The sequence below is a fragment of the Syzygium oleosum genome, unplaced genomic scaffold, assembly GCF_021117445.2.
Source record: "Syzygium oleosum isolate NSW1041296 unplaced genomic scaffold, Sole_v2.1 Sole_v2.41, whole genome shotgun sequence".
Classification (NCBI taxonomy): Eukaryota; Viridiplantae; Streptophyta; class Magnoliopsida; order Myrtales; family Myrtaceae; genus Syzygium; species Syzygium oleosum.
The window spans coordinates 2,286,978-2,350,467 of record NW_026607525.1 but is presented as its reverse complement, the minus strand read 5'-3'; the positions used below and the strand labels follow the sequence as shown (position 1 = coordinate 2,350,467).

The 63,490-nt window shown below is 40.9% G+C and overlaps 2 protein-coding genes across 3 annotated transcripts; both read left to right on the top strand.

Moving 5' to 3' along the window:
* Positions 1 to 7,413: 7,413 nt before the first annotated feature.
* On the top strand, positions 7,414 to 16,820 carry LOC130136077 (dolichyl-diphosphooligosaccharide--protein glycosyltransferase subunit STT3A-like). The gene is made up of 23 exons (XM_056306105.1): positions 7,414 to 7,653; positions 7,991 to 8,053; positions 8,262 to 8,317; positions 8,417 to 8,488; positions 8,814 to 8,919; positions 9,015 to 9,065; positions 10,186 to 10,281; positions 10,493 to 10,552; positions 10,647 to 10,760; positions 11,387 to 11,473; positions 11,955 to 12,058; positions 12,281 to 12,376; positions 12,671 to 12,791; positions 12,881 to 12,961; positions 13,043 to 13,177; positions 13,272 to 13,502; positions 13,934 to 14,077; positions 14,546 to 14,732; positions 14,804 to 14,901; positions 15,103 to 15,182; positions 15,278 to 15,365; positions 16,310 to 16,399; positions 16,494 to 16,820. The coding sequence occupies exons 1-23, from the start codon at positions 7,525 to 7,527 to the stop codon at positions 16,554 to 16,556; spliced, it is 2,352 nt and encodes a 783-aa protein (XP_056162080.1). The 5' UTR covers positions 7,414 to 7,524; the 3' UTR covers positions 16,557 to 16,820.
* A 7,582-nt stretch (positions 16,821 to 24,402) lies between these two features.
* On the top strand, positions 24,403 to 28,355 carry LOC130136031 (pentatricopeptide repeat-containing protein At4g21065-like). 2 transcript variants are annotated; one of them, XM_056306007.1, is made up of 2 exons: positions 24,403 to 27,397; positions 27,479 to 28,355. In XM_056306007.1, the coding sequence occupies exon 1, from the start codon at positions 24,627 to 24,629 to the stop codon at positions 26,715 to 26,717; it is 2,091 nt and encodes a 696-aa protein (XP_056161982.1). In that variant the 5' UTR covers positions 24,403 to 24,626; the 3' UTR covers positions 26,718 to 27,397; positions 27,479 to 28,355. The 2 variants fall into 2 exon arrangements, with proteins under 2 accessions (XP_056161982.1, XP_056161983.1); XM_056306008.1 differs by having other exon boundaries at positions 24,403 to 27,407.
* Positions 28,356 to 63,490: the final 35,135 nt, after the last annotated feature.

Sequence of the window (63,490 nt, the reverse complement as noted above, 5' to 3'; positions counted from 1 at the left end):
GAATTTGATTTATGGAGGAGATGTCAACTAAGAAGCAACAATCAAAGACAAAGAAGAAGGTTGGCGGCGACAAGGACAAAGAGAGAAAGGAGGGTCGGCGGATTCCAAAAGAAAATAAATTTTGACTTATAAATGACCTTTTTCTAAAAAATACCTATGTAATTTCTCAAAAATTACGATATTTCCACCAAGCCATTTTTACTTGCTAATAAACACTATGAGCCAAAAACGCAAGGCGCCACCATCACTAGGCCCTTTAGAATCCACGTCACATCAATAGAAACTTATATAAAGCTATTGCACCTCAAAATCACGATCATCGCAAAACCAATAATTCACAAAAAAAAGATAGATAAAACATGAATTAATAATCCAAAGACTATTTCTCAATAGACATTGCGAAATAACATTTCCAAATGTTATTCTCTGTGCATTAAAATAAGTGAGCTAGAATCAGGATGTCACAGAGAGAGATTACTGGTAGCACCGTGGGCGATGGCCGGTGGTGATGGACCGACGGCTGAGTTGCAGGTGAGTCCGGGGAGGGAGCGAGCGTTGCAGGGAAGGTAGGGTTTTGTCGCGCAGAGAGAGAGAGAGAGAGAGAGAGAGAGAGAGAGAGAGAGAAGAGAGAAGGGGAGAGACGAGAGAGAGAGAGAGAGAGAGAGGGAGACGTGTGGACTATGGCCCGTGGGTAGTCTCATGGTGTCAATGGGTCAGATTTGACCCTACCCTAACCCCAGTAATACCCACACCTAAAAGCCCTACCCAAAGAAGACAAGGTCCAACCCCAAAATAACCTAAATTTTAGGGCCTGGCCGGGCCGACGCCGGTCAGGCTGGGCCGGCGCGAGTTTTGTTGACACCCCTAAATATAGCATTCTTGAAAGCGTCTTTCTTTTAAAACTTTCTCTCTCTACAATTCCTTCCTTGAGTGAGCATGAGAGTGAGAGCAAGTAAGGCTTACTTGGATCAAGACAATGATTCAATGTCTAAGTGCTACATAGTTCACAATCTAAAGTATCGACTCGTAACAAATGATAACAAAGCAATGTTCTTGAAGCTGTGGCTTCCAACTCCGATGCCGTTGTCTTTGTTGAAAGACAATCGTGGGAAAGCTAACGGGGCTAGTTTGAAGGACATCATGTACTCTTTCGAGGAAAGGCTCTACAAGGTGTTAGTAGCTATAAGTGTCATTCGAGGAAGTGAAGCGGATTGACGAGGTGGAAGACACCCTTCGCGCTAAGTTCTTAAGTGCCATGAATCTAGTCACCGCCCTCTAGAACAAGAAGAATGAAGCCTTGAAGCGGCGATCAAAGCACTAAAGTTGGAAGTGCAAGAACTCAAGATCAAGCTAGTCTTGTGCAAGGCTAGCAGCACGAAAGTGTGGGATCCTCCAAACGGCACCCAAGATGGATGTGCCGAGGTTCAAGGAGTTTAAAGGAAATCGATCCGCTAGAGTTGTAGACATATTTATTTAGAGCGTTAATACTTTGGTGCCATTAACATACAAGAAGAGAACGCTAAGGTAAGAACCCCTACTATGTTCCTAACCAATGTTGCGATGCTATGGTGGCATCGTAGGGCTAACGAGATACAGCAAGGTGCCAATTCTGTCTACACTTGGGATGAGTTCGTCAAGGACTTCCAGAAGCAATTCTTTCCTAAATTTGCCTAGATCAAGGCTCACTATAAGCTTCGTCGGCTCATACGTAGGGGAACGGTTTGAGAGTATGTTCAAGGAGCTCACCGAACTTAGACTCAAGATTCCTGACTTTGGGGAATAGTAAAACACTCTTCACCTCTATGACTTAATGCCTTGGGCAAAAACCAAGTTTGAACAACATGTCCAAGATATCTTGAAGGCCCTCAACATAGCTGAATCTCTAGTGGACTTCTCCAAGCCAGATTCTTCCAAATCAAAGAACTAAGGGAAAAGCGGGGACAACAGGCAAAGTTGAGAAATGAAGTCCCATCCATGTCCATAAAGTGAAAGAAGTCCAAAGGTGAATCGCACAAAGAAAAGAGAAAAGAAGCCGATCAAATGCTTCTTTTGTGACGGCCCTCATTGGGCTAGGGCTTGTCCCAAGCGAGGAAAGCTCTCCACATCCATGGCGAATGATGTCGGAGAGAGAGAGGAAGCTCGCATTGGTTCATTGAAGATTTTCAATGCAATCAAAGGCCAAACTTTGATGAGGAAGAGAGGCCTAATATTTACCGATGTTTATGTCGCCAGCGATTCCCACCTCTTCATTTCCAACATTGTGGCCAAGAAACATGACCTAAAGGTGGAGAAAGTGGGAGGATGGTTTAATAACGTCAACTCTAAAAGAAGATTCCCACGGCAAGGTCTTGCTTGAAGTGTGGATCTCTACATCAACACACGGCAAGGCAAGGAAACTCTCGAGGTAAATGCCCTCGGTCGTTATAAGTTTGTTTTATTGACCGTGTCAATACTGTAATTATTCCAAATGGAAACTACTTATACATTGTGGATTGTACTTCACAATGCTTGATACCCATGTTTCGTCAATCGGGAAAGCTACCAAATACCTTTTGTCAATGCAATTTGCCAAAGGGGAAAGGAAGAATGAAGAAACTTGTATTGCGACCCTCAAGCTTGATGAAGACAAGGGAGGCAAGGGACAAGTCCTAGCGACCTTGCTCTAAATCTTTTAAGGAGGTGATTATTGCCTCTAGAGCTACCCAAGAAGTTGCCACCGTTAAGAAAGGTGGATCACAAGATCGAACTTGTACTTGAGGTACATCCCTCGGTAGTGGCTCCTTATTAGATGGCACCACCCGAGTTAGAGGAACTTCAGCGATAACCTAAAGAGCTACTCAACGCAGGATTCACATGACCTTTAAAGGCCTCATTTGGTATTCCCGTCTTCTTTCAAAAGAAGCAAGATGGGTCAATTCCTTTATGCATTGACTATCAGGCCCTCAATAAGCTAACAGTGAAAAAAAAAAGTATCTGATCCCACTAAAGCCGACTTGTTTGATAAACTTGGAGGAGCCCAATGTTTCTCTAAGCTCGACCTAAGATCAGTTTACTATCAAGTCCGGATAGCTGAAGGAGATGAACTAAAGACTGCTTATGTGACACAGTATGAATCCTACGAGTTTCTCGTGATATCCTTCAACCTCACCAATATACCTGCTATGTTTTGTACTCTCATGAAGACAGTACTACAAGCTTTCCTTAATCAATTCATTGTTATTTACCTTGATGACATTGTGGTCTATAGCTAAATATTGGAGGAACATTTCGAGCATTTGCGATGTGGCAGGTCTTCGAAGTGTTAAATGAGAACAAGTTCTTCGTCAAGAAGGAGAAATACTCGTTCGTGTTACTTTCTTGGGTCATATCATCGGCAATGACGCCATTCCTATGGATCGAAGAAAGTGAAGTCCATTCTCGAATGGGAGCCCCCAATCAAGGTCCCCAAGCTCCAATCCTTGGGTTGGCCGACTATTATTGATGGTTCATTCGTGAATACTCTCACATCACAACGCCCTTGATCAACTTACAGGCCAATCATGAGATTGGCGTGCGAGATGCAAAGAAGCCTTCGAGGCCTTAAAGAAGGCCATAGCGGAAGAGCCAGTCTTGACGTTACCCAACCATTCCAAGGCATTCGAAGTCCAAAAGGTTGCGTTGAACTTTGCTATCAGAGGGGTCCTCATACAAGAGGACATCCTATCGTTTTTGAGTGTCGGATATTGAACAAGACGAAGAGGCGTTACACAATCCAAGAGAAATAAATGACGGCCATGGTACATCACTTAAGTACATGGCAGTCTTCTTGGATCCAAATTTGTGGGACAGACTAACAGTATCGCTACGAGTTACTTTCAATCACAAAAGAAATCGTCTTCAAAGCAAGCTCGATGGCAAGACTTCCTTGTCGAGTTCAACTTTCCAGTCAAATACCATGCTGAAAAGACAAACTCGGTGACGGATACTGTCAAGTGGTCTAAACTCAAATACATGAGTCGGCCACAAATTAACCTCGAGGATCTCATCCGAGAAGGTATGTCTCATGATCTCTTTGCTATTAATCTTATAGAACATGCTAAAGAGGTCAAGACACAAAGATTTTGACATAAGGATGGTCTTCTATATGCTAACGGCCACTGCATTTATGTCTCGTACCTCGACAATCTACAAAGGGAAGTTATAAAGGAGTGACATGACTTCAAATGGGCAGATCACCCCGGGATGCATAGAATGCTTGCCCTCTTTAAGGAAACTTTCTATTGGTCTCACTTGCGGGAGGATGTGAATGCATACATGAGGGCTTGTCTTATTTGCCAACAAGACAAAATGGAGCACAAAGCATCGGCGGGTCATTTGGAGCTTCTCCCCCTACCCAAACATCCATGGGAAAGCATTTTCATGGATTTCGTAGTGGGTATGCTCAAATCCGAGGGATTTAGCACTATCTGGTCGTGGTTGGTTCTCCAAATACGCCACATTCATCCCAGCTACAAGAGAGTTCCCCGTGAAGGAGGTGGCTCGTTCGCTCTTGAAGAACATCGTGAAGTATTAGGGCTTACATCGTTAGTGATCGGGATGGCCAATTCGTTGGCAAATTCTGGACGAAGTTATTCAAGCTACTTGGAACAGACTTAAACTTCTCCACCAACATGCACCCCAAATTGATGGACAAACAGAACGAACCAACGCTTTTATTGAGGTGTACTTTTCGGCATTTCCTGCGTACATTTGGTGAATTCGAGTTAAAAGGATTACCTTAAGCTCCTTGATGTGGTGCAATTTTCATTCGACTTAAAGAAAAGCAAGTTGACTGGCTGAAGTTCGTTGGAAATTGTGATGGGCCATCAACCTCACACTCCAAATGTCATAGCTATGAGCTACAAGGAGGAGGAGTATGGAGGCTTTAAATTTGTCAAAGAGTGGCAAGAGAAAATCGATCTTCCCCGGTCATGTCTTCATAAGGCAACCAAGCAAATGAAGAAATTCGTCGATGAGCGTAGGAAACTAATAAAGTACGAAGTTGGTGATCTTGTCCCTGTGAATCTTGACCTGTAAAAGACGACGTCAATTTTACAAGGGCCTCCTTTGTCGATTACGAGGGTCCTTTCTAAGTTGCGAAGATCACCTACAAGTTGAAACTTCAATTGAAGCTTGAGTTCCATTCAGTGTTTCATGTGAGCATGCTCAAGCCTTATCAAGAAGGCACAAATGATCTTGAGCGCATGAAATCACATCAAGCACCAATTGGTATTCGAATTACCCATGATCGAGAGGTGGATTACATCATCGTCGAAAAGGTATGTTCAATGAGAGAGTCACCCCTGCCTCCATGAATACATGGTAAAGTGGAAAGGGCTACTCGAGAGCGAAGCAAATGAGGACTTGGCGATATCACTATTGCAATTCCCCGAGCAAATCCAACATTTCCATGATGATGCGAGAAGGGTGTTGCCGAATTCAGTGAAGGAGAATGTCACAGACAAGAGTCCACCGGCCCATCTAACCGAGAAAGTAGGCCAAGATAGCCCATGCCCAGTCCTCTAAAACTTTCTTATATCTAAGGTTTTCTAAGAGACTCTATAATGTTCCAAGGATATCTAGGAAATGTATACTTGTCACTAATAAGTAAGTGATAGGTAAGAAGATTGAATTTTCACCGTTAGATCAACGAGAAATCAACGGTTGTAAAGATTATGACTCGTGTATAAGTAGGGGCATTCTCCTTCTCATTTGTTTCATCTACAAAAATTGATCAATATAGTATCATCGAGAGTTTTTCTGTTTAAATACTTCTCTTTCTAAAATTCCCTTCTTTGAGTGTGAGAGTGAGAGCTTGAGAGTTAAAGTGAGCATAAGAGGAAGTAAGGCTCATTTAGGCCAAGAGAGGCATTCAAGGTCTAAGGGTGCATTCGGAAATTGCTTTACCATGGGGCTTTGGGCTCTAAAGTCCCTTGGGCAAATGCAAGTACCATTTGGCAAATATTTATGAGAGTTTTGGGAAAACGTAATTGCATCTCCAAAGGCTTCTAAAGGCATTTAGCTCAAGATAGGTTTGGACGTGCTTTGAGTTTTGAGCATTTTCAGAATATAAATACATTTTTTTCTTCCAACTTTGTTCTCGCTAAACTTTCATAATTCCGAAAATGTCACTACTTGACGTTACTTACGAGGATTCAAGTTGCCAACAAGGGCAAATGTGGCTCTTGGTAGCCTTGCTTGAGGTTTGGCAACCTCATACAACCTAGGATGTCGGTGGTGGCCACCTGGGTTCATGCGATCCAAGCTGACCCAAGCAACAGCCGCTTGGGTTGCACAAGCGATAGTCGCCTAGGGTCGGTGACAGCCACATGGGTTGTGCGAACCTAAGCAATACCCCCTGAGGTCGTTGGTACGAGATTGTTGGCGCTAGATTTGGCTTTCCGGTAGCTAGATATGGCCTCCTGGAGTCTTGTTGGGCTGAGTTCTTTGCTCGTTTTAAGTTTTTTTTTTAAAGCAAAAGTGCTATACAAAGTGTGATTTTTCTAAATGTCATTAAAATCAAAGTTGTTACTTAATGCATTTTAAAATTACAATTTACCAAACGTATTTTGAAAAAACCCTTTAACCTAAAAGTTATTGTATATTATTAAATACTTTCCCAAAAAATCGAAGCAAATGCACCTTAAATGTCGCACAATTCGCGATCCAAAGTATTGATATGTGACACATGGTGGAGAGTAGAGGACTACAGAAGATGTAAAGAAAAGGAGAGGCGGAGGAGGCGTCTTTTCGTCCAAAGACAAAGCTTTTATTTCCTTCTTATTTATCAAGAAAATGGTGGCTGGTGAGATTTTTTTTTTTTGGATTCATTCATGTTTGGATTTATTCGTCGCATATTACTTTATCGAGCCGCGATTTTTATCATATTAGCTCTTGATCATGCTGTCAAGGTCCGTTAACCACACAAATTTCTATGAATTTTCAACTCATTTTGCCAATCAACTAAAACATTCACCCAATCATCTCATTCAAATAGTCTTTTCTTTCTCTCTTCGCTATTTTCTCCATCTAGTCTCGAGTCAATTATTCCCAACCAAGAAAAAAAAACACGAAAATTTCCACGTAACCCGAACAAAGTTAGACACGCTCGTCGCCCGCGCTCCTCCATTGGCCACTCGCAACGCGCCAAGTGGCGATGCCACGCAACGCGAGGCCAATCGGGCGCTCCGCCTACGGAAGTGAAAACGCTCGCCAGCTCACCAACCTCTAGGGCTAGTTTCGTCACCGCGGGCGGAAAGCTGGACAGAACGGTCAATCCGACGTGGACAAAAGGGTCAAAACGAACAAAATCCGAAATAAAAAATTAAAGCGAAAAAAAAAGAAGAAGTTCGTCACAGGCTACTCCCGGTCTCGGTACCTCCCAGCTTTACACTGCATACAAGTACAACCCTTCGCGACTTAGAAAGTCTTCCCTCTCTCTCTCTCTCTCTCTCTAACCCTCGCAGCGCATCAGAGCTCATCGGCGGCTTCCCCTCTCGGCCGTCAATGGCGGCCCCGGAGGCATCGACGGCGGCGGCGGCGACGACGAGCTTGCGGTACGCCTTCGGCGGCGTCCTCTCCTTCTTCATCCTCCTCCTGATCGGCGTCCTCGCGTTCTCGATCCGCCTCTTCTCCGTAAGTTCCGCCGGACGGCTCGTAGATCGGCCGCCAGCGAGTGCATTGTCGCGCTTTTCCGGTTCCCGTCTGCGTTTCCCTGGGAAGCGAGCTCGAAGCGTTTTGTCAAAGCGGTCGCCTTTCCGGTGGCCCTGAATCGGCCGGTCGGTCGGGTGGATGTTTTGTGTCGTCGCGCGGCTTGATTATGCTGGGAGGAAGTGTTTTGTAGCTTTTTCTCTTTGGCATCTGCCGACGATTGACCGGCGGATGTGTAAATTTGGTTCATTTGACGTCGAGTTGGAAATTGCACTTGTCGATCACTGCCTGCGGAATGATCTTTCCGATGATTGAATTGCAGGTCATCAAGTACGAGAGTGTCATTCACGAGTTCGATCCTTACTTCAACTACAGAGTTACTCAGGTGCGGTGTAGATTTAACCAGTAACGTGAATTTTTCTATTGATATGCCATGTGTAGTCGGACGTAGCAATCTCGCGCGGTTGCTGTATAATTACTTATGAGTGCTCACTTCAATCAAGGCACCGTCTTGTTTGCTCTTGGATTTCATTTTGATAATTTGAATTACCTCTAAGAAGTATAGAGGGTGATGGCGTGTTTGTTGGTTTCAGTTTCTCACAAAAAATGGGATATATGACTTTTGGAACTGGTTTGACGATCGGACATGGTAACTCTTTACTCAATTTATAACCTGTAATGCATCTTTCACATTTCTTTTGATTTAATCTAAAAGTTGAATACTTGTGTTTCGTGTCACGTGATAAAGGTACCCACTAGGACGTGTGATTGGTGGAACTGTGTACCCTGGACTAACGTTGACAGCAGGCACTCTTTGGTGGTGAGTATTCTATTTTTGTTGTAATTCATCCTCAATGTGGTTATTTTTCTTTCTTTCACTGTTTTTTCTTCATCTATCGAAAAAGAGGTCTATAAATACTGATCAGGGAAATCTTGTTCACAAATCTTCATTTTTTATGGAAAAACTGGTACATAGAAAAAGGTTTTCTTTTAGCTGAGAGATTACAGACCACAAGAATGTTTTTCTTGTCTTGTGATCTAGTCTTATACGTGGATATATGATAAAAAGGAGTGTGTACGTTAAATTTTGGGTGGTCTTCTTCTTCTTCTTCTTCTTCTTCTAATCAAGTACTTTCTCATGTCAGGTTCCTGAACTCTTTGAATATTCCTCTATCCGTGGAGACTGTGTGTGTGTTTACTGCACCTATATTCTCTGCCTTTGCTTCATGGGCAACCTACCTTTTGACCAAGGTTTGTCTTCTAGTTCACTCCTGTTTTATTTTCACTTTAAGTTTTTAAAGCTAGAGTCTCCGGGATGTTGATGTTGTTGCCTGTATCTTCTGCAGGAAGTTAAGGGTGCTGGTGCTGGATTGACAGCTGCAGCCCTTTTAGCGATGGTAAGACAGTAGCCGAGTACTGAAAGTAATTGCTTTTTCATTACGGAGCTGAACTGAAAGATAGTAAAAGAAAAATTCTAATCATGGTATTGCCTCTTCTTTGTCCAGATTTGTTGTCTCATTTCTATAAAGGGAGACTGCAGATATCATAACTTAAAACTTTTAAAATGAGGTAACAAGTTGCAGTATTAGGGAGAATGTAAACTTTATATAGGTTGTTCTGACCCTTTTAGCTTTGACGTGCACTTAGAAGTTGTCACTTTGCTCAATTTGATGAATGGAGAAATCAACTAGAATTGAAGTTCATATGGTTACTACTCTCATAATTAGCTAAAGCCATCTACAGGCAGGAGGTGAGCTTGAGTAGTTTTACCATTCTGGGTTAAAATTTAAAGAAATTTGAGGTTGATGATTATTAATTGTCGCGTTCCCTCTTTCCTTAGATGGATAGGATAAGATCTTCTTTAATGGTTTTGAGATTATATGTGGGAGCTACCTCAACATCATTTTTTTCCCTCTTGATTATTTCTAAAAGTTGGGTGATGAATTGACATTTTCCTGAATGGTTCTTGTTGATGGACAATGGGGAGGCTATAAAAATGATATGGAAAGGTGGATGCTCCTATTGTAGTCGAGATATTGCAGCTTAAACAGAATCCCATTGAAAAATATAGAGGAATGATTCTACCACTTCATTCTCTATTTCAGAGGACGTCGCTGCATTGGTGATTACTAAGTGGGTCGGGGTGAAGCTCATAGATAAATTTGTTGCTCTATTCTTGGTTTGACAATGTGCTATTTCCTAGAATTACTTTTTTCGGGTTTCTTAGTTACACTAATCAGTTTTCATTGAATGCCCATGATTTAAATCAAATAAATTGCAAACCCGTGCAATACTAACTTCAAAATCATTCAAAAGTTGGGCTGTTTAAGTACTATTGAATTGGTCCTGTGAATTGCAACTAAATCCTCAGTTACAGCTATTTAAGCAGTTAGTCGGTCAGTTAAATGAATTACTTGTGCCCTACCTAGTACTGCGTCCTTGCAGGGATGCTTTATTTTTGAAAATTTCAGTTACAGCTGGATAATTGCATCAATTGTCTGGCGCTGTATATTTCAGGTTCCATCATATATATCTCGATCTGTGGCTGGCAGCTATGACAATGAAGCAGTGGCTATATTTGCATTAATCTTCACGTTCTTTCTCTACATAAAGGTTAGTTGTTGCTTTACTTATCACACGATTATTTAGATAAGTAAATCAAGGTTAGATGTTGTCCAGAGACACAACCAACAATATATTAAATGGTTTTAATTTTAACCCTGAAAGGAATTTCAGTGTTTTTACTTGAGGCTTAAACTTTGTTCTCTTTGTAATTAGTAGTTACTTGTTTGATTTTCTTAGATCATGTTTCTATGTTATACAGACACTTAATACTGGATCACTCTTTTATGCCACTTTGAATGCCATCTCCTACTTCTACATGGTAGGTTTTAATTTTTTTTGCGACTTTCTTTTATTTGAGTTTACCTTTTCCATTTTAGGCATCTGATAGTTGACTTTGGTTAATGAACTTCCAGGTTTGCTCATGGGGAGGATACACATTCATCATCAATCTCATTCCCATGCATGTGTTGCTATGCATTGTAACTGGTCGCTATTCCTCTCGGCTGTACATTGCTTATGCTCCCCTTGTAAGTGTGTACATCACTGCAAGATCTTGTTTTACTGAATCTGTGAACAAGCATTGGGAAGTGCTAGGTTTGGAGAATATGAGAGAGAAGCCCCAAAGAGTAAATTTGTCCTTTTAGCTTGAGCATGTCAGCATGCAGATTAGGAGCATCTGGATAAAGGGCCATCAGTAACTATAAACGGGGATTTAAGTTTTTGGTTCTTATGTGTGGCTTGCTTGACATTTTTCTCTTTGGAAAATGGCCAAGAATTCATTTTCTTATGAATTTGTGCTTCGTTCCCAGCAATAATCATGTCCACTTACTATATTGACAACTTCACATAGGACTTTCTTCACTTTCATTTATATCAAGTTAAATAAAATATTATTGTGCCCTTAGTTTGAGTGAGTTGAAAAAATTTGAGCTGCCGATAATTTTAAATACCTTGTGTCCAACAATGAGTCTGCACTCTACTGCCCCAATCTGCTTAGTGTCCTTGAAAGTTTATACAGAGAAGGTTGTCAAATATCTCATCTTAATTTGTGGCCAACTACTTTCGAGCAGTCCAGTAACATTTATTCACAATGTCACTTGACTTTTAAACTAAGCTCTTTTTTATAGTCAAATGATTGCCTTATCAAATGCAGGTTGTCTTGGGAACATTATTGGCTGCATTGGTGCCTGTTGTTGGATTTAATGCAGTCATGACATCAGAACATTTTGCATCATTTTTGGTGAGTCTTTACCTGTACTTTTTGGTGCTTTTAGTTATGTTTATTAACCTTGTGCGTTTTGAGTTGCTGAGATTCCATTTTCCTAGTGTTATGTACTTAAAACAGATAGTTTTCTGACTTGTGTAATGTATATGATCTGAACAGTCACTATACTGCACAGTTGTCCGAGTTTTGTATCATTATTTGTGGTGGTGTCTAAGGGCGAAGTTTAATGTTCTAGTACTATAACAAAGACAAATTGTTCTCTAGATGGAACATCACACTCATACAGAAAACGTTTGTGTATAAACTGAGATGCTGATAGAAAAGAGTGTATATTACATGAGACAAAGAGTACATCAAACTGGTAAATGTCTTTTATCATCTTGTTGATAGATAAGATTGGCTTGTGATTGCGTAAAAAATCTTAATATGATATGTGTACTTGCTTGGTGCTTATACCATCAATACAATCGTTTTGTTAACAATAGGTGATTGGCAGGTCTTTATCATCATTCATGTGGTTGCTCTTGTCTATTACATCAAAGGGATTCTCTCCCCGAAGATGTTTAAACTTGCTGTTACCCTGGTTCTCTCTGCAGGCTTGTAAGTTTCCTCTGTATTATTTGGCTGATGCTGGCTGATGCTCAATTGAACAAATGTTTAATGTTATACATCTAATTACTATGGTCAAAGCTTTGATGTTTCATGCCAGTTCGGTTCACATTTAGTACTGGAATTTCCTTTGAGTTTGATTGTATGCATTTTCCTTGAAGCCATACCATACGGAAGTTAATCTCCCTACCTTTTCTTTAACTTAATGTGCAGGATAGTGTGCTTTGCCGTGGTAGCAATACTCATAGCATTGGTTGCTTCCAGCCCAACGAAGGGATGGAGTGGAAGAAGTCTGAGTCTACTTGATCCGTAAGTATTTAGTTTAAGAACTCACGAGGTGTTGGGTTCATCATTAAGATCCTTAAGGTTTTGGATTCTATGCCCTCGTTAACCTCCCTCTCTACTTGCCTGTCAAACAACTACTGTGCACATATGTTTTAGCGTGTGAATTTGTAAGTTGTCGCTTGAGTTTGTATCTTCACAAACTCTTATATCATGAAAAGGCGGACAAGAAAAAAGAGAGGAATAGGGTTTCTGTTAGTTGCATCTTTTTCTGAAAGTTAATTTTCTCCCCATTCTTGTTTGTTGCTTTCTCCTTGACAGAACTTACGCAAGCAAGTACATACCAATTATAGCCAGTGTCAGCGAACATCAGCCTCCTACATGGCCATCATATTTTATGGACATTAATGTCTTGGCTTTCTTGGTTCCAGCAGGCATTATTGTGAGTCATTGTTAAGAGCAATTTTTCCTTTGCCAGCTACTTAATTTTTCTGTAGATTGTAATTTCGTGGTTGATGCCTTTGTTTGCAGGCTTGTTTTCTGCCATTGTCTGATGCAAGTTCCTTCGTTGTTCTCTATATCGTGACATCAGTATATTTTTCGGGAGTCATGGTAAGGGGAATGCTTGCGACACTAATAGTGTCTTTTCCGCTGTGGTGATTCCAGGGGTAATTCTTTTGTTTAACATTACAGGTACGGTTAATGCTGGTCCTTGCTCCAGCAGCTTGTATCATGTCTGGGATTGCTCTCTCTGAAGCTTTTGATACTCTTACACGTTCTATCAAGTTTCAGTTACCTGGAATCTCTGGTGGAAACTCCGAAGCTAACGTAAGAATGTACCTTTTTCTGTATCTTTATACACTCATGCCTATGACATTTATATCAGGGTATGAAAGACTCACAATATCTCTTTGCCAATAAGGCAGGGGATGCTAGTTCTGCTAGTGCCAGTGCACAGAATGATGTAATCAAGGCTGATAAAACTGAAGAGACTGCCAAGGAGAGACCATCAAGGAAGAGCAAGAAGAAGGAAAAGGAGCCAGTGGAAAGGCCTCCAAGAAATCCTCGAAATGCGAAAAAGCTTTTGGTTTTACCTTTTGAAGCGTCTATTGTTGGTATCTTTCTACTTGTCTTGCTGGGTGCCTTCTATGTGGTAATTACACTTTCTTCTCTCATCTTTATTTTTGCCTTTTTGTTGAATCACCGCCAGCTTTCATCTTTAAAGAATGTCTATCCTTTCTCTTATGTTATATGGACAACATTTGTTATATTTTGAGCAATTGATATAATAAGATGTCATCTGAAAGGAGAATGAAAATGTGCTATTTCTTCGACAAAGTTATTCTCTCCGAGAAATTCATACTATTTGAAGTCCGTCTACAAGCCATAGCCACCGCTGAAGTTGCTTATGTGGATAGTGTGAGAGCTGCGTGAGGCATGCGTAATAGTATTCTAGATGCAAACACAGAAAACTCATTATCTTTTGTCATATAAGTAGATCTGGTCCTTATTTCTCCTGCCTTTTCCTGTACTGTTTCTCTGGCTTTGTAAAGGCCCTCAAGATACATGATTTCGTCATTGTAGGTCCATTGTGTCTGGGCAGCAGCTGAAGCTTATTCAGCCCCTTCAATTGTTCTGACATCCCATTCTCATGACGGACTGCATGTTTTTGATGATTTTAGAGAAGCTTATGCATGGCTAAGTCACAATACGGAGGTGGATGACAAAGTGAGTTTTTTCCTTCTTATTTCATAGATTTTGATAGTGGACACGAGGCTGTACATTGTTCCTGTTATTTAATCTGATGATTGTGGCCTCTCTACCCCATTTTCCACATGCTGCAGTTGCCAGAAGCTCGATTGCTCTTTCTTTTCTTTATTTTTACAGTCAGACAATCAGTTCTCAGAAGTATAGGATATCCAAAGCTCTTTAAGGGGAACTGACAATTCTGTGTACAGTTAGGCAAGTGACAGTTTGTTTGTCCCCATGTCGAATGCAATGAGGGTGGTTAGGACTTTGTCAGTGGAACTAGATGTTACATTAATTAGAGAAATAGCTAGTTGCATTCATAGCTTAAAACCCCCCTATGCTAGTAGAATGATAAACTCTGATGTCTAGTACAGACTGTTGAGTACTTGTTATATTCCCAATATGCCAATGCAGCATTTTTTAACCCAAAAAATTTTCCTTTTACAGGTTGCATCATGGTGGGACTATGGTTACCAAACAACTGCAATGGCAAATCGCACTGTCATAGTCGACAACAACACCTGGAATAACACGCATATTGCAACTGTTGGCACTGCCATGTCTTCTCCTGAAAAGGCAGCTTGGGAGATTTTCAGCTCTTTGGATGTCAAATATGTTCTTGTTGTCTTTGGAGGTTTGTGGCCTTCTCAAATGCTTCTCTTTTCCCCTGGAGGAGCTGTTCTGACATGTGCTTGTTTAATTCAGGTCTCGTGGGCTATCCTAGTGATGATATCAATAAGTTCTTATGGATGGTACGGATAGGAGGTGGTGTGTTTCCTCATATTAAAGAGCCTGATTACCTAGTAAGTTTCTCCCTTTTCATTGGAAAGAGGACTCCTGGTTTCTGGCTTCTTAAAGCTTACGCAGTTTTACTACAATCCTTGGAATTAAGATTTCTCGCTGTGATAAATATTCATAGTGGCTTTTCGAACTTTCATCACTTATCAATGTGTCATGGCATGATTTTGGGACTGATTTTTTTTGGCTTCCGTTTCTGTTTAAAGCGAGATGGCCAATATCGGATTGACTCTGAGGCCACGCCAACTATGTTAAACTGTCTAATGTACAAGCTCTCATATTACAGGTTCGTTACAGCTTTAAAACATGATTTTTTTCTCTTTTGTATTCTAAAATTGCTGTCTGAATGTTCAGTGTCTTCTGTGCATGTTTATACTTCAGGTTTGTTGAGACCGATGGTAAAGCTTTTGATCGAGTTAGGCGGACAGAGATTGGAAAGAAACACTTTAAGCTCACCCATTTCGAAGAGGTAAGATTTCTTTTTCTAAGGCAGCACAAAAATTTGGTAGATAATAATTCATGTTTCTATCGCGCCAACAACATATCAGTAAATCTTTATATATCTGGCACTATTTAAGCAGGTTACAGAAAAGTGCAGCAATGAGTAAAAAATGATATACACGGTTCTCGGTCAATAAATTATTTTAGAACAAATAAGCATCATTAAGTTTACTACTTTTTCATTGGAAAGTCTTTGATTTGAGGACCCACCCTTTTATGTTCTATATATCACGAACGTTGGTCAAGACTTCCAGTCCTCAGTTGTATGTCTGGATGGATATAAGTCATAATGTTGTTATAATTGAGGCAAGATGTATAACTTCCAAGTGTTAACTATTTTATCTTCAAACTAGAAGGTGAAAAGGGTTTGAGAGTGAAATTTCAAGATTTTCCTTTTAATCCTTTAATCTGTTTACCGTTGTTTGAATCTACATATTGATCATCGATTTGGTTCAGGGATGCTATTATGAAAGATACAACTCTCTGGTTGTGCATCAATCTTTCTGTTTGTCATGAGATCTGTCATATAGATGAGTTGTTTGATTGTGGTTATTCTCTTACTTCATCTTATTTTCACTTAAATCCTGGTGAAATATCTTATTGGAGAGGAAAAATAAGAAGGTTTGAAATAGTTCCAGCAATTATTGCAAGTCTAATTTTTTGCCGCCCAACATAGTAGGGCCTTTCAAGGGGCTTCATGTCATACGCCATACCATAGTTGTTCTCTGATGTATTCTTTTCTGTCACTATTAGTAATGTCTTAACATGTGTGTGTGTGTGTGTGTGTGTGTGTAATGACATAGTTATCAGCCGAGATGACATTCTTCCAGTAGTAAGTATACAGCAGTATGAGTGGTCCAAATTCCAAAAGATACTCAGAACTAAGGACTTTTGTTTGGGGCTTGGTGACAGGTGTTTACAACTCATCATTGGATGGTTCGCTTATACAAACTGAAGCCTCCAAAGAACAGGCTCCGTGGTAAAACGAAAAAATCGAAGGCGGTATGTAACACTCTTGGACCTTCCAATTTATATAAGGTATCATGCAGATATATCCTCCTAATAACACCTTATCCATTGACTTTGTTCTTGGCAGAAAACAAGCTCCGCTTCAAGCTCAAAAAGGAGTGGGAAAATAACAAGAAATCCTTGGCAATAGAGGTTTTTGAGATTTTACAGTCTATGGGTTCAGGTTGCTACGTGTACTTCATTGTATAATTTATAGGCGAGACACCTCAGAGATAGTTCGCGTGAGATTAGGTGGTCATTGACCTTGCAGAGATGCTAGTTCTCAAAGATTTTGCAGTTTTGCCTGTGAACCAAATCGAAAATGTTTGTGCTTACTGCTTCTCGCCGAGGGGGTTCCGATATCTATTTGCTTCTGTTGCTTCCTGCTAAGGGCAAGAGATTGCTCAGTTTGATAGATCAGGAGTTAGCTCGATCTCGTGCTTTTTCACAATGGAGTACCACGTTGCTAACTTTTACTACATTCCCGTGATTTAGAATAGAGCTATTCTTCTTCGTAATGGAAGGAATCCAACTGATGTTCTTCCATCACTTCCGGACTTGCTTCCGCAAGTTGGACCATCAGCTGCAGTATCTTCTAGTTCAGTTAAAATGAATCACTTTGACCAAACCTTTTGTACATATACCGCGAGTAAAAAGGCTGTAGGAACTAGAATGAAGAGTTCACTGTCCAGGAAAATATTTACTTCTACTTGATTCTTTTTCCGTGCCTTGACGGTAACTCGGGATTTAATCCCGTCGAGATTGTGTTTTCACTTGTACATTCAATGGGATAAATTACACCTTGGTCATAGTGAATCGAGAGTCCTTTAAGCAGCGATCCCATGTTGGTCACAGGGCATGCCATCCCGTTTTCCGGCTATTATCTGAAGAATTTCGAGAACTAGTACATCAACAATCGCTGTGGCGATGTTGTAACTCTGATGTGAGGATATCAAAGGCGGTGATATAGATGTTGCCCCGTTCGATTCTTCCATATGCGGCTGCTCTGATTCTTTCTCCTCCAGCGTAAGTTGTAATCGTGAAGATCTAAATTTGGAATATGCCGAGGTCTCGTGACGATGAAGATCCTTCTCTTGTATCATGTTGATGCGGCAAGGACGAATTGAAATAACAAAGCGACTTTACTCGGCCAAAAAAAAATCGAATCTCCCAAGATAGAAGGAACAAGTTTCACTCCATTTAACTGTAAGAATTTCCTAACGTGGGCTTCATTAATTGAAATTAACTTAATTAGTTTGATCTAATAAAGGTGAGATATGTAGGTTCTTAATAAATATAATATGGGGCTGGCTAGTGTGGGCCAAGTACGGCTCGGTCCATAATGAGAGGACCAGTGGTCGAAAACTCTATAAATAAAGCTCAAGTCCCTCCCCTAACTCGATGATGCACAATTTGACTTACATACAGATCTAGAGAGGAATTTCTTTTCATGAGTGGCAATTTCATTAGGCCAGTGTTCGACGAAGGGTATAAGGGAGATGCACTTGAGTTTGTGTTCGGAAGCCGTTGCCAATTTCGTGTCAAGTTCGATGGATTCCAAACCAATTACGTGAATCGATAATTTCTCCATTTACGTGTTTCGATTTCTTTTTATGGTAATCTTAGGTGTGCCATTTTCGTGGCTGACATGTGGTACCAGAGCTTGCCATAGATTATAACTGAAACATGTAGATTAAGACCGTTTTCGTTTTGATCGAGAGGTTTTTGCCACTTTTTGAAATTTTTGGTTAAGATAAAAGTTATATTTTATTGCATATTTGGAATCTACTCATCAAGACGAGTAGATTGATGGGCGGCATGTCACTAGGGGAGGCCGCACGCGCCTTCACGCACCAACACATGCCGGGAGCGCGGCAGTGCGTGACGACCAGGCACGGCCATGATGAACCGGCGCATCTCCCTGCCGGTAATCGGCGCATCTCCCTGCCGGTAACCGCTGACATCACGTCAGCGGGGCCGACCCGACTGTTGACCCGACCGGTCAACCGGTCGGAATGGCGGTTCAGATCGGTTTGATCGGCTGAACAAGAGCGCACGCTCCGCCCTTTTCAGCGGCGCGTGAGGACACGTCCAACGTCCGTTTGGGACATTCTTGGTACCGACGTGCTCGTATCAAGATTCTCTACACTGTGGTGTATTTATTTTACATGGTTGAAGCTTTTAAGGATGTGAAAATATGTATAGAACCCTATATATGCCTATTTTCAGGGTATTTTTGCGTAGTTTCTTGTATTTCTCTATGGTTTCGGAAATGCATATGGTAGCTCAAATGTATATCACCGCATAAGGAATATGTAGAGTGTAATTTATTGTCTATCAATGAATGGAACAATATAATTAGCATGACATGTAATTTTAGAGATATACGCTCCTATCTTTACGTCTAGCATTACATGTATACAGTGAATGTGATACATAAAGCTCATATCCCTGGTATGAGAGATTTTCAAAGATTCAGTTGGGTAGTGATCACCAAAGTGGCACACCTGACTGGGTTTGAGAAATATCGATCTCATATTGTGGTGGGATGTCTCCTGTTCTAATGCGTGGTCATGCTCCCAAAGGAGATGATTTTGTATTGGTTCATGGAAGGATACATGTATAGTACGTGCTTGAGGAATGACTGACCTTAATGGTTCATATACCCAAATGTGGTGATTTCACGAAAGATTAGAATATGTTCTCATGGCCGCTGTCATGTGGAGAGTGTACAAGTGTATGTCATATTTTCTGCCCAAAGGTGATTATGTGATGATGTATGTAACTCTCTGGATAAGTACTCACATGATGCTAATTGTATAATTTGTTTGTTTTTTTTTTTTTTCAGTTACCTTTTCTGTAAACGACAATTCCATTTCCATTGAGGTCCTTACTGGGTTGAATTTTAAGAAATAGAAAGAGGATTTTCAATTTGGAATGGAGCTGTCGGATGTTCACATTGCTCTTATAAAGGATAAGCCGATAGATATCATGGCCACCAGTACTGAAGCTGAGAAAGCGCACTATGCTGCATGTAAAAGAGCAATCGGATTTGTTTATTGACAATGAAGAAATCCGTTCAAGAACACTTGAAAAGTGGTTTGTCAGTTGACTGTATTGTTAAGGAAATAATGGCAGCCTTAGAGGCTAGAAACTGCATTTCATCTAATGCTGATGTTGGTACACTTCTTCAAAGGCTCTTCAATATGAAATATGATGATACTGCTGGGGTTAGAGATTATGTCCTTAGGATGGTAGACCTAAATACGAAGTTTCAAGCTCTTAATGTTTCCATTCCTGATGATTGCATTGTGCATCAAGCCCTGAACGCCTTGAACACCCTTCCACCTGATTTTAGGATTATAAAGACAAATTATAATTCCCAAGATAAGACTTGGTCGGTTAATGATTTGATAGCTAGGGTGGTGGCGGAGGAAGAGAAACTTAAAAAGGAAAGAGGACATCTAGCCTTATATATTTCTAGTTCCCACAAGAGGAAGAATAAGAAGTTCAGAAATCGTACTTATAAAGGTACTCATGAAACTACCGGTCAAATTGATAATATGGGTCCAAAGAAAATATCCTTCAAGAATGATGGTGACCATTGCTTCTTTTGTAAGAAGAAAGGTTGCATAAAAAAGGACTGTTGAAAGTTCAAGACTTGGTTCTCTAAACGTGAGCCTACAAATAATGATTCTTTGGCACTTGTTTGTGAATCCAACCTATCAGAAGCACCATCTAGTTCTTTGTGGCTAGATAGCGGTGCAACTAATCATGTTGCGTTTACCATACATGGATTCATAAACCGATGGACGCCAAATCAAGATGAATCAAGACTCACAGTGAGAAACAACAAGAAAGTCGATGTGGTGTTTGTGGGAGATGTTCTCTTAATTCTAGACTATGGTTTTAAATTAATGTAAAAGACACTTTTTATGTATCTTCTCTTAGACGGAACTTAGTTTTCGTATCGTATTTGAACATGTATGGCTACTCTTTTGAAATCAAGGACAATGTTATTTCTTTGTTTCATGATTCAAATAAGGTTGGGCACTATAATATGTCCAATGGATTGTACAGATTGTGTTTGTCTCCTAATGATATATATGTCGCTTATACGGCTGAAAATGTTGTTTCCAAAAGACCTCTATCTAAGGAACAGTCTTATACATTGTGGCATAAACGGCTTGACCACATCTCTAAGGATAGAGTAAAAAGGCTAATAAAGACTAACATCCTGCCTGCTCTTAAAAATGACTTAGAGACATGCGTAGACTGTTGTAGGGGTAAAATGACCAAGATAAGAAATAAAACTGCAGTCCGAAGTTCTGACCTGTTGAAGGTCATTCACACTGACATTAGTGGACTCTATACGGCAATCTTGTGTAGAAATTTTTATTTCATCACATTTATTGATGACTATTCTCGATATAGCTATCTGTACTTGATTAAAGAAAAGTCTGAGTCTCTTGACAAGTTAAAGATTTTTCGGACTGAAGTTGATAAACAGTTGGGAAAGGTCATAAATGTTGTTAGATCTGACCGAGGTGGAGAGTATTATGGCAAGCATGGCGATGCTAGACAGCTTAAAGGGCCATTTGATAAATACTTAGAAGATTCTGGGATAGTGGCTCAATTTACTATGCCTGGGAGTCCTAAGTAGAATGGTATGGCCGAAAGGCGCAATCGTATCCTTATGGAAATGGTGAGGAGTATGATTAGTAGGGCAAATTTACCTAGATTTCTGTGGGGTGAAGCTTTGAAAACATCTTTATACATTCGAAATCGTATATCTACTAAAGCTGTTCCATTGACTCCTTTTGAGGTATGGACTGGACGTAAGCCTGGCTTAAACCATCTTAGGAATTGGGGATGTCCTGCAGAAGTAAAGTTATATAATCCAACATTAAATAAGTTAGACTCCAGAGCCACTCGGTGTTATTTTGTATATTACCCGGATCATTCGAAGGAATATCGATTCTATAATCTCAATGGAGGCACAAGAATTGTGGAATCACATACAGCGAAGTTTTTGGAGTTTGATGTGGCCGAAGAAAGTAGCTGCTCATAGATTATTGAGGATAATAGTACGATGGGTAATGTTGTATCTTTTTCTCCTCCTATATAGATAATTGTGGAGACTCCTACATCACAGACTGAACCTGTTGAGGCTTAGGATCCTATTGTTGAGACAGCTCCTGATGAAGTTCCTCAAGCCTCTTAGGTGCAGGATGAGGTTATTGTTGCTTCAGTTAGGAAATCCATTAGGGAGAGACGATCAACTATATCACCGGACTATTTAATCTATATAAGAGAGCAAGACTACGATATCGATTTTGTGGCTGATCCAGTGACTTATGCCGAAGCAGTTTCTTGTCCTCAGTCGGAATTGTGGTTGGATGCAATGAGAGATGAAATGCAATCTATGAAACATAATGGTGTTTGGGAACTTACTGAATTACTTGAAGGTCACAGACCCATTGGCTGCAAATTGGTGTATAAGACTAAAAAGGACTTCAAAGGAAAGATTGAAAAGTTTAAAACCAGACTGGTAGCCAAGGGTTTCACTTAGAGAGAAGGAGTAGACTATGTAGCAACCTTTTCTCCTGTCTCTTTTAAAGACTCTTTCAGAGTGATCATGGCATCAGTAGCTCATTTCGATATGGAGTTACACCAGATAGATGTTAAAACTGCCTTTCTCAATGGAGACCTTAATGAAGAAGTCTATAGGGTGCAACCCGAAGGCTTTGCGGCAGATGATTCATGTAAGCTTGTATGTAGACTGAAAAAGTCTATTTATGATCTCAAGCAAACTTCTAGACAATGATACTTGAAGTTTCATAGTGTTGTCACTTCATTTGGATTTGTTGATAACAAAGTAGATGAATGTATATATTGCAAGGTTAGTGGGAGGAAATTCATTTTCCTTGTACTCTATGTGGATGATATCCTACTTGCGAGCGGTGACCTTGGTTTACTGCATGAGACAAAGCGGATGTTGTCAAAGAACTTTGATATGAAGGACCTTGGTGAGGCATCTTTTGTCCTTGGCATTGAGATCCATAGGGATTGTTCTTCTCGTACATTAGGTCTATCTCAGAAGGCATATGTTGATTGTATCTTAGAAAGATTCAACATGCAACAATGCAAGCTAGGATTCGCTTCTGTCATTAAGGGTGATAAGTTGAGTCTGTTACAGTATCTTCATTCAGATTTTGAGAAAGCCCAAATGAAGAATGTACCTTATGTTAGTGCACTTGGGAGTATTATGTATGCTCAAGTATGCACTAGACCAGATATTGCTTTTGCAACAAGACTTCTAGGCAAATATCAGTCAAATCCTGGACACGATCACTGGGTTGCTACCAAGAAGGTTTTGAGGTACTTAAAGAGGATAAAAGATTATGTGTTGATTTACAAACATGTTCAGGACCTACAGCTAGTAGGGCATTCAGATGCAGATTTTGCTGGCTGTCAGGATGACAAGAAGTCGACAGCAGGGTATATCTTTATGTTAGCGGGAGGTGCAGTATCATGGAAAAGCGAGAAACAGAAATCCATTTCATCCTCTACCATGCAAGCAGAGTTCGTAGCATGCTTTTCGGCCGCTACTCAGGCTATTTGGCTCCGGAACCTCATTAGAGAATTGACCGTATTTGATTTTGTGGATAGGCTCATAGAGTTGTATTGTGACAACAAATTGTCAACAATAATAGAGGTCTCAAGGGGTCTTAGCATATGGAGGTCAAGTTCCTGACCATAAAGGAAACAGTTCAGAATGGTGACATTGCAGTAGAGCACATTTCGATAGATGATATGATTGCAAATCCACTAACTAAAGGCCTTCACCCTTGTGTATATGAGCGACATGTCATTAACATGGGCTTAGGAGTATCATGGGATACTGTTAATTAGTGGGAGCTGTTTAGTCTTGTGTTCCTCTTATGAAGTTTGTATATAATTTTGTTACATTTTGTAACATTTGGATATGTATCAACTTTTTGCATTCAATGAGGTATTTGTGAATGTAATTTTATCAAGTTGAGTACATACATATATCTGATGAAAATCTCGAGGTATTGTGTAAACTTTGAGTACAAGCTAGGGGCATTCTTGGTATTAGCCTTATCGATATGTCTTGTTAGACATAAGTAATAGTTAACTATAAGGGTAAGACATATGTAGGTTCGTTGGAACCATGAAAGATATTCTCTAGTGACACACTAGGTTTTGTGACACTTAAGGAGAGAGAATTTGGACTGACAAAATGAACAACACATGAAGTATTACTCATTATGAGGTATTGTCCATTTGCCACACTACCATATTGAATCTATATCAGTAAAGTTGAAAGCACTCATGACCATGGAAAGCTCTGCGTGAGTACATGCAGTTACCGTAATGATTCGATGTTCGAGACTTTATGGGATCGGATTGATTATTAAGAATAATCTTTGGACCAACATAATGGTGTGCACACAGTTCTTTTTCAATTAATATCGCCCAAGTGGGAGAATGTAAGAATTTCCTAACGTGGGCTTCATTAATTGAAATTAATTGAATTAGTTTGGTTTAATAAATGTGAGATATGTGGGTTCTTAATAAGTCTAATATGAGGTTGGCTAGTGTAGGCCGAGTATGGCTCGGCTCGTAATGAGAGGCCAGTGCTCGAAAACTCTATAGAAAGTGCTCAAGTCCCTCCCTCAATCCGATGATGCACAATATAACTCACATATGGATCTAGAGAGGAATTTCTTCTCGTGAGTGGCAATCTCATTAGGCCAGTGTTCGACAAGGGGTATAGGACAGATGCATTTGAGTTTGTGTTCGGAAACCGTCGCCAATTCCGCGTTAAGTTTGATGAATTCCAAACTAGATACGTAAATCGATAATTTCTCTGTTTACGTGTTTCGATTTCTGTTTATGGTGATCTTGGATGTGCCATTTTCGTGTCCGACATTAACTACATACAACTCATAAATCAAGATTGATATCTAGAGCAACCTTACTCATTTCGTCGTGTTATTTAGCGTTTAAGTTTCATAATCTCAACTTTGTCCTAAATCCCGTTTCTTCATTGCCTCGTCGCCCAAGTTGTAGTCTCTTGGAACCAGTATCCATCTGCTCGTCATCTGTCTAGTGAAGAGCACTCGTGTGCTGATGTCGTGATCGACGCAGATGCATCCACGCGTTAGAAAAAATCTAAAACCGAACCCACCAAATGAGAGCGGCGAGACACCAGCTCCGCCAAGCCGTTGACTCGCTGTACTCTCGCGGGCGTGCGACCCCTGAGTCCTACACTCATCTGGTGCTCGGATGCGTTCGTGCCCACGATGTCGATCAAGCTAGGCGATTGCAATCTCACATGGAGCTCCACTCCTTTCGACCTGACGACACCTACGTACTCAATCGCCTCCTCCATTTGTACGCGAGGTCTGGCCAGCTCGACGATGCCCGGAATCTGTTCGACGAAATGCCCATGAGAGACGTTTTCTCGTGGAATGCTATGCTTTCGGTGCACGCTAAATGTGGGTCTGTTGGGGACATGTGGGCAACCTTCGATGAGATGCCTGTACGCGATGGTGTTTCCTATAACACAGTTATCGCGGGTTTCGCTGGAAATGGACAACCTCAAAAGGCTCTGCAAGTGTTTGTGATTATGCACGAAAATGGGTTTGCGCCAACTGAATATACTCACGTGAGCGCATTGAATGCCTGTTCACAGTTGCAGGGTTTGAGGCTGGGAAAGCAGATTCATGGCAGGATAGTTGCTAGTAATTTTAGGGGCAGTGCGTTTGTTTGGAATGCGTTGACTGATATGTATGCTAGATGTGGTGAAATTCATTGGGCCAGGTGGTTGTTTGATCGCATGGTTGATAAGAATGTGGTTTCATGGAACACAATGATTTCTGGCTATGTGATTAATGGGAATCCGGATAAATGTGTTGATTTGTTCCGTGAGATGCAATTGACTGGTTGTAAGCCCGATCAGATTACGGTCTCCAATGTCCTCAGAGCCTACTTTCAATGTGGACATGTCGTTGAAGCAGGGAAATTGTTTGATGAGATCAGAGAGAGAGATAAAATTTATTGGACGACAATGATAGTTGGCTACTCCCAAAGTTCAAGAGAAGAGGATGCATTGCTGCTTTTTTGTCGTATGCTGTCAACAAATGTGCAGCCCGATGGTTTTACGATCTCTAGTGTGGTGAGTTCCTGTGCCAAATTAGCATTTTTGTGTCTTGGTCAGGCTGTGCATGCGAAAGCTATTCTTGTGGGAGTTGATGATGATCTGCTTGTTTCCAGTGCTCTTGTTGACATGTACAGCAGCTGTGGAGTCATTGCAGATGCTCAGTTCATTTTTAATACGATGACTTCTAGGAATGTTGTCTCTTGGAATGCCATGCTAGGTGGTTATGCACAAAATGGTCAAGATCTGGAGGCCTTGAGACTATATGAGGAGATGCTGCAAGGGAACATGAAACCCGATATTATCACTTTTATAGCTGTTCTTTCATCCTGTGTTCATGCCAATCTGATGGAACAGGGACAGAAGTATTTTGATTCAATGAGCAAAGTACATGGGATTACGCCAACTTTGGATCATTATGCATTCATGGTCAGCCTCCTTGTTCGATTAGGCCAGGGAGATAAAGCACTGAGTCTCATCAAGCAAATGCCCCATCAACCAAATAGCGTAATTTGGTCCTCTATTTTGTCTTCATGTGCAACAATGGGCAATATTAAACTTGGAAAGATAGCAGCAAGCCATTTATTTGATCTTGATCCATGTAATGCTGGACCATATATTACACTATCTAACATGTATGCGGTTAATGCCAGATGGAAAGATGTTGCATCTGTGAGATCTCTGATGAAGAATAGAAATGTCAGGAAAGTCGCAGCTTACAGCTGGATTGAGTTCAATAGTAAGGTCCACAGATTTGTGTCAGAAGATCGTTCTCATCCAGAGACAGATCAAATTTATGAAGAACTGCACAGATTGATAAAGAAACTACAAGTGGCTGGCTTTGTTCCTAATACAAAGTCAGCACTCCATGATGTAGCTGACGATGAGAAGCTTGCATCTATAAGCTACCACAGTGAGAAACTTGCTCTTGCATTCATCTTGCTCAAAAACCCTGATGGTGCAATTCCCATACGAATAATAAAGAATATTCGTGTATGCGGTGACTGCCACATGTTTATGAAATATGCATCTGAACTTATTGGGCGCCATATAATCTTGAGAGATTATAACAGATATCATCATTTTATTGGAGGAAACTGCTCTTGCAATGATTGCTGGTAGTAAGAATTTCTGATTTTCAATTTTCTCAAACTGACTTCAGATGGTTAAGTTGCAGCTTTGCGGTGGATGGTCTGTTTGCAGCAGGAGCCCTTCAACTTGTTGAGATGAACTGAGCCAAGAGCTAGATGCAAGATCCTTTTCATTGGGCTACCAACAATGGATCATCTCGTTAAAGGTTCAGTTGATCATTTCTTTTCTCTTGGAAGCTATAACGAGGTGTTGGGGCTCTTCAAGCACCGGACTGATCTTCACTAGATGAGTCCATCCCCATGTCAATGCGTGCCGACTGATTACAGGCACGCAAGGCTGCTTATGGGAATGATCTGAATAGAATGTGCTAACATCATAATTCAAAACCAAATCTTGAGCAAGAATGATGAACAAGCTTATCAATTGAGGAACCCCAAGCAATTCATTGTTAGTTTATCACATGGTATGTTTGTAGCAAGGTGATAGCATCGCTAGTAGCTTTTGAGACACAAATGCAGGCACTGTTAGCTGAAGCAGCTATTGTATGTGATGGGATGCAGAGTGAGGTCACTGGATAGGTCAACATTTCTTCACTTGGTGATTGTAGATTGTTCATGACTTACGCTTGATGCTTATAAGCTCGGATCTTTGGATATCGTACAGACAATCTTTTGTTAAACAACTTAGATCAAGAGGAGCTAGTGACACAGGTTTGTTCTGGTAGGCAATCGAGTATACACTAAAAATAGGTTACTCCTCTTTCTTTGTAATGGTTTATTTCTCTGTATCAGGTCCATTTCAAGCATTTAAATGAGGAGGCGAGGTCCATCTTAGGTGGTTGACTGGTTGGAATAGTTGGTCTGCTGCTTAAGTGGCCTGAAGGGTAATGTGCTGGAGACCCTGTACTGCAGTTATAATTCTTGAATTAGGTAAAAAACCGTGAGATCAACTTCCTCGTTGGGTACATTACTTTTTGCTCAACTGGGTCTGAAGTAGCTTTCTTCAAGTTCGGCTCTTTTTCCTATAATTTGGTAGAGTTCTACATTGGAAAAAGTTTGAAATTCTACCCTACTTATTTTCTATCACCTTAGTTTTGAGTTTACCATTCACAGTTGGTGTCATAGAAAACCATTATTCTGTGGTACTAACTAGAGTTGCTCAGAGGGAAGGGTCGGGCTGGGTCGGGCTTTGACCTAACCATGTTACCCAAGTCCACCCATTCACAAAAAAGTGTAAGTTTGTTCAGAGTTCTACAATTTTGTGTTCATTTTTTTCCCTTTTTTGAGATGAAACTATTGTTTCCACGTCTAATTTATGGTCCTTCCTTTGATATTTCATTCCTGCCAATCTTGTGGGGCAAATTCAAGAGTCGATGGGTGCTTGAGATATTGTTTTTTCTATACACTTTGGAGGATGGAAGCTAAAAGGCTTAACTGTGGCTGCTCAAAGTGGATATGTAAATTCTTAGTGGCAGTGGCAGAAGCATAATATGATGCATATAATGCAATGCAAGCAGTTGTAATTGTGTTGTTGACTGGGCTAGGCCAATTCTAACTCTCATTACTTGGCTATAATATTTCCAGGCATGTACTGCATCATGAACTAATCTCCAGCACAATGTCTTGTCGCACTAGCAATAAATCATGCTTCTCTTTTTTGGGTACAAAATTTTCTTCACATTGTGGGATAAAAATTTAGATATCAACTTGTTCTTTGATTAATGTATTAAATTTGCTTAGGGGACCAATGCATCCGAAGTATAGTTTACTTCAGCTCATTGTACTATCGCCTGGACAGGATATGGTAGTAACTCAATTCAGTTAGGAGGTCAGTGTAAGGACAGGGAAGAAGCAATATCATGTGGGAAGCTGATGTTGATGGTCACATAGGGTTCACTTGTCATTTCCTGAACTTTATCCTTCAATGCAGTTCAGTTCACAGCTCGAAATTTTTCGCCGTGGTTTGATATGACCCTCCTCTACTGTTGACAATTCAAACATCAGTGACACTCTCCCCTTAAGTGTGTGGTCTTGATGGAATTGCCAGTCTAATCCAAATGTCATCAAAAGCTTGTTTTTGCTTATCGTGATCTGCCAGATGCTTTTGCCTGTCCATAACTAGCCATGTCAATCATGCAGTTGCTTGCCTTCGCTATTCTTTCATTTTTCTTCTCTAGTTAGTCGAGGAAAAGTTTGAGTAATTTTCGAGATAGCCCTCCTTTTTGAGATGCCAATCCTTTTAATGTCGCTATGATTATTGGACTAAACTTTAGTACGAGGCCATTATTTTCTTTTCCTACACAAGCCATCTCCATCACCGCTGGTATGGACTGTTTATGTTTTTAGGATTTAACTTAACGATCATATCAATGACAACGTGTATAAAATATAGACTGCACGGCTGGTGTGCCATATAGAACTCGATGATTATTTCCTTACTTTGGGTTTCGGGCTTTCAGAATCCCGAATTGGTAGGACTTTTCCCCTTGTTTGTCGATCGGACTAACTCTAATTCCAAGCTTTGGGCGACATCGATCCTTGTTTCCGGCAGGCTCGGGTGTCAACCTATATTGGTTTCCTTAGAAGAGTGGTGCTTAGGGTGTGTTTATTTTGTGGAAAATGAGTTATTTTGGAAATCGCTGTCTTAAAATTGATTGCCCGTATCTCTTATAAGAATGAACGAACGAACGAACGAAAAATATTTTCATTATCTACGAAATGTTTAGGCATAATTTGTTGTTGATAACAAAAGTATTTTCCGTTGACTAATTTTTGTACGTGATATAATCAATCATTTTTATAAAAATAATTTTTAATCATTTATTTTCCATGAAACAACTGGTCTTAATATCTTTATGAGTGATGAGGGAATGGATCTAGCGTAAATCAAGCTAAATTGGACCTATAAAAGATAGGTAACATACTAAGATTTGTAGCTTGGGCTTCTTCAAGAAGAATGAAATGTGATGGTTTGATTGGAACTTTTGTAGATAACCTCAATGGACAAAACTAAAATCCCAATTCATCAATTTAGCATACTCGTTCCAATTTGGAAAGATGATAATCCAAATTCGGTTTGGCTTAATGTATATCATTTTAGGCTTTCTACATATTTAGGAAGTTGTATACTTTTGGGAGAAGAAATGCTTTTCCAAATTAAAACATTTAATAAGGAACATCTCAATAAGCCATCCACAACATTTTTTCTCGGTTATGCTTTGCATCTTTCAATATCGGAATTTAAACTTTGTGCCCCACATTTTATAACTAATTTAGGCTCTAAATTTCGAAGTATAAATTTCTTGAAACCTCGTTATACAAAGAGGATGTAAGTTATGCTATAACATAAGGAAAACTTGGTGAAATTCAATGTGATGTTCTCATCAACAAAGAAAAAGAATGAATTCAATTTCAATAATTTATCACTAAAAATGAACAAGTATCACTAGGCCATGCTTCGAGTTTGAACCCAATCACTATGTGGGCTTAAAGAAAATCATAGTCCAAGTAATCGGGCCAAGCTAGGCTCCATAATTTATGTGGGCTTACATCTTCTATTCCATTGACCTTTTTCTTTTTTTGAGAAATATGCACTCAAAACTTAACATTCTCTTATCAAACATTCTCGATAAGTGTTCTTAAGACACCCGTTAACATAGATGCATAAAAGCGATGAAATGATCTGTATATCGAGTCAAGCCTTATCATGTGAGGCTTAGTTAGTAGGCCCATCTGCTTATGTTATTTTGATCTTTTTATAAACTTTGAACAACTCCCGAAGGATTTAATGCCGAGATACTTGGGTTTTCCGACATCATAAGCGGGAGGTCTCGTTTTTACCGATTCATCGAGGCTAATCCCGGAGCCCACATTTGCGTTAGCGATGCGATTACCCGGTTTCGTCTGGGGGCCTACCGAATTGCTGAACCGGGTGCTGGACATCTTCGACACCATCAAAAAGGACAAGCCGATGCTTTGATTTCGTGCCGATTCAGCTTTTAGATTTCCCTCTTCAAAAGTGAACTTTTTCTTGTCGGAAAAAATCGAAGCAAATGAAAGATCTGAACTTTGTATTAAAGGACGGAACCAAAAAAGAAAAAAGAAAAAAAGGGTCCCTCTCTATCGGGTCGGGCCTATAAACTCGCACGTGCGGTGACCACATGAAAAAGTTGTGGGTCGCAGATCCTGTGCAGTGCCCGAGAGCCCCATAGAGAGAGAGAGAGAAAGAGAGAGACGCCGCAAATCCTGACCAGATCTCCTGCTGCGCACCCCCACCATGCGACCGCATCACCGCCCCACTTTTCGCTGCCACCGGTGCGGGCACCCACGGGGTCAAACTTTGACCCCGGTCAACCCCTCAAGGTGTGGGGGAGAGAGAGAGCGAGGTCTCAACCACTGTTTTCCCGTCGCCCGACGTGCGACGGCGAGGGATCGGACGGCCCCGCGCCGCGTTGCCCCCCAGGGATCGGACGGCCCGCGTGCTGCTCCCCGCGTCGAGTCGGCAGCGGTCCCCGGTGGGTGGTGGGGCCCCACCACCGGTGGTTCGGAAAAGTCTCGTCTCGGAAGTCCCATTTCGTATCGGGGAGGCGGATCTCGAGCACCCCTTTTTCAGCTTTTTTTTAAGCTCATGTCGACCGATGAGTAAAAGAAAATATATATATATATATATATATATATATATATATATATATATCAAAAAGGTGCATTGTTGTTATACGACGAGATCCCTTCGATGACAATAATAATAATAAATGTGAGGAAAGGGACATGACACGGACACGGAAATCGACGGGCGTGGGGTGTGGACCGCACCCTTGCATGGTACTAGTCAGATCGGGGAGATTATTTGGAGACGGATCGATGGACCCGCAAAGTCGGTCGTGGAATGTGAAGTGTTTGGAGTAGTGTCAGTTCATATACTCGGGGATCTTCTCCGGGCTCGTCATGATTTGCGTTGAAATTTTTTGGATCCCGACATTTGAACAAATCATTAGTTTGATCGTGGGAAGAAACCTGGTTTTCTTTATTTATTTATTGAAGAGGGTTCGAATGGGTCCGCTCGTCACGCCCGCTACCTTGAATTTCTCCATTTCGAGCTGCGTCAGTGCAGCGCCGCCGGAAGTGCGATAGGCATTGCGAACGTGGAAAACGTCTCGAGTTTGAGTTCGTGAAGGAAACCCGACCGAGAAAGAGTACGGGAATCTGGCCCGTGTATGCGACTCTCGGATGTCGCATAGTGAAAGAGTCTAGATCTGAATAGGTTTTCAAACAAAACAAGGATATTAACTTTCCTAGTTTAGAGCTGAAGTTGGCCCACGAGGGTTCCGCGATTGTTAGAATATTTAAGTATCAAACCATGAATTCAAATAACAATTTAAACTTTCAGAATAATTGATGGTGACATCGCAAAATCTTACATGACATTAAAGCAAGAGATCCCGAGTTCAAATCTTTTCAGGTCCCTTACTTGCCTCCCCATTATATGTTTCCATACTTAGTACTAGGCCAAAGTCTAGCCTACGTGTACGGGGGGAAGTGTTATAATATTTAAATATTAATCTACAACTTCATCTAACAGTTTAAACTTTTTAGAACAGTTGACAGTGATATCACAAAATCTCACAATAATATTGCAATCCTAATGTGGTAGGATTTCGTGTATTCTTTAGTGAGATCGAGAGAAATTCCATGAGAAATCACGAGGCTTAAGCATTGTGCGGGTTATTGGTATAATTTGGTATCTGATTTATTTTCATGTTATCTTTATTATCGTACTCGGTCGCTTGTTTCTGCGACAAAAAATAAATTTGAGAAAGTGTTGTGGGAAACCCATGTATTGCTGACATAGAGAATTAAACCAATCATTTTCCAGTAAAGTGATTATGTGTTATTAATGAGACTGTCGAAATATTAACCAGAATGACTGAAAAACAGAAAAGCAATAGACAAAAAAACGAAGTTACAATCTGAACATAAAAAGAAAATTATCTCCAAGCACTACTAAACCTTTGTGACTTCAGAAACATAACCCTAAACATAATAAGCAAGACTTTTTGTTGAACACCAATTACTCAAGAAATTTTCTCTAGTCAAAACAGGGAGAGGTACTACTTTTTTGGGGTTAAAAGGCAGATGTGCGTGCTTTGGCCGTTATTAAACAAACCGCACGTTTTGTCTGCCAAAAGGGGTTAATAATGTCGCTTTTGTCTTGCTTCGTCATCATCTTGCCCGAGGAAAAGGCTTTAAATCATATTTTACACGAGTGACATTATTTAATCCTTGTTCGTCACAAGCTTTTAGAACGGTTGGTAGTGATTTCACAAAAATCTCACAATTGTGAGATTTTTCGCGTGGTATCAGAGCTGGATGTCATAAATTCAAATCTTTCTATGCCCCTATTTGTCTCCCCAATTGCATATTTCCAAAGTCCAGCCTACGTTTAAGGGGGAGTGTTAGAATATTTATATAATAAACCATGCATTCATCTAACAGTTTAAGTTTTTAGAACAGTTGATAGTGGTCTCACCAAATTTTACATGGTATTAGAGCTGAGGTCAATTGCATATTTCTAATTGCATATTTCCACGCTTTAGGCTGAGGCCAAAGTCCAGCTTATGCATGAGGTGAAGTGTTAGAATATTTATATAATAAATCACGTATTTATCTAACAGCTAAGCTTTTAGAACAGTTAAAAGTGGCCCCGCCAAATCTCCCATAGTATCAGAGCTGGAGGTCTCAAGTTCAAGTTCAAATCTTTCTAGACCTCAATTGTCACTCTTATTAAATATGTTCACCCTTAGTGCTATGCTAAAAGACCAGAGAGAGAGAGAGAGTGAGTGCAATAGACATCGCATGTTTAATGCAATGATTATTGATTTACTATGCATTTTGATCTCGTATAGCTAAGTGATCATTGCATGCAAATGCATACAAGGCAAGAAATCATTTGACTACAGCCCGGATACGACTTTAGCTCCTCCCGTCGACCTGTGATTAACTTGGGTAAAGTCAAAATCGGAAGGTCAAGTCACGCAGAATAGCTTGGTGCAAGAGCTGCCTACCTTATGTCGGTACACGAACCATATAACATTCACATGAATTTTGGTTGTTAGTATAGTTTTGTTGAATACGCGATCCTCGTGCTAAGCCACCATCTCAATTTCGCCAGACATACTCATTTCGATCAAAATTCTGTACACGGCTGTCTAAGATCACATCATGAAGCTTTGGTGGTATTATATATATATATATATATATATTCCTCCTCCTTATGGCGAAGCACGTGTAAAGCAGCAGTCATCATAGACTACCCAATGAAGTAAACGTTTCGCATCATTCGTCTATCGTCTCTTGGCTTTGTGCTTTTCCATGGGTTGGCTCCCCTTCACTGTCTAATGCACTACGTAGTGACGTTCAAAATGTAATTATTGTGTGACGGCTGGGTTCGCATTAGTTGGTACATGCACGTCGACGTTCTTGTTCTGGGTGAATTTGTACATGTTTTTTGTTCCCGGTATGGACCAACAGTGATCGACCGACATCGCTAGACTTTTCCCTCTTCAAGCCACGCAAGATAGAAGGGGATGTGGTTGGTGATGTCGCAAAGCATCTTTCGGCATTGGCCAAATCGAAAGTTGGGAGCGTTTTTAGTCTGGAGATACGACTTTGATTCGTGTCGGGTGAAAAGGACAATGGCTTTTTTCCTTTATTCGCCTCTTGATCTTGTCGTCATTATTGAAAAACCTTTTCATCTGCAATACTACGTAAAACCCCAGAAATCCTCTGGTCATTACATTCGAATTCACTCTCGAAAGAGTTTGCTCGTGAGAACATGCTGTCATCTTGGCGAGCTGAATTGCATTATTGAGATTTAGAGTGCCGAAACCCTAATATTGCGATCGCGATTCTCTCGGACTAATGTTGTACAGAGTAGTGATCCGTAGATACATGGTGAGCAATGGAACTATACCCTAAGCGAATCGAGCATCTTTTGTCGATCGATTTGTCCACAAAAGCCTATGCGGGTGACTTTAGCTCCAGCTTTTGCTGTTCAATACCACATAAAAGTCAAATCCAAAATTCTAAAATCAAGAAGTTTCGAAGGTTAAGAGTAAAGTCATCCAGACAGCTACACGGAATGCAATGTTACATCCTGTTGGAGTCTCCCACTTCTATAGTCAATATTTGGGAACTCTTGTTTTGTAGATTTTCTTTGTGTGTATGATCACAAGGAATCAAAGTTAGGTGAGAATACTTTCCAAGTTCGTAAATAATATCTAGTCGGCCTTATATGGTAACGCACAATAAAGTTTGCGAGTACATTTTTTTTAACGGTTTATGTATGAGTGTTTATTTTGTAGTACGTGTTTAAGAGAACTTAGAAATATAAGTGTATTTGAGGATAGAGCTTTTGAGAGTCTCTTTTTTAGGGTGTTTGTTTCGCGGAAAACCAATGATTTAGAAAACATTTTTCTAAAATTGATCAATTGTATCGCTCGAAATGATTAGTTAATGAAAAATATTTTCATCATCGACAACAATTTATGTCTAAATATTTTTGGGAAAAATGAAGATATTATTATACTCTCAATTTCCATTAGTTAGATTTTGTTCCCCCTTCTATCAAGATCGTACGTCGGTGATTACACCATGTAAGTTTCCTTCTTTGACCTAAATATCAGTGCACCGATATATATAAGTCTTAACTTTACGGAGAAAACAGTCAATTGCTAAAAATATCTGTAGTCAATTTAAGAATGTTATCAACATTGACGAACCCTACATTGTGCTTAGTCTTTTATTTCCTTCCAACCCTTAAATGTACTTCGGTTATTGCTGCGAACTGACGTTTGACATCATTATTAAGCTAGTGAATCAACCCACAAGGTGTTGATGTGTTATAAGGGGTAAAAAGCAATAACTCATCCCCAAAAGCTAGTTTGCTACGATAGGGAACTCAACCTATTATAAGCCCCGGAATATCTCCTTAGTTGCCCGACGTGGGAATTTGCCCTATTGCCTGTGCAGGAGAATAATATCATGAATGAGTTAAGGATAGACCGCCAAACCTAGAAAAAGCCATATTTAACATGGCTCACTCCGTTTCTACACTCTAAATGGTGATAACATACCCTGAATATATTGAGTTGATGAAATAATTTCAACAGAACTAATTGATCGAAATCGCAAGGTGAAAGGGTGAAAAGTTGTTATTTATTAAATACGCAAAAGCTGCACATTATCATGAAAATACAAAATTGTTCATTTTAGTCAAAACAATGTTGTTCTAGTCCTTCACTTCTGGGGAAAATTGTCTAAAAAGTCTTAAATCTATTCCACTTTTGCCAATTTAGTTTTAAACTTTTTATTTTGCCAATTAAGTCCTAAACCTTTTCACTTTTTGCCAATTGCGTCCATCAGGTCAATTTTGGCTTGAAATCACTAGCGTGGCCGCTGGCCGTGCCACGTGGGACGGCTAGTGCTGAAGTGGATAATATTTAATAATATTTTAATATGTTTTTGAGTTTATTTATTATTTAAGTTTTTTTCTTTCTTCTTTTTTTCTTCCTTTCTTCCTCCTCTATCCACTCGCCAGGCGTTGGCGATGGCTGACGACCGGCTAGAGGCAAAGGTTAGTGAGGTTAACCTTGGGCGAGCCTCGCTTGTCCTTGGCGAGGCTCGACCTTGCCGTTGCTGGGCGAGGTAGGCCTCGCCATAGCTGGGCAAGGAAAGACAAAAAAAGAAAGAGAAAAAAAAGAAAACAAAGGAAAATAAAAAATATTAAAATATTTTTAAAAATTATCCACATCAGCACTGACCGTGCCATACAAGACGATTGGCTTCCACATCAACGATTTCCAACTAAAATTGGATAGATCGACTGAATTGGCAAATATTGAAATGGTGTAGGACTCACATTGAAATGTTTATGACTGAATTGGCTAAAGTGCAATATGTTTATGATTTTTTGAACAATTTTCACTCCACTTTTGTGATTTTCTGTTTGTTTCCATACAAACATCATCTCTTCTCTCATACTTATTAATGTGCTTAAGCTGAATTCTATGAACGGTTTTCAATAATGAGCTTGGAATATATATATATATATATATTTCACAACTTTAACTAGAGAATTCCACTCGAAAGAATTTGGAGCAAAGAATTGTATATGACAGAGAGTTATCAGAAATTGAATTCTAGAGAGATATTGTACAATAAAATTCCATTCATTAAGTTTATTAAACTATTCGAATCTTGGAGGGTTCTCGTTAAAACTGTCCAATGTATAAACCCGGTCGATTTGTACACAAAAAGAGAAGAAAGAGCAGTTAAGAAAAGGTGGACAAAAATCACGAGATTGATTGGTTCAAAATAAAGGTATGTTTTTCGTCTTTCATGAATCTTACTATTAATGAGGTCTAATTGAGGGTTATTTTGGACTATTTAAATTTTAGGGTGTATCTAAAGTTATTCAAGGGATGAAAATAGTGTGAAATTAACATGTATAGACAAAGTGCGAGTATGGATATGCAGATCATCAAATGCGAATAATCTATTAAAAATGTAAAGTAATTCGACACAAGTCTTAACACGACCAACACAAATCCAACACTAACTCATGTCAAGATTCAAGTTGGGTTCTCATGTCATATGGCGAGATGCCTAAAGTTGGAGCGCATTCACACATTGTCAAAGTTAAATATAACAACATAGAAATCGTATAGAAATATGATCAATATAAACCAAATTTGCTAAGTCTGTCATTATGTCTGATCGAATAAGAAATATTCACCTAAGCATACGATATAAAAATAACTCTAAATAAATCACTGGGGGCTTGCCCCACCAGTGGCCATCATTCCCACATGGGAATAGGGAACGAAGAGTTAGAAACTCCCCTCGGTTTAGGGGTTTATTGGGTTTCCCTAGGTGGGCCCACTAGGGGTCCGCCAAGCTCCTCGCAAAGGAGCTCTAAAGTTCAGGAATACATCTAGCTGACAAAAAAAGCTCTAAATATATAAAAAAATGTTATTTTACATTAACCTAGTTAACTTAAATATAAATAGGCCAATCTTATCAGGATTAAGTCATGTTGTCACATCACGCAACAAGGCGTCGGACACGTGTCGTGTTGTATACCACCAATTCTATCATTCTGTCATTTATTTGTTTCTTTGTTCGTACCATGATATGAGCAAAGGAAAAAGAATAGGGTAAAAAAGAGGACAATAAAGGAGCTTTACATACGTTGGCCCTACACTCAGACATTCGAAGAGATCTTGACAACGTTACTTTAGTGCATTTGTATTGTGACACTTGTAAGGTTGGAGTAGGTAAATTATCGCCGTGGTAAAAGATAATGATTTGGTTGAAGGAACAACGAATAAAAAATAAGGATTATCCCCAAGCAATGCATCAGAAGTTGCCATGCGTGCCATGTTAAGTTCAAGCTAACTCCGTTCATCAATTCCTAAAGATTAAGATGACTATGAGGCAGCACCTTATAGTTATCAGAATGATCAATGCTGTAACTTTGACCTTATTACATGCATGCAATTATTTGCGACTCTGGATGTGGGGGCGGTGAAGATAGAGAGTGGCCAAGAGGAGTCCGGACAAGACATCATGAGCTCGAAACAGCTGTTGTACTTGGTGAAAGTTTTCACTCTCTCAGTCTCATGTCCGTTGTTTGTTTCCTATTTTCCGTGTCTGAATCTCTCAGGTACTACTGTTGTTTTCGTCGAAAGAGGCGATTCTCTGCGAATCACATTTGTCATATGCCTTCAACCCCTCAAAGGGGAATTGGATTCGAACATCGGGAGAGAGAGAGAGAGAGATAGAGCTGAGCTGCTGTTTCCATGTACGTACGTAAAACAAAACTAAGCTGCTGTTTCCCTGTACATGCACTCGACAGCAATCATGAGTATTCTAACTAAAGGTCGGATTGAGTATGTTCATGCTTTTCGATTTTTATGTGTCTACAGTTCTATATTTTTAGCAGGCGCGACAAATTTCAGTGGAGATCCTGTGAAACTTTACAAGATATAAAACAGGTTTGAAAACCGAACTCCGGTTAAAAAATAAAAGCAATCGTGTGAATAATGAAAATCCTTGCGGGTTCAATCTGAGGGCAATAAGGAAATAATTAATGAAAATCCTTTTCAAGAAATAAATAACAGCAGAAAATTCATATTTTATTACTGCTAGAGTCAAATGTATAACCCTTGATTTTCGTCAATTTACTATTCGAGAATAACGCGATATATATTATATGTTAACACCATTTTTACACTGGATTCACCGCGTGTAAAAAGGGGAAACCTATAAAATAGCAAAAAGAGATAGAAGGGATTAGAATTCAATATTTTTTCACTTAAATAACTTCATAAAGCTTAACTTGCAACATCTTCTACCCATTGCTTACCTAAAGGTTAATCGTGGCTACGAGTGCGTCACAGAACTTCAACAAAGTCAACACGCGCAAAATCATTCTGCAATCACAGGTCTGATGCAAAAGCGACGTAAAGATGATCCTAAAGAATTCTAGTTTGGCACGAGGCAGCTTGTAATTATGGTGGTGTCCAATGAGATAAATGGCTACTCATCACTTTTTTTTTTTTTGGTCAGAAAAGGAATCGACTTTCATTACTGGAGATAAGTACGTGGATACACTTCGTTTTTTTTTTTGGTCAGAAAAGGAATCGACTTTCATTACTGGAGATAAGTACGTGAATACACTTCGTTTGCTTCAGAACAAAGAAGCTCTAAGAGGGGTGAGGGGGGGGTTCAAAAGCCAATTTCGTGGTAATCTATTTTTACACTGAGCTTTAACTACCCAATCAGCAACTCTGCTGGACTCTCTATTAACATGGGCTAACTTTAAATCCTTGAAAGGCTTGAGGAGCGAATGGGCTTTTTTGATAAGGCCTTGTACTTCCTAGCCGATTTGCGCTCCGCCAGTAAGTGTGCTTATCAGATCAAAAATGGTCTGACTCCACTGTAAGTGAGACTTCAGTTCGCGTGGAAAAATACATGAGAGTTTCCACCATGGCTTGCGCCTCTGCCTGAGCTGCTGAAGACGCCCTAATAGATCTCGCGAAGCCATCAATTAGTTTCCCAGAGTTATCACGGCAGACACCGGCCACTGCACCTTCATTTGTTCCAGGCAAGTAGGCTCCATCGATATTAATTTTTAGTTCTTCCGGTTCTGGTGGCCGCCATTGGTGGAGGTAGAAGCTTGCTGCTGTTGTAGTTTTCTTCTTCCCAAGGAGCCACCGATCATGATTTCGTTTCATTACAGTTGCTTCAGCCATTACTTCCTCTGGGTTTGGCTTTTGCCCTCGAAAAACAGAGTGGTTTCGAGTTTTCCAAATTTGCCAAAGAAGAAACGTTAGAAGCTCAAAAGTTACCGAGGTATGTTTAAAGTCAGCTAACCACACTTCGAATCGCGTCAAACCTTAAGCGGAGACATTGATGTTCAGAGTTGTATTTTTCCAGGTTTTCCTCGTCCATGGACAAACAAGGAGAGCGTGTTCTACCGTTTCAGGGCATTGATTACAGAGACTACAGAGGGGGTGTGGTAAGATCTTCCTTCTGAAAAGGTTATCCTTGGTAGCAAGGGCATTTTGGCAAGCGCTCCATAGAAATTTTTTTATTTTGGGGTATGTGTGGGATTGCCATATCTTCATCCACAGTGATTTGGGGATTTGATAAGAGGAAGATGCCTTTTCTGAAGCTTGGTTGGTTGTTTCCTCTCTGTTACTGTTATATGCACTCTTTACCGTAAAACATCCTGATTTTGAAGGTGTCCACGCCATTCTATCTTCCATTTCCTGGCCCCCCAAGGTAGTAGCTAAGATTTCATTGCTGGTATCTAGATCAAAAAGTTCCTTTACCAGTTGCTCATTCCAGCATTCCTCTTCTTTTATAATTAGATCTGACACCAATCTAGGGTCGTTTATGTTCGAGGGTCCCCCAATCAAACCTCGTTTAAGCCATATGTTTTCTCTAATATTAATCTTGTCCCCATTACCGACTACCCATATGATCGATGGTTGTATGGCATCTCTTCCAATAACAAGGCTTTGCCATCCCCATGAAGGTCTACTTCCTTTCCTAGCACACCAAAAATTCTCCCTTGGGAAATATATTCCTTTTAGAAAACGACTCCACAAAGATGAAGGATCTTGTGATATCCGCCACGCTTGTTTTCCCAACATAGCCTTGTTGAAAGTCAACAGATCTCGAAACTCGAGGCCTCCGGCATCCTTTCTATGCTTCAAGGTTTCCCACCTTTTCCAATGCAAACCCATTTGCTTTATGTTGTTTTTCCACCAAAACGCAGCTATCTTTTTCTCGATGGCTCGGGAAATGGAGACTGGAATTTTGAAAATGGACATCGCATACTGAGGTAGTGCTTGTTGTTGACACCTATTTTTAATTTGCCCAAAATTAATTACACAAAATTTAGGAATTAATTTTTCTTTAATTCCTAAAACAAAAAAATATTTCTATTTAAATGCATTGCATATAGACATTAGGCATATGTGCATTAATAGGGCCTATTAGAGCATATTTTCTTAAATTTAAAAAAAAAAAAAAAATCGAGTCGGGCCGGGTCGGACCTGGGCCGACCCGGCTCATTTCTTTTTTCCTTTTCCCCCCGGGCCCGGCCCCTTTTTCTTTTCTTTTTTCCTTCGCGCGGCCCGGCCCGCTTTCCTTTTCTTCTTTTCCCCGTCGCCTTGGCCCGGCCCGCCCAAATTCTTCTTCCTTCCTTCCTTCCCCTTGCGCCGGTCGCTCTCTCCTCCCCTGTTCTCCCCTGTGCGCGACCGAAGCGTGACGCACGGCGGCGCCGCTCCTCATCGTCGTCATCCGGTCAGAGGAGGCCCAGGCGGGCACGCCACAGGGACTGGCCATTAAGGCCAGTCCCGTCTTCCCCATCTCCCAGGCTCTCTCTCCCTCTCTGCACCCTCTCTGCACCGGCCCCCCCCATCTGCTCTGCTCTGCACCGGCCTGCCATGGCCGCGAAAGTCGCGGGGCAGGTAGGCCGGTGCAGGCCATCGTCACGCGGACGCCACGGAGAGGGAAGCCATCGTCCGTCGTCCGGCTATAAATAGCAAGAGAGAGAGAGAAAGCGACGGTCGGCCATTTTGGAGGGAAACACAGAGAGAGCGTGAGAGCGTGAGCCGGGAGAAATAGGAAGCCTCCGGCAGCCACCGCGCCTCAGCCATCCATCCCAGTCGCCGAGCCGACGGCGGCGACACAGAGAGAGAGAGAGTGGGTCGGCGATTTTCAGAGAAAAACAGAGTGAGAGAGAGAAACCGAGAGAGACCGAGAGTCCGCCGGAGCTAAAGAAGAACCAGCAGCGGTCGTCGACGCCGCCAGACCTGCCGGAAGTCGCCCAGACGCGCCGTCGACCGGTGAGCCCCCTCGGCCGCGAAGCTCCCCCTTTTCCCCGATTTTGGCTCGGTTTGGCCGGGACTCGCGCCGGCCGTTTCGCGCGAATCCCGGCCCATACCGTCGTCTGGTCCCGACTCCTAGTCGCCGTCGGAGGTGAACCCAAGCCGGAGTCGACCGGATCGCCGAGGAGGCCTGAATCCCCCGTTTTCCACTCGCCCGCCAGCGTTCGACAAAATGCCTCAACCACGCCGGTTTTATTTCATCGCCTACCGGCGAACCATGGTCCGACGGCGGCTCAGTGAGGGCACAGCCACAAGGTCCCTAGTCCTGGGCGACTTGGGGGCGGCGCTGGCCTGGGTCAGCCGGCGGACGGCCAATTTTGGCCTCGCCGGCGCCCCCTTCCCCACGGGTCTGTTTGTTCGGGTCGGATCCGTTGACTCGGGTCGGTTCCGACCGACCCGGATATCATGATTCCGACCGGGTCAACGCCGGGTCGGATCCGTTGACCCGGGGTCGGTTCCGACCGACCCGGATTGACCGATCCGCCGGGTCAACGCCCGGGTCGGATCCGTTGACCCGGGTCGGTTCCGACCGACCCGGGATTGACCGATCCGACCCGGGTCAACGCCCGAGTCGGATCCGTTGACCCGGGTCGGACCTGACCGACCCGACCCGGTTATTATTATATTATTTTTTATTTTATTTTTAATTTTTTTTAAAAATTATAAAAATTATTATTTTTTCTTTTTTTCGTATTTATTTATTTATTTTTTTAAAAAAAAAAATTTTAAAATTTTTTTTTTAAAATTTGTGTGATATATTCTAAATGTTTAATTTTTTGTAGTATTATTATGCATATTTTTGTCTTGTTTAAATTAGACAAGCCTGAGGTTGCGCGGTAGTATTTTGCATGTTAGTTTTTATTATCGCCGTATTATTATGCATGTTTTTTAATACAATTGCATGAGCTGTTGTGTTTTGAATGTCATCTGACTTAGTTAAGGTTAGAACCTTAGGTTGCATGAATTGTTGTGTTCCTGACTGCTGATCGTTCCTGATTATGCACTCGCTTGATCACATCACATGTTAGGAGAAAGGTCCTAAAATCAATCTAAATTGCCTGACAAATGTTTTCAAAAATGAACAGGGTAAAATGGTACCGAAAGGGCATTAGTTATCTAACTAGTGTAACCAAGTCCCCGAATTCAGTTAATCTCTGGTTCGTAGGAATAGGGTGACTCTCCCATCACCCTATTTGGGTTTCTAATCGACCTACCCCAAATCGATTAGTGGCGACTCCTTGATGTAAACCACTTGCATGTTAAACACTTAAACCCTAAGTCGCGATATGGTATGGGCTTGGGAGAGCCCGAGTTAAGTCCCGAACCTAGACTTAGCACGTACCAGGCGAGCCTCCCTTTTTTCGCATGTTGTTTAAAAAAGGGCTCGGGAGTTCGGTCGCGACAGACTGACGACTCCGCTGGGGAGGTGCTTTTTTTTAAAGTGGACTTAGGCCAAAAATTTTATCCTGTTCAAAAATGATTTTTGTTTGGCAGCAAGGACTCCAGGTATGATCCTGACATTAAGGTATTATTTGTCTTGCAGGTTCGAATTGATTGTTTATAATTTGTTGTGCATGCTTTAATGATTTAGCACTACACCGTTGCACACACAACCACGCCGCCGGACTCGGGCCGCGATAGGGCATGTTAGGATGGTGTTAAGAAAGATACGACCTTGAACGCGAGCCCGCGATGTAGAGGTTGCCTTTCTTTTCCCCGAAATTTATTTCTAAAAATCGTAAAGAAGTATCTTTAGCCGCTATTCGCGTGACTATAAGATATTCCTTTCGATTTGGCCGAGGTTAAAAGGACTTGACACCAACGCGAGATCGCGACGGTCGGGCACCCTTTTAACTTCATGTTGCCGAGCTGCCTAGATAGAAATCGAACCTCACTCCTCATGTGCATGTTGTTGCGATTGCCATGGTTCAAGGAAAGGTATATATTCTATCCCTTCTCATTTTTTATATATACGGCCTACTTATTCAACTGATTTGTTACTGTTAGGCCACTCGTTGATTGCAGTCTATATACCAGGTATACGCTTATTGCGGAGCTTGTCCGTAAAAATAAGCGCCTCCGAGAGACCGTGATTTTCCCATCGTTTATAAAATGAGTATCCGGGAAGGGCACCCTTTTGTTAAAAGCCTCTGTCTTTTATATTTCCTAGTAATTATGTTCAAGGATTTTGGTTATCTCCTGTAAAAATGTTTATGGGTTGTACAAATGTTAATATAACTCGGGCCGTTTTTTATGCTTTAAATAAAATTTTTTGCCCCTTGATGACACCCATCGCGGCCTTCGGCCCAGTGGTATCCGGGGATGTAGTGTCACAGTCCGAGGCGACCGGGGTTCGAACCCCGGGGACGCCGCCTGTAATGTTAATATTAATAAAAACCTTTTTTGCTTATTTTTTCTTTGCAAATAAAGAAAATATGCAATAATAATGTGAATAAGTCATAGAATGATTCTTTATTGGGCATTATACTCATTCATATCAGCGTTTTCTCAGGTAGCTACAAAAAATGGCCGAAGAAAACATCCGTCTCAATAACATGGAAACCGAAATGAAGCAAGTCTTCGCCTTTCTTCAACGACTCTCAAAACAAGTGGAACATCTGTCGGTCCGCTTAGACCAACTCACCATGACATAGCTTCGCTATCCAAGACCAGGGGTGATGATTTAAATGGAGCCATCCAGTGTCAACCAGAAGGGTAAAGATGTTATAGTTGACAATGTCCACGAGTCCCCTGATCCTAAGGAATTGAGCACCCTATGCCCAAAGTTCATGCAACGTGAACAATACAAACCCGGTATCCCTCCACCCCAAAGGCGAAATAACAAAAAACAGTGCACGCCACTCCCTTTACCTATGTCTCAGATCCTGCCTATTCTCCTGGACAAGAGGTTGCTTGCTAAAGAGCCAAAGCGTAAAAATCCTGAGCGTTTCCCCAACTACGATCCCTCCAAGGCATGTGACTATCATTTGGGCGAAATAGGACATTCCGTCAACGACTGTGTCGTCCTGAAAAATAAGGTCCAGAAATTATTGGATGCAAAGATGTTTTCATTCCGCAACGCACCACCCAATCAAGCAGGAGGCGCGGATGTCGTCATTGAGTAAACTGTAGACTCAATTTTCCTCCCTTAGAATAGATGCATATTTAATAGTTTGAATCCTCCTATGTAGGAGCTTTTCTTGCTTTCTAAAGTCTCAGTTGTTTTCTAAGATTCCCAGTTTTCTGAATTTGTAATTATGCTTGGAATTTTAGTATTGCAATTTCCATTCCAACAAATGTAATTCGCCTGAATTATTCAAAAGAATTACAAATGTTTTGTTTTGAGGGCCTGAGGAAGTACTCCAAACCGGCCGTTGATGATATCCAGCCATGTAAAGGAAAGTGTTCTGAGGCCCGGGCTTCCTCATGCTTTCTCGTTTCTAAGCTTTTGAAAATAAAACAAACGTTTTATCATTTTTCAAAAGGGCAAAAAAAGAACGGTGGTGGAACAGCATGCATGCTCTTAGCCCTGTTTATTTTTCTAACTCGTTCACTTCGTGTCTCAGAGCATACTCCTTTTTGATTTATTATTACGAAAGGGACATTTGGAAATGACACAAACTGAAGAGCACATCAGCCCCTGGTAATGATCGCGGACCAACTCATCTGATAGAGGCAGTCCGAGCGAAGATCATCCAACCTTCAAATGAAACATGGGGCAAATCTCATTACTACCAGTGGTTGATATCAACCCTAGAAAGTCAAAGAGAATGCTGACCATTCCTTGACCCCATGATGAGCGAGACATCATTTCGTACAAAAGTCGGGGGCAGATCAAGAAAAGATTATCCCTTTTGAAAGAAAAGGTATGTCTTATTCCTTAACAAATTTTGGGAAATGACATTCCATCCATTTTCTTTTGCAGATAATGAACTGGGGAACATGCTAGACTCTGACGTGCTAGCGAGCCGGATAGAGCGCCAATGTCGGGACCTCTCGAATGAAACATGACGAAGAAGTGCTTAATTGGAAGAGTAGACTAGGGGGCATGCAATCCCCCAGTCCATCAAAAAGGGTGTATTTTGTTCCTAAAGTTCATCCACTTTAGCATAGAAATGACATATTCTTTCCTTTTATGTAGGACAAATTTGAGTAAAGATCATGTGCAAGCAGCTGGAAAAGACTTCACACATGACAAAATGGCGTCAAGGCCGATCCTGACAACCATGGAAGTCTCGATGGCAGTTACGCCCATATCCGTCAAAGACCTTTAAAGCAGAGATTAGCTTTGCTGCGAAGTTCCTCATGCAAGCAATTGCACATACCTGTGCAGTCAGGAATCGGAGAATCCACAAGAAACTCCTCAACATGCTGGAACCGCATTGACACAGCATGCGCCGACAATAGAACCCTCTATTTGGAAGCACTCCTGATTATAGAGGATTTCATTCGAGCTTCGAGACCAAGAGTATGGAGGAGCAGACTGAGACAGAGAAGGCTGAACAAAGTAAAGAGGAGAAAAGACTCTGCTAGCTTTGAAGGCAAAACGGAAGAAGGGGAATTACGAAAGGTAATGTTGTATCGTTCCCAATTCCTGTTCCTCAAAGAGCCATTCATTAACATGGTCTTTCTTATTACCTGGCAGGTTTGTCTCGCCGCCATTGCAGCACAGGTAAGTATCTCTTTCCCTAAAAACTCTTTTCATAAGAGTAGAACGAAACAAAGGAAGAGGAAACATGTTAAAGTAAATAAATGCTTAACCTTCCCCCAAGTGCATTGCATATCTTTTGGAAAGAATTTCGCATGGTAATTTTACCTGTTTAATTCACCAATTCCCTGTGAAAATCTGGACAATCCGACGAATGGTGTCAAACTGCTCCGATGTATTGAACGAGGTATGTCAGGATGATGAGAGGCAATCCTTAATCTATACATATTCTCACGTACCAAACCCATGTAAGATGAGCGAAAAGGTTCCACTTCTACAAGGTAAAGGGGTTTCTCGCATAAGGTACGGTAGCCAAAATGACGAGAGGCAGTTCATTTCTCTGCCCCATACACTACCATTAATCCTTTGCTTGACCATTTGAGCCCATACACTTGGAGGTTCTTTTTAAATCACCCCTGTCAAGAACCACCCCATATTGGGGCAGCTTGAGGTAAACCAGCATCACAGGGAGAATTCAAATTCAGAGGGAGCAAGAGGAGCGTCCCTCCTTTTCGATCACCACTCCCATGGTTTCGGCCTCGTCGTCTTTACGGATCAGAGGTCCTCGACAGAGTCCTCCAAGACAAGCACACCATCGACGGCTGAACAGTCGAGGCTAAGAGGGCTTTGTCAAGAGAGAAACAGCAAACTAAAGCTTGTCCAAAATGCCAACATCTTATTGATAACAGTGATGTTATCACTGAGCAAGACAGGAAGGATGAGGAGTTTGTAATATCTAAAATTTTCTATGATCATCAGCTGCAACAGCTCACACAAGGTGAAAAGATGAATAGAAATTTTCTTGCTCTCATTTGCATTAATCTTTGAGTGTTTTTATTGCAGATGAACTCTCACAATAATTTAAGTGCCATAGGATGACGAAGAGCAGTTCTTCTTCTATCCCATACACTCATATCCCTTGCTAGCCCAATTGAGCCGGCGATTTCATTTCGTACCAACCTAGTTGGTGATCATCTCCTACACCGGGGCAAGGCAAAAGTCACCACAGCTTGAGCATCAGGGTCCAAAGTACCGAATCAAGATGAAGACTCCAAGAGCCTAATAACATTGTCTGCTCAAACTTGTTTAGGCTAGTCCTGACAACACCAAAAGAGCAGTAAAAAAAATGCTGAAAACTAGGAGCATGAAAAAGCAGTGTGCCTGGTAAAAGCAAGGCCAATGCCCATGAATAAAAAACAAAGAAAAAGAAAAAGGAGAAGAAGAAAAACGATGAAAAGACGACCCCAAAGGGTTAAACTTGAGTTCTTCTTCGATACAAATTCCTACTTTAGGAACTCTGTCTTGACAAAGATCTGTCACAGAGATAGAATGGTATCCAGGAAAATGCTTGACGCAGAAGCTCCTCAAGAAAATGTTGTCAAAGATGCTAAAACACGGGATTACCCAGGGAGTTGTCCAAGAGGATCCTGATGATGAAGAAAAAGACAGGTGACAATGCCAAGATGATCACCAACTCTCACCCTTACACACACATTTTTGAGCCTAACGATTCTTTCGTTTCTCAACCTGTGAACCGAGCCCACGTTACGTCCCTCATGAAGTCTCTTCTGATTAGGACACTTGAATTAACGTGAAATTTCAAATGTTTATAAACAACGCTCGAGGAAGTGCGAGCAAGATTATTTCTATCTCGTTTTGCAGGGTTCTCGACTTGTAAACCCGGAGATGATTGCAGAATATTTTCTTTCATGGCCTTGACTCGGATAGTCTCCTTCGTTAAGCCATTGACCAAGCCTACATTACGACCCTGAAGAAGACCTCTCAGATTGGCAGCGTCGTACCGCTTGCGAGAAAACTCAGACCCTTGCGGATGTGATAGCGGTCAGATTGAGTGTTTTCGATGTTCCCGCATTAATGGACGGGACAAATAGCCCTTTTCAACGAGAGCGAGTGGAAAGTCCTTTCTGACTGAGAATCCCTCGTTCAGCATCTTGAGAAGTCCACCTCCCGAGTGAATATTGTCTTGATTGACCCTCAGTGGATGTTTGGTGATGCAAACATGGCGAAATCATCATGCATGAACTTTCAAATACACATTCTGGGATAGCCTAGCTTGTCTATCCTTGATGAATGCATGCATGTTTGCGCTAACCCTCTTTGACAGGTAAAATATCTTCAAAGACTCAAAGAACATATAACCTTTGGAGCGTCTCCAAAGATGTCACAAAAGTTCTTTCCGTTCCCTGCGGAATTGACACAAAGATGCTTTTCTTGCTCGCCGTAGTTCTAATCCCCAAGTGATAGAACACGAAAATTCGAGCGCTGGAGAAGCCCTCATTATCATCACAAAAGAGATGCCCTGAAAAAGGTCGGGTATTCAGCAGATGATACATCAAACCTCCGGGTAAGAAATCCCAGGTATTTCATCAGTTTTCTTTTCAAACTACCCAGAAGGTAAACCGGGTGTTCCTTTGAAAAAAGAAAAAAGCATCTTGACTAGCTGGTCAAGATATTTCATACGATATTCAAGAATAGCCTCAGTTGTCTATTTCTCCGATGAATACGTATGTCTTTGTACAAAGAAAAACTTGTCTGACAGGAGACACGCCCTTAAGAGGCAGGAACGTGCCCAGGTAAGTACATTTTACCCATGCCCGATTCCAAAAATCCATGTACCTACGATTGTTATGGTACCCTCTGAATATCGGATTGATCCCGTTGTTCACCCTCCTGAGCATGGGACTGACCCCCATGTTCACATCAAATCCTCGGGCGAAGACCCCCAGGTGCTCATCGTTTGAGTCTCTCCAAGACCTGCTGGCGAGGACCCACCAGGCAAACCATCAAATCCTCGGGCGAGGACCCCCAGGTACTTTGTCAAAGCAATCCTCAGTCAAGGTGACCGAAGAAAGGTTCGGGTCCTAGACAGACAAAATCCAGTCAGTCAAGGCGACCGAAGAAAGGTTCGGGTCCTAGACAGACAAAATCCAGTCAGTCAAGGCGACCGAAGAAAGGTTCGGGTCCTAGACAGACCAAATGAAATCCAGTCAAGGCGACCGAAGAAAGGTTCGGGTCCTAGGCAAGCGATTTCCCCAGTCGAGGCAACCGAAGGTAGATTCGGGTCCTAGACAAATGAAATCCAGTCAAGGCGACCGAAGATAGGTTCGGGTCCTAGGCAAGCGATTTCCCCCAGTCAAGGCGACCAAAGAAAGGTTCGGGTCCTAGACAAATGAAATCCAGTCGAGGCGACCGAAGATAGGTTCGAGTCCTAGGCAAGCGATTTCCCCCAGTCAAGGCGACCGAAGAAAGGTTCGGGTCCGAGACAAACGAAATCCAGTCAAGGCGACCGAAGAAAGGTTCGGGTCCTAGACAGACGATTTCCCCAGTCAAGGCGACCGAAGAAAAGTTTGGGTCCTAGACAAACGATTTCCCCAGTCAAGGCGACCGAAGAAAGGTTCGGGTCCTAGACAAAAACAATCCCCGTCAAGGCGACCGAAGAAAGGTTCGGGTCCTAGACAAACCATTTTTTCGTCAAGGCGACCGAAGACAGGTTCGGGTCCTCGACACACAATATCAACCATCTGGAATTACTCTACCCTTCGGCAAGGTAAGTAGCCCCAGGTATGTTTTTATTTGCTTTAGCATGCATCATCTTATATCGTATCATAAAATGGGACTCTGGTCTCGCCAAAAATAACATTCATTGAGCATGCATGGGCCAAATTTAGGTGCCATTTTATCTTTGAACGTAACATCTGCGAGCTCAATCTCTGCGAGCTCACCTTCAAAGAGGGGCAGCTGTTGACACCTATTTTTAATTTGCCCAAAATTAATTACACAAAATTTAGGAATTAATTTTTCTTTAATTCCTAAAACAAAAAAATATTTCTATTTAAATGCATTGCATATAGACATTAGGCATATGTGCATTAATAGGGCCTATTAGAGCATATTTTCTTAAATTTAAAAAAAAAAAAATCGAGTCGGGGCGGGGTCGGACCTGGACCGACCCGGCCCATTTCTTTTTTCCTTTTCCCCCTGGGCCCGGCCCCTTTTTCTTTTCTTTTTTCCTTCGCGCGGGCCCGGCCCGCTTTCCTTTTCTTCTTTTCCCCCCGCCGCTGCTGGGCCTGGCCCGGCCCAGCCTTCTTCCTTCCTTCCTTCCCCCTGCGCCGGTCGCTCTCTCCTCCCCTGTTCTCCCCTGTGCGCGACCGAAGCGTGACGCACGGCGGCGCCGCTCCTCATCGTCGTCATTCGGTCAGAGGAGGCCCAGGCGGGCACGCCACAGGGACTGGCCATTAAGGCCAGTCCCGTCTTCCCCATCTCCCAGGCTCTCTCTCCCTCTCTGCACCCTCTCTACATCGCCCCCCCCATTTGCTCTGCTCTACACCGGTCTGCCATGGCTGCGAAAGTCGCGGGGCAGGTAGGCCGGTGCAGGCCATCGTCACGCGGACGCCACGGAGAGGGAAGCCATCGTCCGTCGTCCGGCTATAAATAGCCAGAGAGAGAGAGAAAGCGACGGTCGGCCATTTTGGAGGGAAACACAGAGAGAGCGTGAGAGCGTGAGCCGGGAGAAACAGGAAGCCTCCGGCAGCCACCGCGCCTCAGCCATCCATCCCCGTCGCCGAGCCAACGGCGGCGACACAAAGAGAGAGAGAGTGGGTCGGCGATTTTCAGAGAAAAACAGAGTGAGAGAGAGAAACCGAGAGACACCGAGAGAGAATAGAGAGTGAAACAGAGAAGAGAGAGGGGAGCCGAGGAGTCCGCGGAGCTAAAGAAGAACCAGCGGCGGTCGTCGACGTCGCGGACCCTGCCGGAAGCCGCCCAGACGCGCCGTCGACCGGTGAGCCCCCCTCGGCCGCGAAGCTCCCCTGTTTTCCCCTGATTTTTGGCTCGGTTTAACCGGGACTCGCGCCGGCCGTTTCGCGCGAATCCCGGCCCATACCGTCGTCGGTCCTGACTCCTAGTCGCCGTCGGTCCCGACTCCTAGTCGCCGTCGGAGGTGAACCCAAGCCGCTGGAGTCGACCGGATCACCGGAGGAGGTCGGAATCCCCCGTTTTTCCACGCGCCCGCCAGGCGTTCGACGAAATGCCTCAACCACGCCGGTTTTTGTTTCATCGCCGGCTGGCGAACGGTGGTCCGACGGCGGTTCGGAGTGAGGGCACGGCCACGCGGCGGTCCTAGTCGGGCGACTTGGGGCGGCGCTGGCTGGGTCCGCCCTGGGCGGACGGCCAATTTTGGTCTCGCCGGTGCCCCCTCCCCACCTGCCGTTTGTTCAGTCGGATTCGACCCGAATCAACGAGATCGACCCGGTCAACGCCCGGGTCGGATCCGTTGACTCGGGTCGGTTCCCGACCGACCCGGAAGTCAACGCCGGGTCGGATCCGTTGACCCGGGTCGGTTCCGACCGACCTCGGGATTGACCGATCCGCCCGGTCAACGCCCGGCTCGGATCCGTTGACCCGGGTCGGCCCGACCGACCGGATTGACCTATCCGACCCGGTCAACGCCCGGTCGGATCCGTTGACCTCGGGTTGTCGGACCTGACCGACCCGACCGACCCGACCCGGTTATTATTATATTATTTTTTATTTTTTTTTAAAAAAAATTAAAAAAAAATTATTTTTTTTTCTTTTTTTCGTATTTATTTATTTTTTTTTTAAAAAAAAATTTTAAAAAAAAATTTGTTTTTTTTTAAAATTTGTGTAATATATTCTAAATGTTTAATTTTTTGTAGTATTATTATGCATATTTTTGTCTTGTTTAAATTAGACAAGCCTGAGGTTGCGCGGTAGTATTTTGCATGTTAGTTTTTATTATCGCCGTATTATTATGCATGTTTTTTAATACAATTGCATGAGCTGTTGTGTTTTGAATGTCATCTGACTTAGTTAAGGTTAGAATCTTAGGTTGCATGAATTGTTGTGTTCCTGACTGCTGATCGTTCCTGATTATGCACTCGCTTGATCACCTCACATGTTAGGAGAAAGGTCCTAAAATCAATCCAAATTGCCTGACAAATGTTTTCAAAAATGAACAGGGTAAAATGGTACCGAAAGGGCATTAGTTATCTAACTAGTGTAACCAAGTCCCCGAATTCAGTTAATCTCTGGTTCGTAGGAATAGGGTGACTCTCCCATCACCCTATTTGGGTTTCTAATCGACCTACCCCAAATCGATTAGTGGCGACTCCTTGATGTAAACCACTTGCATGTTAAACACTTAAACCCTAAGTCGCGATATGGTATGGGCTTGGGAGAGCCCGAGTTAAGTCCAGAACCTAGACTTAGCACGTACCAGGCGAGCCTCCCTTTTTTCTCATGTTGTTTAAAAAAGGGCTCGGGAGTTCGGTCGCGACACTTGTACTATTGATTTAATGAGGACTTCCTTGCCCGCTTTCGATATCAGATTTTCCTTCCAACCTTCAAGCTTCTTGTTTACTCTCGCGGTAATCCAAGCAAACATCTGTTTTTTCGATTCCCCCCAATCAGATGGAATGCCTAAATATTTGCCCATTTTGTCTATCTCAGAGACTCTCAGTTGTTCTAATATATTTCTTCTTAAATTCTGTGGGCACTCCTTACTGAAAAAGATTCCCGACTTGTTTAAATTGACTCATCACTTTCTTTGGTAACCGTTCTTTTGTGCATGTCATAATCACAATCATGCAAGCTAGAACACCTCCGTGTCAGCTGGGATCCATTAGTTGATGAAAGGAGGCACATTTTTCTACCTCTAATGCGTATAAAAAGAGAGGATGACAGCTGCATGCAATTATTTTTTAGAAATGATTAAGTGACTGTCCTTAATCCATTATGAAATTAACAGATGATTCTAGGTCATTAAAAAATAAAAAATAAAAAATTATAAATTGTTGTGATATCCACTTCTTCAAGAATCTGTAGCTCACAACATGCTGTTACGCTTATTAGCTCATACCAAAGCCCTTTACTTTTTACCCCGATTAACAAATTCAGAGAAGCTAGATAATTTTTGGGAGAGATCGGTCATCAAAACCTCAAGGATATGCCCTACTTGTTTGTTTCCATGGAAGACAGTTAGTCGATAGTGCTTCATGCAATGAATGGAATTCTTGACGGAGGTGATTTCATTCGACAAGGATCGAGATCTCCTAAATTTAGCAGGTCGACACGTAATAATAATTCACTTTGGATGGCCTAGTGGAGTAGTCCGATGTCCTATATGTTAACATCGCAAGATTAGAAAAAAGGATATTGTTTGGCCTAGTAACACAGTTTAAGCAACGCTTTATGAATTAGCGATGCTCATATTGTTGTCTTCATTGCAAGGATGAACGTAATTGGAGATATTAAGGGTGCGTTTATTTTCCAAAAAATAAATGATTTGAAAAATATTTTCCTAAAATTGATCGTGTGTATCGATTACAAAATGAATAACCGAAAAAAATTTTCAACGCCCACAAAAATATTTAGACAATTGTTGTTGTAATGAAAAATATTTTTATTAACTAATCATTTCAAGTGATATAAGCGATTTTTTTAGGAAAATATTTTCCATGAAACAAACGAAATCCAAATGAAAGAATCAAATAATTCTTTGTGGAGGATGCAACACTAGTTATAATTGTTGCTTATTGAAATGAGTGTTGCCTAATGCTGAAGAAGTATTGCTGGTCTATTTGTGAGCAACACTTCTAAAGGATTATGCGCATTTTGGGCGTTTTATTTGGCCAATTATGTAGTAGTGATTTACATAGGACGTACATATGGATGATTCATGTAAGACACCTTCCATCCGCGTAACTACAATGATTATGTGTACAATTTGAATATCAAATCAATATATTAAATGTAATCACGTTTTTTCGAATGTTAAGCTAAATAGGTTTGACAATCAAGTCATGATGATGACAAAATGATAGTTTACATTACTTGAAATAATTAGTTGATAAAACATGTTTTCATTACCGATAACAATTTATGTTTAAACTCTTGAAAATATGTCTCGAGTTTGAGCCTAGAATGACACTTTCTAATGTGAATACATTTTTTAGTTTGAGTTGGTTTCCTAGTATGAATAGGTTTCCTATTTTGGATCCAATTCTTGCAAATATATATTAGAAGTGTGACTTCTCGTGAATTGTATCCGAGAGGAGTTTGCGCTTGTGAATTATATCCTGAGTGTTTGAAGTCATGAAAATCTTGCATTAAGATTTTGTGTAAATCTTTTGTGAGATTGAAAATTTTACCTGTTGAAATTGTTGAGCTAAACACCGTATGAGTTATTAGGTGTAAGTGGGGGCTGGAAAAAACTTAAAGTGTTTGAGTGACTCGAGTATGGTTGTAATCTCCGTTGTATCGCTTAAATTATAGTGGAATTATTTGTTACTATCCCCTTGTAAGTAGGTTACACCACCCAAATGACATAAATCTGGTATTTAATTTATTTTCTTATTTTTTTTTCTATTTTACTGCGTGGTCACTTGTTTCCGTTACAATTGGTATCAAAGCTATGTTTGGCTGAGTTGAAGTGAATTGATGGCGACAGAAAAAGGAAAAGTGAGAGTTAATAGATTTGATTGGAAGGATTTTAATTTCTGAAAGATATAGATTAGGATTACTTGTACTAGAGGAATATGCACTTACCCCTATCTGGGATGAAGTCCGAGTTGAAGCAAGCTAATTGGGAATTATTGGATAAACAAGCGTTGGGTGTTATTCGACTGATGTTGGCTTGTAATGTTGCGTCTAAAATCGTGAAAAAGAAGTTCATTGCTGGTTTGATGAAGGCCTTGTCAGACATGTACAAGGAGCTCACTGCGATCAACAAGATCTACTTGATGCAAAAGCTATTTAACTTAAAGATTGGTGAATGTGCATCAATTGCTAATCATATCAATATATTCAATGTGATTGTTAATCAATTGAGTTAAGTTGAGATTGACTTTGATGGTGAGGTGCGTACTTTGATTCTATTATCCTCATTATCTGATAGTTGGACTTCTATTGTTATTGCTGTTAAAAATTTCTCTAGATCAACAAGCTTGACATTTGATGAGGTTCGTAATCTGATTATGAGTGAAGACAACCGCAAGAGAGAATTTGGTGAACCTATGTCTATTGCTTTAGTAGGTGAAAATAGAGGAAGAATTAACACTCTTTTTTAGCAGAAGTAGTATAAACATTAAAAGACGTAGTCGGTTTAAGATTGGTGGTGCTGTCTGTTAGAATCGTGGCAAGATAAGGCATCTTAGAGTGGATCATCTTAAGCTGAAGAACGAGAAATGTAAGGATTTGTCATTTGATGGATGGATTATGGATTTTGGTTGTTTATTTTATGCCACACCAAATATGAATTGGTTTACTACTTATTAATGAATGGACTGTAGTAAAGTATAGTTGATAAACGACGCTAAGTGCGATATTGTAGGTGCTGGCGATGTCAGAATCATGGTATAGTGAGAATATTGACTAAAGTGAGGCATGTTCCAGAATTGAAGAAGAACCTAATTTACTTGAGTGCCCTAAATTCAGCTAGGTATCGGTATTCCTCAAAATATGTAGTTCTGAAGGTTGTTCGATGTGTCTTAGTGATAATGAGAGGAATCAAGCACAGTGGCTTATATAAACTTCATGATGAGATAGTGACGCATTTTGTTGTAGAGATGTCGGATACATCTATTTGAGAGTTTGAATTGTGGTATATGCGTTTGGGGCAATTGGCGAGAGAGGCTTAAAGTTTCTAAGTGAAACCATAGAGATTGCTAGATATGCTGACAATTGTGGATGACTACTTGAGAAAGACTTAGGTATTTTTGTTGAGGTACCAGTTTGATACTGCTATTGAGATCAGGCAGTTAAAAGCTTTGATCGAAAAAGGAGGCTCGTAAAACAATTAAGCATATGCAGGCTAACAGTAGCTTGAAGTTTGCTTGGAACTGTCAAACAAATTTTGCATGAAGGAAGGCATAGTGAAACACCACACTAAAGCCAATGAACCATAATAAGTTGCAGAGTTAATGAGCAAAACATTATTAGAGACGACCTATAAGTGCTCTCTAGCGTTGGTATGGCTAGAAAATTCATGGCAGGTGCGCTTAGTAGGATGAGCTACATGGTGAATAGATCCCCATCGACTGTGATTGGATGTCGGATTCCCTAAGAAGTATGATCATGTAATGTTGCTTATTATTCTATTATTAGAATATTTGGTTGCATGTGTTATGTTCGAGGAGCTCAATAGGAGGGCAAGAAAGTGCAAGTTCCTATGCTATAGACAAGTGAGCAAGGTTATCGATTGTAGTGCCCGAATTAAATTCACCTTTTATCAATAGAGAAATTACATTTAATGAATTTTCAATATTCAGGATAGGAGTGTTATTATCAGTGTTCATGTTGAGAAAACCTCCTATAATATTTTGAAGTTGACAAAACAATCCATGATACTTTGTGAACTTGATAAGTGCCAACATTGTTTATGTTTTAGGTAATATCCACTCTTAAGGAAACTTATATGTACGAAGGAAAAGATTCGTGAAGATTGGATGAACATAAGTTTGAACAAGTTTAAATGAATGTGAAAAGACTTAGAGGCACCATGGTGATCAGGACTACATGATCTACATCTCTAACATACTCAAGTTTCCTATTGAAACGTAGTCGAATATCGCTGGGAAACCTGATATAATCAGGAACAGATATCACTAGGAAGCCAAATATAACTAGGAATTGCTGATATAGGCGGAGTGATTATATTACCTGCACAACTAGTTTAGCACATGCTCAAAAAATCTAAATAAAATATCCCTTGACGATATTTATCTAAAATATTTATGATAGCTAGTGATCTGGCTTGGATTTTAAGATCGAAGAAATAGATTGATTATCAATCTCAAGAAGTATCTATGTGAAAGATACTAATTATGCATAGCATCTTGATTGATTGACAATCATTCTTAAGACTTAATACTTTCCATAGTTCAAGCTACTTTGCTTATGGAAACTGGAAGATTTGATTGTATGGGCGATCAAATCTTTGGAAACTCTGATTAATTGACTTCAATGACTAAATTGATCTGCTCAACAATTGTCCAACGAATAGCTTAAGATTGATTCTCTTAAAGATTGTCCAATGGGAAGATTGGATACCGAGAAGTATAAAAGGAGATCAACAAACGCTGAAGATGTATAAGAGATCAAGAGTGACAAACAATCCATCTTACGGAGACAGCTTTACTCATTTAAGTGTGATGAAAAGAGTAATCTCTTGAGAAGTGTATCAATATTATAGTTTGTGCTTAGGTGTGAGATAGTGGAATCTATTCGCTTGAGTGTACGCAACACCAGCTTCGGGAAGAAGTGCTTGAGTATAGATGGCACAAACTACTGTTATTACTCAAATATTGCTAGTGGAATCCAACTAATAGGTTGTTTATCTGGGATAGTAGGCACGAGTTTACACCAAGCCGAACCACTGTAAAGCTCTGAGTGCTTCATTCTCTATCTCTCTACTTATATCTATTACTGCATGATAGAAGTGCACTGCACTAGATAACATTATCTGTTATTGCTCATATCAACTCGATTATGTGATTTCGTTCATATAAAACTTGGCTTTCGTAATTTGCAAAATTTAGTCAAGTTTCTTAGAATTACCAATTCACTTGCTCTAGGTGATATTGTTAGTCATCAGAATTTATACGGATCTAGAAGGTGTTTAGCTCAAGGTGGAGTTGCAAGCAGAAACTCCTGAGGTAACGGGTACCAACCAAGTAATTGACACAAATGGTGATTATAGCGAGTTGGAGCCTGGAGAGCCAACGGTTGTTATAACTACTGAGTTTGACATTATGCATATTCAATCTCCTAACAGGTATGAATGCAACAATGGTTTTGTTTCATTAATGATTGAAGAGGTTGTATCGGAAAATTCTTGTGAATTAGATATTAGATAAAGGTGCAAATGGAGTTGGTATTCTATTGTGATCCACGAAATTCAAGTGAGACTTGAACTTGAAATATGTCTGTGGTGAGTGAGCCCATGAGGGGCTATGGGAGATTAGTAGCGAAGTTCAGATTTCAATGAAATGATTGTGACTTGGCTCAAATGTTGAGCTATGGTAGAGATTGTTGAAAATAGAGATAAGTGCATTGGAAGTCCTAAAACTTGTCACGAAAGTACAATTGAATCATAAAATTTTCAAAGGTGCAATTAAGTCCTAAAACTTGTCAGAAAGTGCAATTGAGTCCTTAAACTTTCAAAATGTACAATCCAGTTCTAAAACTTGTGAAATTGGTCCAATTAACTTATTCCGTTGATTGCACTTTTTGAAAGTTTTAGGACTCAATTGTATTTTCGTGACAAGTTTTAGGATTTGATTACACTTTTTGATAGTTTTAGAACTCAATTGCACTTTCGTGAAAAATTTTAGGACTTTCAGTGCACTTATCCCTTGAAAATATCTCTTAAGTTTGAGCCCAAAAAAGGAAATTTTTCTAATTTGAATAAGTTTACTAGTATGAATAGGTTTCCTATTTTGAATCCAATTTTTGTGTGTGTATACATATACACAAGAGGAACTTGTAATAATCAAATATTTGATTACATTTGATTCTTTAATATATATAATTATATATATAAATTGCGACTTATTGTGAATAGTATCCAAGAGGAACTTGTACTTGTGAATTACATCTCAAGTGTTTAAAGCCATAAAAATCTGGTGTTAAGATTTTGTATGATTCCTTTATGAGAATGAGAGATTATTTCGTGCGAAATTGTTGGGCTCAACATTATGTGAGTTTGGTGTAAATGGGGGCTGGGAAACACTGAGAGTGTTTGATTAACTCGAATGTGGTTGTAATATCCATCTATAGTGGAATTCTTTTCTACTTTCCTCGTTGACGTAAGTCACACTGACCGAACCACGTAAATTTGGGATTCGATTATTTTCTTTTTTTTTGGTGTAAAATGTAAGTAGTATATAACAGAAGATGTACAGCAGCTTAGGGGCATTCCCCGGCATTACAACTAGTACTAATAATTCGAGAATATGGAGGTAGGAAGTCTCCATAAAGTAGCTAAAACAAAGTTAGCTTGCGAAGGTTTGATTTTTTGGTATAGCGAAGCTCTACCTCTTACATTTTTCCGCACCATCGCCAAAATAATCTGAATGTCAGTTGGATTATTTTGAAACCGCCTATGGTTGCGCTCCATCCAAGTGCAATATACAGTCGCTAGGAAAGATACTTTGAGGAGTTTCGCTGCCAAATCTTTGCCTCTTGTTGCTCTAACCATCCATTGAAGCTCCTCATTCCATCCCCATACATTATGCCTGATCCCGTGTCTATTTTACTGTTCTGTCGCTTGTTTTTGCAACATAAATATTGTTGTGAATGGTGAAAATATTTTTCATTCATTCATTTTTGGAAACAATATAAGCAATCATTTTTTGAAATATATTATCCAAATCATTCATATTACATGAAACAAATGGAGCCTAAGGGTGTGAATGATAATCATTATGTTCCAGAAATCAATTTTTCTATTTCTATTCCATGAACTAGTTTTTGTGCCAAAATATCCATTTGATAATGATACAAAATTTTTATTCCTGAAATATAAATTCGTTTGATAACGATACAAAATTTCTTCCTCCCCAACGGTCGGAGGCGGCTGGCAATAGCAGGAGGTGGCCGGTGTTGGATGGCGACGGACGACGATGGGCGGCGACAGAGGACAGTGGCGGGAGGGCGGTAGCCGATGGTGGGAGGTAGCCGGCGTCGCGCAACGGCAGTGGACTACAGACGGTAGTAGAGGACGGTGGCGAGAGTGGGTCGGTGTTGGCTGGTGGCGGATGACAATGGGCAGCGACAGAGGACGGTGGCAGGAGGCGGCCGGCGAAGGACGGTGGCGGGAGGCAGCAGGTGGGCGGCGGCCGATGATGGGAGGTGGCCGGCATTGCCCAACGACGGAAGATTACAAACAGCGACTAACGGTGAAGGACGGTGGTGGGAGTTGGCTCACGGGAGGCGACTAGCGATGGCTGACGACAGCCAGTGTCGAGCGATGGCTGACGACGGCCAGTGTCGAGCGACGGCGCAGGACGGGAGGAGGCGACCGGCGAAGGATGGTAGAAGGTGGCTAGTGGGCAGTGTTGAACAGGGGTGGACAGCATCGACCAATGGTGGGAGGCATATGGTGTTGGGAGGCGGTGGAAGGCGGCCAGCGGCAGAGGACGGTGGCGAACGATAACGGATGATGGTGGTGGGAGGTGGCCGCCGGCGAGGGTAGGTGATTGGTGGTGACGACGGGCGATGGGTGGGTAGCCAGCTAGTAGAGAGGGCGAGCGATGAGAAAAGTTTTTATTTCTTATTTTTTGTTTTAGGAATAGAAAAGTAGATTTTTTTTACTTCTGATTTATGTTCCAAACTTATTTCTAGAGTAAAAATCTGTTTCAGAAATAAAAAAATGAAATTGTGTTACCAAACGGATATCTGTTCTAAACTTGTTTCTAGGAACAGAAAAATAGAAAAATAGAGAAACAGAATGGTTATCATTCACACCCTAAATTTAATAGTCATGCGTTACACTATACAACTAGAGCGCTTACTTATATACTTGAAGGACGGGAAAAGGACACTAGAGTGTTAAAAGTTGTGTACGGCGCTCACTTTAGTGCAAAAAGTTTTCGCCGACTTACTTAAGTATCAAATTGGAGTATAAACAATCACTTAAGTGCTTTCGTCGAGAATTTCCGATCAAAAATATTACGTGGCATTTATATTAAAAAATTTAATATGAGTTGGCAATTTTTATTAAAAAAGCAAAGTTGGCTTTTTTAGTCGCTATCCCACAAAGAAGAAAAGAAAATATCAGACTTTTTTTTTTTCTCTTCATCTCTCTCCTCTGTTACTCTCTCTAAAAGCTCCCTCTTTACGACAATGGCGTCGCCTCCTCCCACGCCTCCAGTCCCTTTTGCTCAAAAAACTCATATGGCTATCCCCTCCCACCAAATTCGACTTTCGCCCCTCCCTCATCGTTGCCACCAGCTAAGTCGCCGGCACTAATCGAGCCAACCAGATCTAGGCGAACGACGCCGACAGCGGTCATGGACGAGCATGCGTCGCTCGTCTAGATTTGGCCTCGCCCATCTCAATCTTCAAACACCACTTGTTTTTATTTGGATTCCCCTTTCCTTGCCTTCATCTTTGCCAATCTCGAATTTTGTTCCTGGGAGGAGCAATTACTCACCGAATTAGGGTTTTTAGAGGCTGATTTCTGCGATTTTGTGGACTTTGCTAGTGTTCATAAAATTCTGCACGTGTCAACAAACGCTTTAAATAAGTAATACAATAATGAAAAGAGTATCGTCCCATAGGAATTGATAATAATAAACTAATTAAATATAAAAAATAGACTAATTCTAAAATTTATCTAACAAATCAAAATAGAATTGAGAGTAAATAAAAATTGACAATTTTTAAAAAACGAAATTTTAGAAATTAAAGGCAGATAATCAATCAAATAAAATATGTTAGAGCATCCGATTTCACCATAACCACTAGATATAAATTTTAGATTTTATGCATACAAAAACAATATTAAACATGTGATAGCGGAATTTCCTAGTCTATTTACTATCATATCTCTAGGTATAGCAAACCTACTTAGTTTATCAATTCACTATATCTCTATGTGAATTTAAATAAACACAAGTGCATTAAAATCTGTGAATATTCCTAGTTTACAATGAATCTTTTGGACCACTTTATCACCGAAAGTTACACAAATAACATGGTATATTTCTATCCACATTTAATTCATGATTATATGTTATAATGAGCAATTACATATTATCACTTTTCAGTCTCAAACATGCACATCAGATCATTCAAATGATGGCAAGTCACTTAAAGGCATTAAGCACAGTAATATGTAGCTCACATGAATGAAATTACTTGCAAAGCATAAAAAACATGAAATTCATATCATCATGGTTAGGCTACGTCGTAGCTCTAACAAAGAAAATTAGAACATAATAGAAGAAGAAATGAAAAATATAGATTAAACCAAACATCTTGAAACAAAGAACAAGAATTCTGTCACCACTTTTGTCTTCTCTTCAAAATACTTGAAAAACTCTCAGAACATTGAAAAAAAAAACGATCTAAAAAAAACTAGCTGTTCCTCCAAATTATTCTATTTATATGATAACATCCAAGACTCCTCTCACAAGGCGATTGCTTCTTTTTCGCATAAAATTAGGGAATAAATCACAGAATTCTCAATGTGATATCCACCTTCTAACTCTTCTATGGGTAGCATATTCCTTTCCTTCTTTTTGCCATAGTTTCCTTATTTTCTCCATATCTCAATATTCTGCATAAACAAGGAAAAATTAAGTAATTAAAAGGAAATCCAAATATATTCTAACAAATATTGCATTATTTATTGCCTAAAGTAGATAAAATAACTCTATGTTTATAGAGTTATCAAACCCCCAAACTTAACATTTTGCTAGTCCTCGAGCAAAAGTAAGATATAAAACATATTCAAGCTAACAACCCCCTCCATGACTTCCTTCCATAATTGCTCGAAATCACAATTCAAAGAAAAACACAAATTTCATCCAAACAATGAAATATTTTCATAAGTTAAAACCAATTCTAACTATGTGATCCAAATGTGTGTGT

What these genes read in the sequence shown, in the direction of transcription:
- LOC130136077 (XM_056306105.1), top strand. Translation starts at nt 7,525, where the DNA reads ATGGCGGCCCCGGAGGCATCGACGGCGGCGGCGGCGACGACGAGCTTG. An exon ending in TGCTGGGTGCCTTCTATGTG is followed by an intron (nt 13,503 to 13,933) that starts GTAATTACACTT and finishes TCGTCATTGTAG; the next exon opens with GTCCATTGTGTCTGGGCAGC. An exon ending in TTAAAGAGCCTGATTACCTA is followed by an intron (nt 14,902 to 15,102) that starts GTAAGTTTCTCC and finishes TTCTGTTTAAAG; the next exon opens with CGAGATGGCCAATATCGGAT.
- LOC130136031 (XM_056306007.1), top strand. Translation starts at nt 24,627, where the DNA reads ATGAGAGCGGCGAGACACCAGCTCCGCCAAGCCGTTGACTCGCTGTAC.